The sequence below is a fragment of the Camellia sinensis genome, chromosome 10 (assembly GCF_055761805.1).
Source record: "Camellia sinensis isolate YWXY chromosome 10, ASM5576180v1, whole genome shotgun sequence".
In the NCBI taxonomy this organism is placed as follows: Eukaryota; Viridiplantae; Streptophyta; class Magnoliopsida; order Ericales; family Theaceae; genus Camellia; species Camellia sinensis.
Genome location: NC_138970.1, coordinates 54,973,814 through 55,024,344, shown reverse-complemented (window position 1 = coordinate 55,024,344; position 50,531 = coordinate 54,973,814). Strand labels below are relative to the sequence as shown.

The window sequence follows — 50,531 nt, the reverse complement described above, 5'->3', positions numbered from 1 at the left end:
TAAGTGTTGGCCCTCAATTATGTGCATGTGTGTATGTATTTGGTCCCTCATATTATAACACTTTGGCCCTTGTTTTGGGCCTATTTAGAGTTGCCTAAATCGTGCATAAGTCCATTTTTTCATCCATTGGATTGCCTCATGTTTGCTTGTATGCTTGCATAAGTGCCTTGCCATGCCATGTTGCATCCTTAGCTTGCATGCCCAGGTTGCATTGCATCTTGCATGCATGCCTTGTTCCTTGACTTGGTGATAGGAATTGGGCCTTGATTTGTGTGTTTGGCTTGCATTTCATTTGACATGAAAGTTGCATACTTGATTCTTTGGGCCATTATGCATGGAAATGCGTGATTGGTGGTCCGAGAATCGAGACACATGCCCCTTTGAGTCACAAACATGATAAGGGACATGAATGGTGCATATATGCTTTGAATTGTGCTGCCATGCTTTGCCTTGCCCTCTGTTGCTGTCAATTGCAGATTCTGCAGGAACACTTTGCCGACCGGCAGTGTCAAGTGCCGACCGGCAATCCCTTCTCTGCCGACAGCTTCATTCTGTGCCGATGGCCATAACACACTACCGGTGGCAGTTCCATTCAGCCGGTGGCACTCCCCGATGTCCAAGGAAGCAGTCCTGAGGTTTTGACAACCTCCAGAGGAGTGAAGGAAGGAAAACAGAGGCAGCCTATGCATGGCGGTGCGCTTCCGAGTGAGACCCGAGCACGCGCTGCATCTGGCCCTCCTCCCGAGGCGGTTTACTGCTTTTCTTAGCTTATTTAATTTTTTAATTAATTAGACAATTTGTAATATTTAATTAGCTTGCGTAGTTAATTAATTTGTATTATTTATTTGGTCCCTCCGAGCGAGGGAAAATCTGTAATAAGTGTGGGTGAGTGTGTGAATGTCTTCCAATCCCCACTTCTTTCTTCCCTTTTACTTACCCGCTTTGATGGTTAGTATTAGGGCATCTTTAAAATTAGCATACCTTATGCTATGCATGCGTGCATTCATGCATTTGTATTGCATGCATTAGGCTCAATACATCACGCTAACTGCATTTGTACTTCAAATTCAAAACTAAATATGTGATAGTTGTGCATTTTCACATGCCATGTTTAGGGTTAGCCGAGCCTGTCTAGATTGCATTTTTGCATGCGATGCATTAGCCATTCTTAAAATGAACTAGGACATGCATGTTTGCTAACTAGTTTATTGTTTTGGCACGGAGTACAATGCAAGTATTTTAGCTTTAGCATCTCGCATGCGTGTGAGTGTTACCATGACAGTATGCTTGCCATGCGGCTAAATACTTATGTGTTAAATTGTTTGAATGCCTGTGGGTGAAGGTTGGATTGTTTGAGTTGGAAAAACTCGTTGAAATTCGTGTTTTAGCCTACTTAAGAGTAGCAAATTCCAAAGCGCTTTTCAAAACAAACGGATATGCAATGCTTATTTCCAAATTAGGCAATCTAGTCTATACTTGTTTGCTGCGCGCATAACGTAGTAATTCTAGGCTAATAATTGGAATAAGAACACATAATATTTTCAAAAACGGATATCACGGTTAGTAGAGGCCGATCTTCGGATCGGGCGAGAAGGGGTGCTCATAGCTGACCTTCCCCAATCGTACCCTAGCTCCCGAGCCGAGACAACTCCGGTGATGACGGACATGTGGCCTTCGGCACCGAGTCAGGGTTTCCTAAATTTCCCCATTAAAAAATATTTAGGCGGCGACTCTGTATCTGGCAAAGCAGTCCATGTTTGGCACTTCTTTTCAAAAAATCTGTTTCTCAAAACGATTTGCCGGATTTGGACTCTTTGGTTCAAGACTCAGAACCGTGACACAAAATTGAGAGTCCGAGCTGTAGTGACCCCAAATGAATAGAACGGGACTCACCCTCCCGGGGCGTTCGAGGACGTCTACAGTTTCTGGCGACTCTGCTGGGAAGTTTAGAGAGCTTGACTCGAACTCGTGATATCCTGTTTTGATTACACTTATGTGTCTCTTTGCATTGCATGTGCATTGGTGCGCCTAGGAACACAGTGTTTGCCATCTGCCATTCCTGAACGGTTTGCCGGAGGCTTGTCTTGTCAAGGCATGACCATAAGGCTGACCGGCTATGGGCTCTGACAGCATGGGAACACAAACCCCGGTTTACCGGGGCACCCTTTTCGACCATTCGACCTAGTGCATATTCGGATCCGTAGTGACCATTCCAAGTTAGGACAGGTTGCTTACCCGATGTTAGGTTGTTTGAAAACTGCTGCGTGCATAGTGGAACCCTAGTTCCTGACAAAATAGGACATGGAAACCCTACCCCAACATAGGGGTGTTTTGGCTCTCTTTACTTGCTATGTGCTTTTAGAATGTATTTCTACAGGGAAAGTATATATCAGTTTGCAAGTTTGAGTATCAGATCTGAGGACACCAGTATCAGTGTCAGTTATGAGAATCAGTTATCTGCGGGTATCAGGGTTCAGTTTTCGAGAACAGTGATTTCTGCGAACAGTGATCAGCAGTAGAGTACAGTTGTTCAGCTACACCCGTGTTTGATCTGTTTGGGCTGAAATGCTGTTTGTTTCTCCTTTCAGTTCAGAGCGTCCAGAGCTGGTACAGAATAGCTAGTGCTCCCCCTTGCCGAGGCAGGGCTTATGATGACGCAGAATTCAGAAGAGATCGTAGTTATGACGGCCGCATTGGAGCAAGGGATCACTCTACAAAGTGAGGCCAACACTGATGTGTCACATCCACCCAGGTCGCCTGTTATGCACCCGGTCTGGGCCCCCCAGCTATATCAGGCTCGCGAGCCTACTACATTTGAACTGATGGGGATGATAGGTGATCTCCAGAGGTCTGTGGCGGATCTCGCCTATGGAATGTCAGCTTCACCTCCAGCCGCACCGTATGCCGGGAGCTTTGTACCCCAGGAGCCCCCGCTGTTCGGGCGAATTGTGATTGAACTTAGCCAACCGGAGATGGCCTCCAGCTATGGCAATGACATATCAACATCAACTCAAACCCCCGATCAGGCTGAGGTCAGAGGAAAAGATAAAACGAAGGCAGATGCCGATCCCATTGAACAACTGCTGTGGGCAGTCGAGGCTTTGAAAGCCGGGGGGATGAACAAGCAACAGATATCCGCAGTTGTGGCAAAGACTGTGGAGGATGCTTTCCCCACTCCACCTGAGGGTAGTTCAAGCCAGTCAGAAAATTAGGATAGGCCCCGTCATGCCAAGACAGTTCCTCCTATTCCCGTCCCTGCACCCAGGAAAGATCAGAAAGCTAAAGTGGCGCCTGCCGACCCTTTCGCTTGTGCGGCTAGTAAGAGCGCTCAGACTCCAAAGTACCTGCCTCGGGGGCGCAGGACTTTTCATGCTCTCTACATGCCTTTGTCCAAGGCACTTCAGATCCTTGCCGAGAGAGGGCACCTTAAACCCTTGGAGCCTCGGCCTCTCCCGAAGAATCTCCCTGCTACGCATGATGCTGCTCAGTACTGCGCGTACCACCAGCAGACGGGCCATGCGACCGACAATTGCTTCCGCCTCCGTCATGAGGTGCAAGATTTGATTGACAATGAGGTTATCCTCCCACCCACCTCAGCGAAGTCTGTTACCACCGAGCTATTGGACTTTGAGGATACTGCAAGTATGTAATCAGAAAGTAAACCACCTGCGGGCGGCATCTGGATGTATTTTGAATGTAGCGTCTGGCACGCATTTTTGAGTGGCTGTGAACGCTAACTTTGTAAATCCTGGCTTGGGTATCGAGTCAGTCTTTTGTTTTGAGTCTGTCTCTTTGTCTTGAGTCAGTCTTTTTTTCTTAAGGGTCTGTCTTGTTGTAACGAGTCAGTCCCCTTTGTATAGAATACCAGGTGATTCTGGGGTTGTTGCCTCGAACACCGTTTTGTCTTGTAATTACCTGTTTTGTTTTTTAGTCTGTTTCTGCCGAGGGGCCAGTTACACCAACAAATCTGAATGAAACAGCTGTTGCTATCTCACTTTCATGCTTGCTTTCAACATAAGTGCCAGAGAATTTGATTGGGCTAACAGTACGTCTCGCCTGCTCTCCTGTGCGCCAAACTCATTGCATTAACCTAAGTTTTTCAAAAAAGAAAAAAAACCTTTTGAACACTGCGGTGATGAAAACGAAGAGGAAGGAATTCCTCGGGTTTTGCAAAATTTTGATCATTTTGAGAGAAAGAGAGGCGTGCTAAGCCTTTTAATGAATGAAATCATGCTTGTTGGCGTGAGTACTGAGAAGGATCCTGGCTTGATCCAGATTGGTTCCACACTATCTTCGGCGCGAGCGATTTGTCGCTTTCTTAAAAACTTTCAAAAACAAATGTTTTACGCGGCCCTGTGAAGACTTGTGTGGAATCGCTCTTGAGATTGCGCAGCCTAGGATCGCTCTCAGCCTCAAGATTCAACCCGTTCGTTTTCCAACTTTGAACCCGTTCACAACGTTCAGAAAGTTCAACGATCAAACGTCATGTAAGGCCCGCATGGCCAGATCAGAAGCAGCCCTCGAGCAGGAGGCATCAAAGCCGAATCAAAACGAGTAGATCTCACTAGAAGAAGCTCGTAGAGCAACCATGATGGATTCTTCTGCAAATCAGTGCAACAGCCGTTCTCCTAGACACAGAGAGGCTTCAACTTCAAAAACCATTTGGCATGGACTTGTTGCACTTTTACCCTTTGAGAGGATCGCTGGGCCGAAAACCCGGAAGGGCGGCCCAGGCAAAAGTTGGAGCAAGAGAAAAATACAAAAAAAGTAAAAAAATGCAAGAAGAAAAGAAAAAGAAAAGAAAATAAAAATGCAAAAAAAAAAAGAAGTGAAAAAAAAAAAGAAAATTAAAAGAAGCTCGCAAGGTCGAAAACCCGCATCGAGCACCTTGGCAAAAATTAGAGCCTGAAAAGTGAAGGTTAAAATACCCGAGTGTACCTTAACCGGAACTACGTGAGGCTTGATTCCGATGTTTGGGATACGTAGGCAACTTCATCATGAAGTCCAGCCCCCAACGCTGTCATAGCGTCTCAGTCCATGCAATGGTTTCGATTTCATCCCAAAGTCTAGTCGCCAACACCTTCCAAGGCGACTGTGTCCATATATTTGTTGTGACCGTCTTCGTCATCGCTGTGTCCAAGAGCTCGACCACCGCCAATGAAGACTGTTTGCGGACTGCTGCGGCACCATCCAAACAAGGGGCAACTTTCCGTTGCCACGAGACACCGTTCAAACCAGGGGCAACTTTCCGTTGCCTCCCACACCTCCTTCAAACCAGGGGCAATTTTCCATTGCCTCCGATCCGAGGTTGCGCATCTCAAAGAGTAAGTTCCATGCCCGTTGAGCATTGACTGTTTGAAAAATAGTTTTTGAAAATTTTTACTGAAGTTGACTATTTTCTCGAAAACTATTTCATTTTCCAAAACTGGACCATTGTCTTGGACCTAAAAAGGAAAATTTTCAGTGCTTGCAACTCGACTTGCATGGTTTTCAAATCAAAAATCGAACAAGTACGTTAATCCGACTCTCGTTTTGATCAAAACTGTTTTAGTAGAAAGCAAAAACAAAGAATGGTTAAAATGATGAACTAGGGGCACAGTTGAGTCAGGCGTTCTGTCTTTCCCCCGTCATCGACGTACTTGCCAGAAGAGCGCTCTACCCGCCAGAAGAAACAGCCGTGAGCTAACGGTGTTGAGCATGAACCCACACCTTTCTATTTATCCATTAATCACCCTGGGGAGGGATGAAAAATGAGAGAATAAAGAATAGAGAGGTGTAAGTTGAGAGAAAAGTGAGGAAAAGGGTTTTGAGAGAAAAAAACCGAGCTTGAGTGCCAGAGTGATGTGAGAATCACAAATCAGAAAGGGTGGGAAACAATACCCAGAGAAACTGGCTCCTCGTGATCTGAGGTCCCTCGTTTTCGTTGACGCATTTGTGTGTCCTGTCTTTTATTTTGTTTACCTCAACCTGTGTTTTAGGTCTTCTCCGAGCGTGTCTCGTTGTGTTTGGGACGTGTACCCTTTTTGTTTGAGTCCTTCCCGCTGTGTTCAGTTGTAGGCTCGATACCCCGGTTTGAAAAACCCTCATTCAATTTCAGAATTGTTTATACCCAGAATGCTGTGCCATTCTCTACATTGGAGCATGCTTCAACTCCAACCGGTTCTGTCTTTGAGCTCCGTCTTGTCAGATTGGGCTATTTTGTTTAAAGTTTGCTGTGTGCAGAATGAACCAAATGCTGTGTTATGGGCTGTATGCAGATTAATCCCCAACAGAGTAAGGGCTATGTGTCCAAGAATCAGGCAGTGGGTTGCTTGGGTTATTTTGCTGTTGGCTGTTTAATTATCTGATTATTACAGTGCAAGTGTTCAATTTTCAGATAACCAATCAATTTCATTTACATTGAGGTGTAACATGATGGAATGCGATGCAATACATGAGATATGTAAATGTAACACTTTTTAAGCAAAAATCTGTTCATTTCATAATCTTTTTCAAGTACAAAGTTTTGAGGAAAACAAAATCTGCCTGCGGCAGTACCAAGTATCCTGACTATCAAAAAGGAAAAGTACAAGAAAGAAAAGAAAAACAACGAAAATCTATGTCCAGCGACTCCAGGGGCCATCAGTCTGTCCTGGTCCTCTTCCTGGACGAGGGTCCAGGAGCATCATCAGCATCGTCGTTAGAGCCCGAGCTAGAACCGCCTCCGGTCTCCTCCTCCGATGACTCGGACTCCGCCTCTGCCTCCGCCTCTGACTCCTCGTCATCATCATCATCTGGGACTGGAGCTCGCGAGCTGCTCCCGACATGAGCGCGCCCCGCCTTGGAGCGGGGGAATACTCGGCCCTCCTCATCTCTCCCTCGGGCAGGGACGGAAGGTCCAGCTGGAGCACCTCCTGCCATAGGAATCTGGAAAGGAGGCTGAAAAAGTACACAAAAGGGAAATGCATCAGTATGCCATGAACAGTTTATCAGTGCAGAATGCAGTGTATGAGTACAGTGTATGAATGCCGTGAGTAGTTTACCAGCGCAGAGTACGGTGCAGAATGCAGTGTATGAGTACAGTGTGTGAATGCCGTGAACAGTTTAACAGTGCAGAATGCACTGTATGAGTACAGTGTGTGTATACTGTGGACAGTTTAACGGTGCAGAATGCAGTGTATGAGTACCGTGTGTGGATGCCGTGGGCAGTTTAACAGGGCAGAATGCAGAGTACAGTGTATGAATGCCGTGAGTAGTTTACCAGTGCAGGGTACAGTGCAGAATGCAGTGTATGCAGTGTGTCAGATGCTGTGAGATCAGTGTATCAGGTGTTGTGCCATGCATCAGATTACGTGAAGCAGTATATGAATGGTTTGAGGCCAGTGTCAGGAGAACATACCAGAATGCTGTAGAGGGCCAGGAGATCAAAGGTCCGCTGGAGCATCCCCATCATGGAGGCATTCATCTCCAATAACTGTCGGGTGTATGCAGAAGAAGCCTGCAAAAGTATTAGATGCATCAGTATTCTGTGGAATATCAAATAGACTAAACTGAAATGACTATACAAAAGTGCAGTAATACATACCGGAGGCAAGTCGGGGACACCGACGAACTCGTGATCAGCTGGCGGAGGGGCGAAGGGGATCTGATAGGTCGCCCCACCCTGCCCCCGGAAAGTCAGTACAGCAGGCAGGGCGGGCCAACCAGCCCCCCGTCTTCCCTGAGCTCCGCCCCTACCACGGACTCGGGCCCTCCTCGAAGCTCCCGCTCCAGCTCCTACTCCTGCCTCAGCCACTGGCGCCGCAGGCCTGGCCCCCTCCGCTCGACGGCCGCCGCTCAGAGGTCGCATCAGGTACGTCTGCACGTACTCTCAGTAGTCGCCAGTGCCTCTGAAACGGGCCTCCTCCCAGCCAATAGTGAAATCGTCCATCTGCTCGGTAGTGAGCCCCTCGATCTCCCTCATATCCGCAGGAGGGTGAACCGGGACTATCTGCTCAAGTAACCCTAGGGTTTGGCGTAGGAAACGCTCCCCTAGGTACCAAACCCGATAGACCGGGCCCTCCAGCAAGATCCGAAAACGTGAGGTCTCATCGGCACCGGCAAACCGATCCCGCGTCGCCGCTGGCAACGGAGCCCACGGCTGCCAGGTGATCTGAAAATGCAACACAGTTTGTTATCTACTGTTTTTGAAATATGCAGTGGAAAGGCGAAGCTTAAATAAGCTGCAAGCAAAACATACCTCGGCGGGGGTAATGGTATCGAAGTATCGGCGGAAAAAGCTGAATGTCTCTCGTGGCCGCCGGGTGCATCTCCCGTCAAAACGACGTGAAAAAGGAACGACTAGAGGAGTCTCTGTGACTGGTACGGGAACGAGCCTAGGAAAGTAGGCGTAAACCCACAACTGTAAGGTAAATACCAGTGCATTTATCAGATAAAGCAGAATACAAAATAAAGCAGAAATGACAAAGCCGCGTATGGTGCAGTGTATTGTGTACAGTGTACAGTGTGAGCAGTGTACAGTCAGTGTAAAGCAGAATGTATGTGTGTGCCGTGTGTACAGTATACAACAAGTATAAAGCAGACTACAGTGTGTGCAGTGTACAGAGTACAGAAAAAATAGAAAAGCAGAAATGAAAAGCGGAGAAGAAATGTACCTCCCAAGCCCGCCAATGGCCTCCGAGCAACTGGCCGCTGCCGCGGGAAGCTGAGCTCATGTACCCGTAGAGGGTGGCCAGAGCGGCGCCACCCCAGTCGTAGTGCAAAATGTCCCGGACGTCCACCAGTGCGCTGAGAAGGCAGAGAGGCACGGTGTTCGCCCGGTCGGCGAAGATGGTCGTCCCAAATAAAAACATGAGGAAGCCACGGGCATACCTCTCCTCGGCCTCCGGGGTCATCGGATCTGCATCACCGAGAGTAGGCTGGACCCTAAACTGTACCTCGAACTAGGAGTACCGCACAAAGCCTGGACGAGCAAGAGGTGGCGCCTCCCCCAGCAGATGGACCTGAGCGGCGGTCCACTCATCCATATCAATATCAAAGGGGATCGGATCACCCCCTACCCCGATGCCTGTGAGCATCGAGAAGTCGTAAGGGGTCATCGTCATGTCCCCTGCTGTGGAGAAGTGAAATGAATCGGTGGTGTCCCACCACCTCTCCGCCAGAGCGGCAAGTAGAGGTCTGCAAGTAGTGAGTCGCGAGAGCCCTCGGCAGAAGGCGCCGAAGCCCGCCCGGTCCACTATGCGACGGACCGCGTCAGGGAGCTCGTCGTACCACTCCCGAGCGCCAGTGTTCCCATACCCGCGGATGGTATGGGAACCCTCCTGTAAACAAAAAACAACAAATGGCAAGACAACATTCAAAATACAGTTTTAAGAAGCATACAGATGTAGCATGCGTGCAGGTTTAACAGATTTAAACAACTACCGGGTGCCGGTACGCCTACAGTGAACTACAAACGTGTGATGAGTCAGCGTGCTTGGGTAGTTCAGAACAGATATAGCATGAGTGCAAGTTTGACAGGTTCGAACAGCTATCGGGTATCGGTGTGTATGCAGTGTGTATACAGTGTGCGCCGTGTGTTTGGGTGATTCAGGGCCAGTGCAGTGTGTGTGCATGTGTCAGTCTCAAACAGATAATCAGTTGCAAGTGCATTTGCAATCAACTACAGTATACAGGGTATCTGGGCTAAAGCAATTAAAGAGTACAACTAGCAGTTGACAGTTTTGTATCCTACATTGCAGAAAGTAAAATAGAGGAAAAAGAGTTACCTCAGAAGTGCCGAAGGACAGGTGGGAGGTAGGCTCGCGCAGCAATAGCTCAGGTGGCACGTGCCTCTCGAAGCTCCGAAACTGGTGGAGTCCGTCGGGGGGCAGAACATGGATCGCCGACCAGTAGGTCGCCCAGTCGAACGGGCGCTCGCGCAAGGGCAAGAGCTCGACCTCGACCTCGGGATCCATCTCGTGGTCCGGAGGAGTCCCACCGCGTGGAATGTCGTCCGCCATGTCGAGAATGATGAGAAAATAGCCGGAGGAAGGAAAACCGGACTAGAATACGAAGAGTCAACCGAAAGGTCAACTCCCGAGAAGGTCGAAAATGGCCGAGAAGGCCGGGATGTGAAAAGGCATGGAAATGAAGAGAAAAGCAAGGGGAACAAACCCCAAAAAGGCGGGAACGCCAAACGAGGCACCGAAACAAAGTTTTGTTCGGTTGAAAATGTCCGAAACGGGAAGGAAATCGCGAATCCGACGACGAAACGAGCGTAGAACGCGAAGAAACGGGCGAAAGAGAAGAGAAAAACACTCTAGAGAGAGAGGGTTTGGGTTTTCGGCGGTGGAGGAAATGAAAAATAGGGTTTGGAAGCCCTATTTTAAAACACCCGAAGTGAAATCTCGAAACTGCCCCGACTCAGCAACTTTTTGCCGGTCGGCAATGTTTTGTGCCGGCCGGTATAATATTGTGCCGATGAATTTATTCTGCAGCCGGTGGACAGCCGGTGGCCTCCCCTCCCGGCCGGTGGTGTTCCCACAGCCTTGTTTAGGCCATATGAGAAGTTTCTGGTCTTCATAGCTCAAGAAAGTGCAAGAAAGTGCATCTCCGATGCTCAACCGGCCTCCGTTGTGACCTCGGGTCGTGTCTTCTACACGTGGCGCTCGAATTCGTGCAAGGTGTATCCTTTTTGTATCCTTTTAAATTCAGAAGTTGCCCCATGTGCGTTGCACGCGTTCATCGCACTACTTCGGTGCATTACATCGCGCTGTCATGAGCCTCACATTCGCATTGTTATGCACATACTACATGCGTTGTAACACGCACCCCTTGCATTGTCATGCACATCTCTCATGCATTGTCATTGCATTTTTATTCCATGCATTGTCATGCATTCTGAAACACGTGCGTTGTTGCGCATTTAAGTCCATTTACATTCCGTGTGGCACGCGTGTCACACTTGGCATCATTTTACATTTCGTGTGGCATGCGTATCACACTTAGCATCGTTTTACATTCCGTGTGGCATTCGTGTCGCACTGAGCATCATTTTGCATCATGTGAGGCATGCGTGTCTCATTTATATCATTTGGCATCCTGTGGGGCATGCATGTTTCGTTTTGTGTCATTTTCATCGGCCTGTGCGCCTCGTTTGCATAGAACATGCATTCACTCGCACTATCTTGTGCATTTACACTTCGCACCGCATCGTACTGTTTTGTGCATTTCAAATCACTCGCGCTGTTTAGCGCATTGCACTGTTTTGTGCATTTCAAAATCACTCGCGCTATTTTGCGCACCGCATCGCACTGTTTTGTGCATTTCAAATCACTCGCGCTGTTTAGCGCATCGCACTGTCTTGTGCATTTCAAATCACTCGCGCTGTTTAGCGCATCGCACTGTCTTGTGCATTTCAAATCACTCGCGCTGTTTAGCGCATCACACTATTTTGTGCATTGCATTTCAAACGCGCTGTTTAGCGCATCGCACTGTTTTGTGCATTTCAAATCACTCGCGCTGTTTAGCGCATCGCACTGTCTTGTGCATTTCAAATCAATCGCGCTGTTTAGCGCATCGCACTGTTTTGTGCATTGTATTTCACTCGCGCTGTTTAGCGCATCGCACTGTTTTGTGCATTATGTTTCAATCGCGCTATTTTGCGCACCGCATCGCACTGTTTTGTGCATTGCATTTCAATCGCGCTATTTTGCGCACCGCATCGCACTGTTTTGTGCATTGCATTTCAATCGCGCTGTTTAGCGCATCGCACTGTTTTGTGCATCGCAAATCAATCGCGTTGTTTAGCGCATCGCACTGTCTTGTGCATTTCAAAATCACTCGCGCTATTTTGCGCACTGCTTCGCACTGTTTTGTGCACCTTACTTGCATCTTGCATGCATCCTCTCGCGCTATCTTGCGCACCTCACTCGTACTTGTTAGTACATTGCATTGTTTTGAATACAAACCGGCTTCGAGTAGCGTATAAGTCCAATTTTCAAAATTTTGCATTCCGTGTGGCACGCGTGTCACACTCGTATCATTTTTGCATCTTATGAGGCACGCGTGTCTCATTTGTTTCATTTTGCATTCCGTGTGGCACGCGTGTCACACTCGTATCATTTTTGCATCTTATGAGGCACGCGTGTCTCATTTGTTTCATTTTGCATTCCGTGTGGCATACGTGTCACACTTGCATCATTTTGCATCTTATGAGGCACGTGTGTCTCATTCGTTTCATTTTGCATTCCGTGTGGCATACGTGTCACACTTGCATCATTTTGCATCATATGAGGCACGCGTGTCTCATTCATTTTCATTTTGCATTCCGTGTGGCATACGTGTCACACTTGCATCATTTTGCATCTTATGAGGCACGCGTGTCTTATTCATTTTCATTTTGCATTCTGTGTGGCATACGTGTCACACTTGCATCATTTTGCATCTTATGAGGCACGTGTGTCTCATTCGTTTCATTTTGCATTCCGTGTGGCATACATGTCGCACTTGTATCATTTTGCATCTTATGAGGCACGCGTGTCTCATTCGTTTCATTTTGCATTCCGTGTGGCATACGTGTCACACTTGTATCATTTTGCATCTCATGAGGCACGCGTGTCTCATTCGTTTCATTTTGCATTCCGTATGGCATACGTGTCGCACTTGCATCGTTTTGCATCTTATGAGGCACGCGTGTCTCATTCGTTTCATTTTGCATTCCGTGTGGCATACGTGTCACACTTGTATCATTTTGCATTTTATGAGGCACGCGTGTCTCATTTGTATCATCTTGCATCATGCTTCATTTGCATTGTCATGCAGTTTGGCAGGCGGTCTGGCGAGACCTTAAACGCGCGCGGTCTGGCGAGACCTTAAACACGCACGGTCTAGGAGACCTTAAATCCTTAGGAGGTGCGAAACCTCCAGTGCATTGATGTGCACAGTTTTTCGTGGCATATAAGTCCAATTGTATCAGCTTACATTCCATGTGGCATGCGTGCCTCATTCTTGCATTGTCATGCATGTTGCTACGGCGGTCTGGCGAGACCTTAAACACACACAGTCTAGGAGACCTTAAATCCTTTGGAGGTGCGAAACCTTCGGTGCATTGTCATGCATACATTTTGCATTCCGGTCTAGGAGACCTTAAATCCTCTGAAGGTGCAATTCCTTTGGTGTTTGTCGTACCCGAACGACTTTCGGTGGTCTGGTAAAGCCACCTGCCTATGTTTGCGATGAGTCCTAGAAGACCAACTGGGACGGTGGAAACTAGAGTTCAAACGGCTTATGCCTAGAACGCAAAGGTTCGGGAGTTCCGAGACTAAAGTCTAGTTTAAATACCCAGGGGTGTATCCTCGGCTTGAAATCTGTATGGAAGCCCCATAGATTGAGGCAGCATGTCGGCGCCTCAGTTCTGGATACTGAACCAACCTAGTATATCGCCCTGTTGGTAAGATAGGGAAAGTTGCAATCATAGCCATTGCATCATAGTGCATTGTCATGCATTTCCATTGTAGCTTGCATGCATTCATTGCATTCTCCCCAGTAGATCGCATCATACTGCATTGTCATGCATTTTGTAAATATCCATCCATTTCCATTGCATATTTGTAGATACTGCATTGTAGATTGTATGCATTCATTGCATCACCTTCCATCTATGGCTTGCGCCTTTCCATGTTGAGCTTGGTTTGGTATGTGCCCTTACTTTTCACGTTAAAGCACAGTTCTGCATGTGTACGCGCCTATTCCACGCTGATATGTTGGTTTGAGGGTTGCGGCACCTTTTCTGTGTTAGACATGGCTCATATGCGTACATGCCTTTCCTAGGCAAGATTTGGCTTGGCCCGCGTGCCATATCCATTGCATTGTAGTTTGCATGCATTCATTGCATCACCTTACATTTATGGCTTACGCCTTTCCATGTTGAGCTTGGTCTGGTATGTGCCCTTACTTTTCACGTTAAAGCACAGTTCTGCATGTGTACGCGCCTATTCCACGCTGGTATGTTGGTTTGAGGGTTGCGGCACCTTTTCTGTGTTAGACATGGCTCGTATGCGTACATGCCTTTCCTAGGCAAGATTTGGTTTGGCCCGCGTGCCATATCCATTGCATTGTAGTTTGCATGCATTCATTGCATCACCTTCCATTTATGGCTTGCGCCTTTCCATGTTGAGCTTGGTCTGGTATGTGCCCTTACTTTTCACGTTAAAGCACAGTTCTGCATGTGTATGCGCCTATTCCACGCTGGTATGTTGGTTTGAGGGTTGCGGCACCTTTTCTGTGCTAGACATGGCTCGTATGCGTACATGCCTTTCCTAGGCAAGATTTGGTTTGGCCCGCGTGCCATATCCATTGCATTGTAGATCGTGTGCATTCATTGCATCACACCTTCCATCTATGGCTTGCGCCTTTCCATGTTGAGCTTGGTCTGGTATGTGCCCATACTTCTCGTGTCGAAGCATAGTTCAGTAGACCGTTCTATGTTAGACGTGGCTTGTATGCATACATGCCCTGCCTAGGCAAGATTTGGTTTGGCCCGCGTGCCATATTCATTTTCATTACATTGTAGTATAATTTTTGCATCTGGCATTAGGATCATTGTCCTTTCTCCAGCGGGTCGTTTCCCCACTTATGTCATTCCCCCCAAATACTTGTTCTTGTGTCTGTCTACAATGCTCATAGTTCAGTTGACCGTTCTATGGTAGACAAACTTGTTACCTCCATCAATCTATTTGACATAGGTGTGGTTTCGAACCACTCGTGATTAGATCGTGATTCAATTGCTTTGCATATAGCTTGCATTGTTTTAATTACATTGCATCTTCATTTGCATTGTTTATACATTGTTTTGTATATATTGCATATCATTTTGCATCCATTTTTGCATTGTCATGCATGTTGCTGACAATATTGTACCTGTTAAGTTTGTTTTCTTTTCAGGCACGATATTGTATATACAGTTCATTTGAGGCTGGTGCAACCAGACGAGCCGCACAGGTATTGTATCCTCCGAGTGAGACATATTGAGAATTGCATAATTCTCTTACATCCTTTCTGCATGATAGTGTAGTTCGGTGTATGCTAGCTTAAAACTGTCGCATGTGTGCTTCGTTACAGCTTTCTTTTCATGATCATAAGTTATGTCCGACTCTGTGCATTGTCTTGCATTTTGCCCCTGCCTTCGGGCGCATATCTTGTTTGTCTTGCATGTTTGTCTGAGTCTTCGGCCTTGTCAAAAATGGGTCGTCTCTAGGTTTTGACATTCACTCCCGTCATTGTTATGACTTTCGAGTTCTGTCAAAGAGGGGCAACTGTAGACACCCCATTTTTGACCGTCCTCAAGACTTGGACGTCACCGTTTGAACACTCGGTGATTATCCATGTTTGTGTTCGTTTGGAGTTCCCGGAGGTCTCGGCTCGCGCGCCTTGCCTCAGGATCTCCGAACTCGACCGTTTAGTGTCTGGTTTTGCACCAAACACTTGCATTTTTCCTTGGAAGGGCAGGGAATGCCTTGTGAGGCATCCCCACACACCACCGGCAGTGGCTAGAGGCCACCGGCTGGTTTTTGCTGCCACCGGCAATGTATATTACCGGTCAACACTGTTTAGTGCCGGTCGGCACTCTTTTTTGCCAAGATGGCATTTTTGGCCGGCCGACTACTGTGCATCTGCTTTTGCAGATATTTTAAGACAGCTGTCTTGCTTTTTGTTCCCCTCCATACACGTGTATGGAGGGATCTCCCTCTTATGAAGCTTGTCTTGTAAGCTTTACAAGACAAGAAGTTCCATAAAGAGAGGGGCTCTCTCTTGTTGCAAGGGGTAGACACTTGAGATATTTTAGAGAGCTTAGACAGCCATTTTCATGGTTTGAGTTCTAGGGTTAGGGTTTGATACATATTATCTCTCTCTTTTTTCCCTCTTGTGTGTGTTAAAGTGTGTTTGTGTCTTACTATTGCACACAAACACATAGTGTTTCACCTTCCTATAGCTACTGAGGTTCTAAAGGACTGGTTTTAGTGTTTTGGTGTTGGATTCAAGCCAAAGAGGGCCATTGGAGCACCATTGTTGAAGAAGTCTCCAAGGGTAACAATTTTGACTTTATATTCTCCATTTTTGCATTGATTTTCTACCTATCTTAGAGCTATTTTCGTGCTTATTGTATAACACAAAAAAGTTCTGTTTTTTAGCCCTCTTGATTGTTTATTAAGGGGTTTTGTAGTTTGAGGGTGTTTGACCCCTCTTAGGCCTAGAAAGGCCCCATTTTGTGCTATTTTGTTCTAGTTTCGAGACTTTGGTGTTTGGGCCTCTTCACCATTGAAATCTTGAGGGATTTCAGTGGTGGAGATGGTGCCTTGAAGTCTCTAAAAGGAGAGGGCCACCCCCTCTCCTTGTTGTCCTTCAAATGGACCATTTTTGGCCTCTTGAGGGAGCACCATGTTAGAGTGTGTGTTGACCATGCCTTGGCTGTTTTTTGTGCTTAATATGTCACATTATACCTCTGATTTTTGTTGGTTTTGGTACACCATGCATGCTTAGCATACCTACCATGTAATGCCATGATATTGCCTCAGTGTGCCTTAGGTTGTTAGCCCTTGTTAGAGTATGTTTTAGGCTTGGTCTTGTGAAGCTTTTGTGCATGTTTTGCCATGTTTTAGGTCTGTCCATAATTGTTTGGGTCGGATTTGGCATGCATCATATAGCCCCTTTGCATTTTGGCTTGTTGGCCTTAAGCATGTGAATGTATAGCATGACATTTTTGTATTGATTTGGTAATTTGGAACCATCTACCATGTCATTTCAGTCCCATTTGCATGCCTATATGTTTACCTTGGACGCATCTTTAATGCTTTGAAAGCTTGTGTAGTATGCTCCATGTCTTGGCACTTGTGCATGCCTTTGAATTTGAGACATTTAGATGCCATCTAAGTGGTCTTTTGGGCTTTATTTTATGTGCTAAAATTCTGTTTTTAATCATTAAGTTCATGCCATGTTTGGTCTTGCTAAGTGTAGTTCAATACTCCATTGGTTTGTTTTGAGCATTTAGGCCATTTGTTGCATGCTTGGCTTGATTTATTGCTTGGTTTGGCACCATGTTTTAACATGATTTTTAATGCTTATGTTGCATGCTATATGTCCATGATTACCTTCTTTCAAATGTGTTTGAGAGTTGCCCCATTTGTGCTTAAGTGTTGGCCCTCAATTATGTGCATGTGTGTATGTATTTGGTCCCTCATATTATAGCACTTTGGCCCTTGTTTTGGGCCTATTTAGAGTTGCCTAAATCGTGCATAAGTCCATCTTTACATTCATTAGGATTGCCTCATGTTTGCTTGTATGCTTGCATAAGTGCCTTGCCATGCCATGTTGCATCCTTAGCTTGCATGCCTAGGTTGCATTGTATCTTGCATGCATGCCTTGTTCCTTGACTTGGTGATAGGAATTGGGCCTTGATTTGTGTGTTTGGCTTGCATTTCATTTGACATGAAAGTTGCATACTTGATTCTTTGGGCCATCATGCATGGAAATACGTGATTGGTGGTCCGAGAATCGAGACACATGCCCCTTTGAGTCACAAACATGATAAGGGACATGAATGGTGCATATATGCTTTGAATTGTGCTGCCATGCTTTGCCTTGCCCTCTGTTGCTGTCAATTGCAGATTCTGCAGGAACACTTTGCCGACCGGCAGTGTCAAGTGCCGACCGGCAATCCCTTCTCTGCCGACAGCTTCATTCTGTGCCGATGGCCATAACACACTGCCGGTGGCAGTTCTATTCAGCCGGTGGCACTCCCCGATGTCCAAGGAAGCAGTCCTGAGGTTTTGACAACCTCCAGAGGAGTGAAGGAAGGAAAACAGAGGCAGCCTATGCATGGCGGTGCGCTTCCGAGCGAGACCCGAGCACGCGCTGCATCTGGCCCTCCTCTCAAGGCGGTTTACTGCTTTTCTTAGCTTATTTAATTTGTTAATTAATTAGGCAATTTGTAATATTTAATTAGCTTGCGTAGTTAATTAATTTGTATTATTTATTTGGTCCCTCCGAGCGAGGGCAAATCTATAATAAGTGTGGGTGAGTGTGTGAATGTCTTCCAATCCCCACTTCTTTCTTCCCTTTTACTTACCCACTTTGATGGTTAGTATTAGGGCATCTTTAAAATTAGCATACCTTATGCTATGCATGTGTGCATTCATACATTTGTATTGCATGCATCAGGCTCAATACATCACGCTAACTGCATTTGTACTTCAAATTCAAAACTGAATATGTGATAGTTGTGCATTTTCACATGCCATGTTTAGGGTTAGCCGAGGCTGTCTAGATTGCATTTTTGCATGCGATGCATTAGCCATTCTTAAAATGAACTAGGACATGCATGTTTGCTAACTAGTTTATTGTTTTGGCACGGAGTACAATGTAAGTATTTTAGCTTTAGCATCCCGCATGCGTGTGAGTGTTACCATGACAGTATGCTTGCCATGCGGCTAAATGCTTATGTGTTAAATTGTTTGAATGCCTGTGGGTGAAGGTTGGATTGTTTGAGTTGAAAAAACTCGTTGAAATCCGTGTTTTAGCCTACTTGAGAGTAGCAAATTCCAAAGCGCTTTTCAAAACAAACGGATATGCAATGCTTATTTCCAAATTAGGCAATCTAGTCTATACTTGTTTGCTGCGCGCATAACGTAGTAATTCTAGGCTAATAATTGGATTAAGAACACATAATATTTTCAAAAATGGATATCACGGTTAGTAAAGGTCGATCTTCGGATCGAGCGAGAGGGGGTGCTCATAGCTGACCTTCCCCAATCGTACCCTAGCTCCCGAGCCGAGACAACTCCGGTGATGACGGACATGTGGCCTTCGGCACCGAGTCAGGGTTTCCTAAATTTCCCCATTAAAAAATATTTAGGTGGCGACTCTGTATCTGGCAAAGCAGTCCATGTTTGGCACTTCTTTTCAAAAAATCTGTTTCTCAAAACGATTTGTCGGATTTGGACTCTTTGGTTCAAGACTCAGAACCGTGACACAAAATTGAGAGTCCGAGCTGTAGTGACCCCAAATGAACAGAACGAGACTCACCCTCCTGGGGCGTTCAGGGACGTCTACAGTTAGGCTAAATTAATTCATTCCAAACAAAAGCTTAATGGTGGAGTCAGACCAAAATAATAGTTTTGAGGTAGGCTAAGTACTAGATGGGCCAAGCTTTAAGTTTGAACTTTAATTTTGATTTTTAGTGGTTGACTTAACTATAATTGATATATTTGAAGGGAGATTTGGAATAACCGAGAAAAGGACTCCTTTTGTTCTCTTTGTTATTTCATTATGTAAATTAATCTTAATGTCAACCATTTTTATTGAGCTTCATAAAGAAGATAAAGGGTAAAAATTAGCAACACATTTGATTTGTTATATTATCGGATGAACTCTAACATAAGATAAACTACAATTACAAAATTTCAATGACATAGTTTGTTTATGTTTTACTGTAAGTATAATTTTTATAATTTATTCTTTTTTTTGCCTTTATTTTTTACTAATTACGTTATAACACATTTTGTTTTTAATATGTAGAGCACACCATTGATGGCAAGACTAAAATAATAATAATTGTAATTATTATAAAAATAATTAAAAATCATTTGATTTTAAATCTCTTTTTTGTCTACATATTAAAATATTTTAAAAAAATATTTCATATTAATATTATTTTTTAATTATTTACGTGATACTGTGCATAGCACATGTATAATACTAGTATATATATATATATATATATATGACAATGTTAGAAAATCGGTTTTCCTAATAAGGATTGATAAAACACAAAATAGTAAACCAAAAATAAAAAAATAAAATGAGTCAAAGAAATTGCAAATTTCACTATAATTAGAAAACGATTACGACTCTCTCCAAAAAATAGGCACCTTTTTTTATTTATTTATAAACATAGAAATTAAAGTAACAAAAAAATAATAAAAAATTATCGATGTATCCAAACCCCCCATCGGAACCTCTTCCCTTGAGAGAGAGCACCAAGGATCCTCTAGAGTGAAATTTTCCTAAAGTTTCTTAGAATGCTATATTGTGTGGTTGAGATTTACTGGCAAGTCACATCAGAAAAATTGATGTGACTTGCCAATAAATCTCAACCATACACTGTAGCACTTTAAGAAACTTTAGGAAAAAATCACTCTAGAGGATCCTTACTCGAGAGAGAGGCCCCCAAACTCTTTATTAGACCAAAGACCCCTATACAAGGTCCACAAGACCCAACAAACAATTTATATGATGTAAAGTATAATAAAATCAAAATTTAGTCTAATAGCATACCACTTCGTCCTACTCTTTTCTTTTCTCCGATCAAATTCAAAATCTTAACACAAAAATCTTTATTCACTTAAATATTCACAAATCCATACCATTCTGGACTTCCTAAATATTTTGTACATGGGTCAAGTTAATGACAATCTGTGGGTTGTTTTTAAGAAAGATATAAAATCAAAATAATTAAAATCCCAATATGCTTTTTACATTTTTCAAAATATATTTACATATATATATATATATATATTTATGTGTTTTTTTTACAATATATACATATCGAGTCTAATGATCACGCAATGAGCGGTCATTAGCATTTTCCTTTGTAAATTCAAATTACTTGTTTCAATATAATATTTACAATATGTATATTATAAGTGGATTTATTTCAATAAAATGCAAGCATAGATTTATTTCTAATTTTTTTATTTTTATTTTTATTTTTATTTTTATTTTTATTTTTAAATCCTGAATCACGTGTCTTTCTTGTTGAGAATAATAAAAAAAATATAAAATAAAATGAAATCTCACCATCTCTGTTATAGGTAAATTCTTGCTTAAACCTATTATGCATCATTAAAATATAAAAAAATGATATACAAGTCTACTTTCTAGACCCAATGATTTTTAAGTAATATAATTGGTTAATTATTAGAGAACATATGAGAGAGAATATTGTCTTCAATATCCTAATTAATTACCACATTACTGGATTTGAAAATTTAGTCTAATTTTTTTTGTCTTAAATAACAATACTCTTAAAATATAATAAACCAATTGTCATGCTTTACAATTACTCAAAAACAATGCAAAAACTTGAGATAATGGAAATTAAACTTTCATCTCCCCGTGTAGCTGCACTCTACCATACAATCTACTGCATAAAGGCCTACATTTTATACATCAATTTCCCAAGAACCTCCTATGCATTTTATACATTTTATACATGCTTTAAAATTTAGTCTAACATGCTCCTACATTTTGAACTGTGGTCTCATCTGGGACTGTGGTCTCATCTGGCAAAGTCTCCATAGAACCTCCACCATCGACTTTGCTATTACCTAAATCAGTTGTAGTTGAAGTTATTGAAAAAGAGCTAAATGACAAGCATACCAAATTAGGCCGCGATTCGGGCAAATTTGGGAGAGGCTCATTAGGGTTCAGGAAAACCTGAATCACCTTTCTCATCCGAGGCCGGAGCATTAAATCTGGATGCAAACAAGCAAGCCCTACAACCAAACTCCTCTTCACTTCCTCCTCATCAAATTTCCCTTCAAGCAATCTATCCACACAATCGAGCAATGCATCAACACCCTTTTCGTATAACGTCCATACGCTATCTACTAAACTATTTGCATCCATGATGCCTTTTGATCTCTTCCCACAAACCACTTCCAAAACCACCATTCCAAAGCTGTAAACATCAGACTCTGGGGTAACCCTACCCGTTAAGCTAACCTCTGGTGACAAATACCCTGGTGTCCCTGCTATTCTGGTTGTGACCGAGGCTTCGTTTTGAAGTAGCCTGGCAAGGCCAAAGTCGCCTAGATGTGCATTGTACTCTGAATCCAACATGACATTGTTGGGCTTCACATCTCTATGTACAACAGGGTTGCCACACTCTTCATGTAGATAAACTAATGCTGATGCTAATCCCAGTAATACCTTGTACCTGGTTGCCCAATCAAGGAAGGTGTCGTCCTTGCCGATGAAGCGGTCAAGGCTGCCATTAGGCATATATTCGTAAACTAGTAGGAGTTGGTCATGGTCATGGCACCAACCTTGGAGTTGTAGTAAGTTTTTGTGGCTTAGGCGGCTAATAGTGCAGATTTCTGCCAAGTATTCCTTCTCACCTAGATTAGACAGAAAAATGGTTTTGATACGTGAACACATGATGACAATTTTCGAAAGAGCAATGCTATACATAATTTTATTTCAAATTAATATCAATAAAATAAAAATTAATTATAAATAAAATCTTAACAACAACAATCCAAGTCCCAAAAAAAAAAAAAAAAAAAAAAAAGGGCTTAGGTTATGGAATATATAAACTTTCATCAGGTCAGAGAAAAAAAAAGAAAGGTAAACTACCAATAAGTCCTAATAGTTGGATTTAATTCACATTAAGTCCTATTGAAAATAAGTCTTAGTAAATTTGTAGCTAAAATAATTTTTTTGTGACAATGTTTTACATACGTCGTTAAAAATTAACAATTAGTGATTTTTTTTTTATCATGAATTTTATAAATTGTCGCTAAAACTTACAATTAGTGACTTTTTTTCTGACAAATTTTTTTTTTTTATAGAACTTATTAAAAAATAAGTCTACTTATTAGGACCTATACGTAAGTACTCTCAGAAAAAATGGGTATATTTTCCGGAGAAGTGCTAGCAATACCTGGTAGTGGTAGCACTGCATTAATCCTAGTGGAGTATGAGTGCAATTAGAATGAATGCAGTGCTGCCAGTATTAATAATCGGGAAATGAAAAGCAAGCAAACCTTGTTTGGATGCGGCATTGATTTTTTTGACAGCAATAGTGGTGGGAGGTTTCGACATAACCCCTTTGTAAACACTGCCAAAACCGCCAATTCCCAGCAGGTTGTCTTTGCTGAAGTTGCGAGTTGCCTTTGAAAGTTTCTTGTAAGAGAAGAGTCGTGGTCCATTTGCTGCTGCTATCATCATTTCAATGTCTACTTTCCTTGCAAGCCTCTCTTTTCGTATTCTAAGAGCTCTAAGCACAAACGGTAAAGCCAATATTGCAAGAAACAACAGCCCAGAAATCACTGGAACAGCCACTTTCACACCCAGGTTGTTTCCTGGCCCCAGAGATTTGTTTGGCAATTCAATGGATGTGAAGTTCCAAGCTAGAACTTGATGTGTTTCTGATAGAGTACCTGTGTAGAGACCGAAGTGGGCTGGGTCAATTTTTATTGTCAAAATATGACATCAAATTGAATTCAAAATTTGGTGCTAAATCGGAATTAGACTAATCTTTCTCGTGTAATAAAGAAATTACAGTTAGCATTACAGTTTTGGCTTAACACTTTGGCCAATACTGTTAGTCATTTGTTGGTTAGACGAATAAGAAATAATCATGTTGTGTATTAGACTAAAAAATTGATTTTATGCTTTATTATGTTTATGTTCAAATAATGATTTGCACCTAAACGCTCATATTTTTATATTTGAATAATGTATATATTATTGGAAAAATAAGAATAATTAGGTAAATTCATTAGATAAAAGAGAGAGTAATTATGTTCTTGTCTTCCAAGAAATGTATTTGGTGCCTTTATTTTCAGTCTTTTCCTCTTCTCTTCAAGCAAAAGGGGATCTTTCTTGCTTACATTGCATTTTTCATTAAAACTAGTGAGAAACTTAAGAAGCACATCACATGACAATCTGCGAAGAGAAAGGAAGATTAGGTGGCTGGATCCCTGTGCTGCATCAAAGAAGAAAGCAGATAAACCAGAACTCGTGGTCAGATGGTAGAAGAGTCAGCTTGTATACACTCTTTGTGGACAACTTGCCGGCGTCTATGAACCCAAAAAACCTATATGATTTGTTCACAAAGTTTGGTGTGGTTAAGGATGTCTTCATCCCCCAAAAGAGAAGGCGAGTAACAAACTCAAGATTTGGGTTTGTTCGGTATGATTGTTCCATTGCAGCCACTGTCGCAGAACAAAAAGCCAACGGGTTATGGATCGATGACAAAACTCTGTCAGTCAAAGTTGCAGAGTACGATAAGCACACGGAGTCAAGGCAGAGACCGAGATCCACAGGATCAAGACAACATTCGACAAGGCTCATACCAGCCATGGCAAACATCAACACAAGGACCCACGGCACTGATGGCAGGTCTTTTGCGGAAGTCATCAAAGGGGACCAACCCAGACCAACATCAAGAATAACCATCAAAGTAACAGAGACTGGTAATGGTTGGCTATACGAGAGCCTAATTATGCGCCTCAAAATGGGTCATTCTATTCAACAGGTGAAAAATGAACTCACTAACAGAGGTGAACAAAATGTGATGGTCAGGGAAGGAGGAGGGCGGAATGTGCTGCTATCATTCCCCAACAAGGATGAACTGCAGAATAAAAAACCTCTGTTTCTAGACTGGTTTCGTGAATGGTCTGAATACATCACCGAATGGAGATCGGGTATGCATCTTCAGCAAGAGAGACGCGTCTGGATCAACTGCTACGGGATCCCTCCTAGCCTTTGGAGCTCCAATACTTTCAAAGAGATAGCACGATTATGGGGGGAGTTGGTCTCCATTGACGGCCATATGGGCATACCCAAGTCTTTTCGCTGTGGCAGATTTAGCATCATTACAAATGTTATGGATCCGATCACTACAAGCATTAACCTAGAATGCAACGGGAGAATTTACCCCATTAGAGTCTTTGAAGAGCAGTCCTCTGAGGATACTAACTCAAGCTCCAAAGAAACAGCTTCCAAGGATCCATTCGAAGCCGCAGGATCCAAAATTAATGGTGCACTGCACAACATCCAGCATAACCCCACAGAAGGAGAAGATGATGACAAGGCTGCCAAAGTGGCAGGTGATGTGGCAGGAGAGCCTGACTTAACAAATGGAGTAGTGACATCTCGGTTGAAGGGCAGGGGTGAACTGGTTGCCGAGGGCAGCTGGAGCAACACCTCAGCAGTAGCAGAGACTGTCTTTTGTGCGGGAAATTCAAATGAAGTGGGTACATGTGCTGCAGAATCATCATTACAAGCAGTATGCCTACAGCAACGGTGCAATCAGAGTGCTCAAAAAGGTGATGGAAATCAGCTAGATACAGCTATAGGTTCTCTGCAACAGAGTGTAGAGTGTAATCCTATTCCTCCTAAAGGAACCCCTATAGCCTATTTAGCCCCTACCATTGATGGGCATCTTCTTAACCCAGCCGTAGATGGGCAATTGCTTACCCCAGGTTTTATAAAAAGCCTCAGTGACCCATCTAAGGAAAAGCCTGGTATATGCCTTGAGGTAAACTTGGGCAACGGCATGAGTGGATTGCAGCCCACTAAGTTAGCCCAAGTAAATATTCAGCCCATGGAGCCATTAAGTTGTAGCTCTCCAACAGCAGAGGAGGCACCCCAGTCAAAGACCAATACCACAACCAGCCCATCACTCCCAGGCCTCAGCAAAAACCGACTAAAGAAATGGAAAAGAAAAGGCAGCAGATGCGATAAGATTAAACATCAATTACTTACAGGCAGATTCTCTGGGTTTACTAGGAGAATGGGGCATAAAGGTGCAAGCACTAGTAAAGGCATCACCAAAGGAGCCAAACCGAGATCTTCAGCCGAACCAATTTCCTCCATCTCAGTCTCTGCAAGGGATATCCTCCAAGAAGCACATGCAACACTGCAAGTAGGGGAAAGCTTAGGCTTTGATTTTAAGGGCCAAGAAGCTGAGGTCATACAGAAACTCACACATATGGAGGAGCAGGATAAAGAAAGAGTAGGTAGAGGGACTGGCATGGTGGAATAGCTAACACCTACTGGAGGATTCTGAGAGCTAAATTGTTTCCAATGAAGTTGCTGAGCTGGAATATCAGAGGAATTGGGAAGCCTACAAAGAGAAGGAAAATAAGGAAGCTTCTTCTTGATAAAGCAATAGATATGGCTTTAATTCAAGAAACAAAACAATCCAGCACTAATATTCAATGGGTGAAGAGTATTTGGCCTAGAGACAAGTTTGAATTTATGGCTGTGGATGCTGAAGGCCTAGCAGGTGGTTTGATTTGCATCTGGGACCCGGATTTTTTCCACCTTTCAGACTGTTGTTGCAACAGGAACTTCATCCTTCTGTCAGGTAAAATTCAAAACTCTCTTGATTGTGTAATTATCAACACCTATGCTCCAAATGATGTAGTAAGGAGGAAGGAATTATGGGTGACCCTACTAAACCTAAAGCATTCTTTCTCAAAACCATGGTGCCTTGGGGGGGACTTTAATGAGATCAGAACTGTTGGGGAAAGGATAGGGGTCTCATGCAGGGACAGGGGCATGAGGGAATTCAATCAATTCATAGATAATTGTGAGGTGGTGGATGTACCAATGATAGGTAGAAAATTCACTTGGTGTAATGCACTGGATGGGAATAAATGGAGTAGAATTGACAGGTTTCTCATTAGCCCTGAATGGTTGATAAGGTTCAAGCTCAAACTCTGGGGCCTTCCCAGAACTGTCTCTGACCACTGCCCACTTTGTGCTTATGGAGGATGAAAGGGACTGGGGGCCTAAACCATACAAGTTTCTGAATGCTTGGCTCTTACACCCAAACCTAGCTTCTATAGTGGAGACCACATGGAAGGAAACACAGTTGCAGGGGTCTGCTGGACTCCTCCTGAAAAAGAAACTGCAGGCTCTGAAAATGGCATTAAAAAAGTGGAGTATAGAAGATTATGGCAATGTTGCGAACAAGCTAAAAGACACAGAATCTGTCCTTCATGAACTTGATCTAATAGCCGAAACAAGACCCTTGGTAGAGGCTGAGTTGAAAATACTAAGAGAGAGAAGAAATGAAAAGTGGTCACTAAGCAGGAAGCTGGAATGGGAGTGGCTCCAAAAGTCGAGGATGGACTGGACACTAAAAGGCGACAGGAACACTAAATTTTTCCATGCAATGGCAAGTAGCAGGCAAGCTAGAAACACCATCCATTCCATTACAGTAGGGGATGCGTCTTTTGAGGAGCCCAATATTGTCAAGCATGAGGTATGGAATCATTTCTCAAACCTATTCACAGATGATTGGAAGATCAGACCCGTCTTATCTGGGGATTTCAAGAGTGTTAGAACCAGTACTTCTTTTCACTTGCTAGAAGCTGAATTTTCTGAAGAAGAAATTTGGGCAGCAATCAAACACTGCAATGGGAACAAAGCCCCAGGTCCAGATGGTTTCAACTTGTTGTTCTATCAGAAATTTTGGAAGCTACTCAAAGATGATATTCTTAACTTTATGAAAGACTTCTATGCTAATGGCAAACTGGCTCTGGGTTTAAGCAGTTCCTTTATTACTCTCATCCCAAAAAAGGAGAAAGCTGTGTCATTAAATGAATACAGGCCCATCTGTTTGATTGGCTCTGTTTACAAAATCCTCTCAAAAGTACTCACAGCTAGGCTTCAACAAGTCATGCCTACGGTAATCGGGGACTCACAATCAGCTTTTTTGGAGGGTAGAAGCATTCTTGATGGAGTCTTGATCGCAAATGAAGTCGTGGATGGCTGGAATAAATCCAAGAAAGCAGGGTTGCTATTTAAATTAGACTTTGAAAAGGCGTTTGATTCCATCAATTGGAATTTCCTATTCTCAATGCTTACAAATTTTGGGTTTGGACAAAAATGGATCTCATGGATGCGGGAATGTGTCTCCACTGCGAGAATCTCAGTTCTTATCAATGGCTCTCCAACTAAGGAGTTTAGCCCCCAAAAAGGTCTTCGGCAAGGCGATCCCTTATCACCACTCCTATTCAACTTGGTTGTTGAGGCACTAAACATACTATTTCAGAGAGCTGCGGAGTTGAATTTGCTAAAAGGGGTATCTATTGGTTTCAACCAAGTGCGACTCTCCCACCTACAATTCGCAGATGATTCACTACTATTTTGCGAAGCTGAGCTGTCAGAAGTCCTTGCTTTGAAAAGAATACTCAGATGCTTTGAAGTGGCTTCAGGCCTCAAAATCAATTACCACAAAAGCGTGGTTTGTGGTGTTGGTATTTCACTCTCTGAACTTGCTGTTTTTGCATCCCTATTGAATTGTAAGACCCAAACCCTTCCACTCAAGTATTTAGGATTGCCTTTGGGAGCGAATCCAAGGAGAAAGAAAACATGGCAACCTGTTATTGACAAGTTTAAGTTGAGACTTGCTGGTTGGAAAAGGAGACTCCTCTCTTTCGCAGGCCGATTAATATTGGTGAAAGCAGTACTATCAAGCTTACCTGTATATTTCTTGTCTCTTTATAGATTGCCTGAAGGAGTTGCTAAGGAGCTAGACAAAATTCAAGCCTCATTCTTATGGGGAGGCTCAGATTCAAGGCGAAAAATCCACCTAGTGAAATGGTCAGAGGTTACCAAGAGTATAAAGCAGGGTGGGTTGGGCATTAGAAGAGTTAAGGATGCAAATGTGTGCTTACTCCTGAAGTGGTGGTGGAGGTTTGCATCTGAAAATGACTCATTATGGAAGAAAATCATCTGTAGCAAATACAAATTCCTTGGTGGGAGATGGTTCCCAAACCTCAGGCCAACTATCAAGTTATCAAACATCTGGAATGGTATTGTATCAGCTGTGGAGCTGAACGAGTCCCTCTTTCAATACTATACCAATAACCTAAAATTAAAGGTGGGTAATGGTTGTAGAATCAGGTTTTGGAATGATAATTGGTGTGGAAATATTTGTCTAAAAGATGAGTTTCCTCGGATCTACAGGCTGTCACTCAACAAGGATGGGTCACTCAAGGACTTTGTGGATGTCTCTGGCCCTACTCAGCATTGGGTTTTCACATTTAGGAGGCCCCTCTTTGACTGGGAGAAAAGTGAACTACTTAGACTTACCACCACCCTATATCCAACTCCCACACTTAATTTGGAAGCCCAAGACAGTGCAGTATGGTCAGAAGCTATTGCAGGGCAGTCTCTTGTCTCGGTCTTTTACAATCATACCAGCATTGCCCATGGAGCATGTAATTATCCTATTCGTCTGGTGTGGAACAAGCATCTCCCGCCCAAAGTGCAATTTTTCAGTTGGCTCGCATGGAAATACAAGCTAAAAACCTCTGTCTTCCTTCAGCGCATTGGTATCTTAGATGGGTCTGCCTCCACCCTATGCATATTTTGTCAAGCACAGCAGGAAACAGCAGAACATGTTCTAATCTCTTGTCCTCAGGTGTGGAAAGTTTGGACTGGGCTGTTAAAGTGGTGGGGGACTACTTGGGTTGCCCCAAATTCTGTCCCAAACTTGCTACTATGGTGGTCAGGTTATGATTGCAGAAAGTCTGAACGTCGAATATGGAATGCTATTCCTCTAGTAACTCTATGGTCCATCTGGAAACACAGGAATGAATGTCTTTTCCAAGCATCTTCGCCAAATCTGCAGGAGCTGCAAGAGCTCATTGTTACCAGGATTGCCATTTGGTTGAAAGCTACGTCTACGAAGCTCCACTTTTCGATCAATGATTTTCTGTACAACATCTCAGCTGTTAGGCACTGCATCAATTAAGGGTAAGAAAGGGTGCTGATTTGTTTCAACTTGATGGTATGTTGATCTGCTCAGTTCTGCTCAGTTCTGTGCTGATCTGCTCAATTCCCATCGGCTGTTCTGTTGATTCTGCTATGTTCTCTTCTGGTGATCTGATCTGGAAAAGCAGTGGTTGGTGATGCAAGGTGCTGGTGTTCAGTCCAAGGGTGATCTGCTGATTTGTTCCTTTGTTTTGATAGCTGGTAATCTGTTTGCTAGTGTGGCCACTCCCCTACGTTGGTTCCTCACCAACTTTGGGCTCCTCTTTTCTCTTTATTGGTGTAATTTGTTTGTACCTTGTACTACATTTTCATCAATGAAGTCTCTTGCTTTGCCGTTCAAAAAAAAAAAAAGAGAGAGTAATTGTTTAATTTGACATCAGAATAAAATAAGTTGTACTTAAAAAAAATAATTACTAATACATGCAAAAATTTATATCCTTAATTAAAATTTATCATTAATTTGAATTTTATTTTCAAAATATTCTCCCTATAACATTTAAAGACAATATATAATATTTAATGACAATGTATAGTAGTAATTTCACCACTGCCACTAATACCGTTAAAATTGTTGTTATTGCAAAACAATGAATGTAATTTTATCAAAATTATAAGTAACTTTAATTTCTTTGTTATTTAGGAGCAAGCATAGTATATTGAAAGTCACGTTTTCAAAAGAGTACAGTTTCCTCCAATTGATTGCCCTTTACGGACCACATTAATTATTCGGCCTGTTTGTCTAATAGGTATCTATAGATATATTGTTCTTTTAAAAAAAAAAAATTATATTGATTTGCTAATTGTACCACATTCACTACAATAAATTTGAGTTTTAAAGACGAATTTTTAGGAACAAAAATAATTAGTTTGCAAAAATCATGTTTTTAAGAACAAAATGAAGAAATTTAAAAAAGAGAAACATTTAATCATGTTATTACCTTTTTGAAACAAGTCTATTTGGTTGCAAAAACGTCATTCACTTTTCTCTACAATTTTAATCGGTTTCCAATAAACCAAAATCATACATTATTTTATTTTATATATTCATTCTTTAAGCTCAACAATTGGGACACTCGAAAAGAATGTCCTCTCTCTCTCTCTCACGAATGCACTGCACTTCTTTCTATCTCATGAATTGGTGGTTTGTTGATTGCTTCTGAGATTCAATTCCTAATTTGATCTTGATGATAATTTCATCTCCGAGGTGTCTCATAGCATTTCTCCCGACAGCAATTTTAGTATCCAGGAGTGATCAATTAATCGATTTCAGTCTCATAGATATGGTTTTCGATCTGTTGTTCGCATTTGTTCTTCGAAAATTCTTATTTATTGGTGTAATGTTTGTGCTGATTATATATTATCATAATATGATTTGTTTTTAATGCGTATTTGTGAGTGTTAGATTCGGTAATTGTAGATATGATAGTCGATTACTCATTTGAGCTAAAATATGTACGAAATCAATGATGTTGTGGTTTTGTATTGGAGTTTTTGCTCTGTAATTTTGGTAATTTGGATTTGGTAATTGTGCAATTGAGTTGGTCTCTGTCACTATATGAAATTCGGTCACTAGAGCTCTGTGAATTTGAATTTCTGCAGCTGTTTTTTCTGTCTACTGTTAAGCAATTTTCTCTCTCCATTACTGAGAATTCAAGTATTTTCAACTCTTTCTATCTCTCTGCAATATTTGTAATTTATGAGTTATTGGATGGCTATTTAACACAAAATTATTTGGGTGAACTCTTACTAGTGTCAAGGTGACAACATAGCATAGGTTATGACCTTCAATTCAAGTTCTATGAAAATAAAAATAAAAATAAAAATGAGGCAATTCAAATTCCAGAAGATCTTATATCGTCAAGTAGCTAATTATTGGTATTTTTAAATTTAAAATCGTTAAGTCAGCCTTATTTCAATCTCATATCCAACAAGAAAAGAAATATGTGTTCAGCCTTACTTTTTTGTTTAATAGATGGACAAATAGATTGTGTTCAGCCTTCTTCAATTATTTCAATGTCACCTCTGCAAACTGTTTTAATATGAACCGTCGTGGGATGGTAGGGTAGTTTATCTAACAAAATATCTGAGAGCTCACCTACTTGCATCTTAGAGAGCTGAAAATGAAATTCTAGATGTTTTTATTTTTTGTAAGGGACTGATTGGTAACAAGAGGATTTTTAGAGAGAGAGAGAGAGAGAGTTACTGGTATTGAGATGGAGATTGGAATCCAAATTAGCAAATTTGCATATGTTGTTAAAATTTGTAATAAGTTTGAAAAAAAAATATTAATGAAATATAAATCTAGAGATTTTTTATTTTTATTTTTTTATAACTAAATTTAAATAAAGAATTAATGTATATTATTACAGTTTAAATCAAAATATAAGGACCCATTTGTAAATTAAAAAAAAAAGAGCCTAAGAAACAAAAATTAATTTGTCGATATTATTTTTATGGAGATTTTAATAAGGGCCCCTATAGACCATAAGAATTTACAGGGGCAGAGGCATGATAACACAAAATCAACGAGGTTATGATGAAAAAGGATTGAATTGCTTTGGCCAAGCACAAGACTTGAGCTGGATTTAATTTGTATTGGTTATATTTAAGCTTGAGTTAGATTTAATTTAAATTGGCTTACATTAAATAATATTTTACTTTGTGTTATGTTTAAATGTTAATGACTTATTTATTTTAATTATTTATTATTGATTGACATCTAATTGTAGCATCATATTTCCTATTTTAGTATATCCTAATTTTTAAGCTTTTAAGCATGTTATGTTCTTTATCCCCTCCTAGTTCAACACTTTTGTTACTTTCTGTTTTTTTTTGTTTGTTTTTCCTTTAGTTCTTTTGCACTATGGATAGGAGTTGGATGCAACTTCATAATAGAAGGTCACCTCAGTACATTGATGGGGGTGAGGGAGGGAATTTATCATATTTGCTTGTGATCATATGAAACCAGGGGTGGATAAGAGGTACATTATGCTGGAAGTTCTTCGAACCCATATCTAAATGATGATATTCTGGACTTGGTTTCTTGGAATGAAGATGATGACAGTGTAATTTTTTTATTGTTTGGTATGACAGGAAGGTAAGTTTACCAATGAACCCTATACTATCGAATCTATCCTCAAATTGATGCACGACCGATATAAGAACTATTGCCATGACCTACGACAACTCTTTAAAAGTTTCCCTACAATGGAAAAAGAGGTGTGGAGGTTATTGTGCCAAAAGTGGTATGAGAAGGACTATAAGGTAACTTTGTAATTTTGTGCTCATTTTCTGTCATTCTGTTTAGAAAATCAGTGTATTTTTAACATTGTCTTACTGTATATTAAACATGATGTATTCCTTATGTCAGGTAAATATTTGGCACTTGCATATATTCTTTAGGAACTTGGATTTGTTGAGTTGTACAAAAAGACACATTTTAGTGACAAAAAAGAGGCATGAGTGCATGTTGATGTTGAGATTTAGACATGTAAGACATCAATCTTTATGTACTTTAGTTTCTTATATCCTTAATAAAATGTTGATGGATACTTAGTTTTATCTCAACTAATGAATATCGTAGTACAAGCTTGAAAAGCGATTGAACAAAACTATTGAAGATGGATCTGGTCCGCTATCCGATGAGCAACTTTCTATTGAGGTATTTAGACAAAAAGTTGGCTACATACGAGGCTTAGGGCGTGGTCGAAAACCATGTACAGCATTATCTGAAAACGTACTCTTGCCTAACTCGACTATAATTAATGCCAAAGTCGACTTCTTGATGCCGTAGATCAGTTAAAGAGGGTCCTCTATTGATTTTTCTTCTTAGTAAGTTATCTTTTGTGATCTATATTTGATTTTTTTTGTGGGTTTCTATACAGCAGCATTAAGTAATTTACACATTCAGCTTGCAATTGACAAAACATACACATTGCATTAGCATTCTCTCTCTCTCTCTCTCTCTCTCTCTCTCTCTTTATATATATATATATATATATATATCTGTTCTCAGTTAATGTCTTCATCATCTGCTCAGATGCTGCATGAGTGGGACTTTTTTTTTTTCCCCCTATGATGTGATCTCTACTGTTTGCTAGAAAATGCATGAAATTTTACATCTTTTGCTTCCATATACACGCGTATATTGAATTGGTCTGTGTCGAGAATTTTCTTGAGCTGCACGGCAATTTTATGGTTGAAGGAAATGGATCTTTTGGGTTGGGAAAGTTACTTTTGTTGGAGATTGACGTCAGTGGGAGTTTATTCCTCTTGCAAATGTATATGTTTGTGGAGAATGACTTGTCGTGAACATAAAGTAAAGGTGAGCTTGCTCTCAATTTGTCTTAAATGTAATTGGCTGTAAATTATAGGCTGCCTCATTTACTGATCATTTTTTTTTTTAAATTGTTTCGATCAACTTAAACATCAATCATCCAACTTTTTAGGGATATTCCCATATTAGCAGAGCACCTTGCTTTTGCTATATAATGATAGAAGCTAGTTTTTGGGTATAAGCTGGTTTTTGCTTTTGCTTTTTAATCATCATTTTGGGTAAGTAATTAGAAAGGAAAGTAATTATATCTTCATTGTTTCTTATTAGCATGTCTTGCAAGCTTGGTCAAAGATCTCAATTCTATGCCGGTCCTGCAAGCTTGCGTAAATTTGAAGGTTTGAAAGCTTTTTACGAGATTTTGAATGTTATTTCAACAAAACCCTTGAGAAGAATCTCTATCAGTTTATCATCTTTTAGAAATGATACTTTTAAAATTTCTATTAGTTTATGATATGCAATCCAGAGATATTATGTACTTATGGATCAGAGCATAATATTTGGTTGTTATTCATATCTTTTGATTAAGCATTTTTTAATGTGACAAGCATGTTTTTTTTTTTTTAAAAAAAAAATTTAATATTTTTTTTTGGTGGTGTTGAATTTTAATTTCGAGATGCACAGATGGCCTGGTGATATGTTTGATATTTTTTGTTTGATTGTTGAGCAATCAAGTAAGGAATATGAGTTTCTGTTCAAACTAGTATTTTTAGAGTAATTGTTAATCAAAATATTATCAAACTTTTAGAGACCAATTTTAATTAACTCAAAAAAATTATGGTTGTGTTTGGTAGAGCTTTCTAAATATAATTTGAGAGTATGAGTTGTATTTTGAGTTTGTGAGTTTTGGAATTATTATTTGAGTGTGGAAAATTTGTTTGGTGAAAGAGTTTTGAATTGAGTGGAGAATTTTTGATGTGACATATGATATTTGATACAAAAATTTACAACTTATAATCAAACACACAACTCAAAATTCTATTAAAGCTCATAAATTTTTTTAAAAAATTCAGAAAATATTTTTTTCGAATATATAAAAATTAACAGGTGTGAATTGAAAAAAAAAAAAAATTTGCACTGTTCCGGTCAACCGGCCGGTTGACCGATGGGACGTTCGGTTAGTCCAAATTTTCCCGTCTTCAACCGAGTTTTCAAAATTGAACGTGAAATTAAGTTTTGAAAATTGTAAACAAACGTCATGTACGGAATAAGTTATGGAGCTAACGTTCCAGAGCTGTACCAAACACAGCCTATAACTTTTATATACCACTTTTAGTTGTCTGGAAAACTAAAACTTTTACACACCACATTTAATTGTCTGAAAAACTAAAACTTTAATGGACCAATTTGTGTTGTCTCAAATACTAAATATTCGGACCAATTTGTGTTGTCTCAAATACTAAATTTTTGTCTCCATAACTACTTTTTTTTTTTTTGCCTGGGTTGTAATACACTTTTAGAGACAAATTTTGATTGTCTCAAAACTAAAACTTTTTGCGATCATATACTTTTGTCTCAAAAAAATTATTTATAGTGACAAATGTAAAATTATGTCTCGAACAGTTAATTTTTAGCTTTTCCAGACAGACCATTTCGGACTAACTTCGTGACGAAGGAAATTTGTTGGCCAAAGTTTTTTGTCCTAACAAATATTCCACTTTTAGGGACAGAATAAATTTATCTCTAAAAAGTTGATTTCTTGTGGTAATTTTTGAAATCTAAAATCATATTTTCCGCAACACTATTTCATGAAATAATTAGAATTTGAGAAATGAAAAAAAAAATATGGATTTAGTATAAATAATTGGGTACCTGTGGCGGCTGTGAAGCCCACGTAAACAGAGCTAGGAATTGTATGCCGCAACTTCATTGTATGATTGAGAAAGCTGACTAGTGGATCCCCATTATACCCGACATAAATCTGAAGATTCTTGGTCCACCCATCATATTCGACGCGAACCGTTATTTCTCTACCCGTCTTGAGATATATTCCGGTGCTGTTGAGGCTCTTCACCGCATCCGGGTTTTGTACGCTTACGGTGTCAATTGCGATGTGGTTATCATCCGGGTCGAATTCATTCTTGTACGTGTCGAACTCTATTGCAAGTTGATGAACTGCATCTGTAATAATAATAGTACACATCAATTACTCTAAGATCAGTCTTTTAGACTCTGTTTCTTTGTTTTTTTTTTGTTTTGTTTTTGTTTTTTTTGTGGGTTTTAAACTTCAAAAAATTGTGAAAAGTGAAATTAAAAGAGAGTGAAGTAGACAAATATATATATTATTGTAAGCATTTGATTAAAATGAAATTTTTGTAAGAAAAATTTGAAAAAATGGGTCATAGTTTAAGGTTCCACATCTTAGTTGCTTTTGTTATTCAGAAATGTTATAGCGCAATCGATAGTTTTTTGGATAATTGATTGTAGGGTAGAAATTTAATCATATAAATCAATTTGAACTATAAATGGATTTTTTTTTTTAATCAGTAAAAAAAGAACCTTTTGATGAAAATAAAAAATATTACATAAATAAAAAAAAAACGATGAGTGCAAAGAGTATCGTAACGAAATAAATCAATCCCAACAATGTTGGTATTGAGATGCATGCTCAATCATTTGCTACCACACTATCAAAAATTAGTAAGAAACCAACTAAAAAACAAACGGCAAAGTAGCAAATCAACAAAGCAAAAACCCCTGCAACAAACTAAAAAAAAATCATAGATGGATGTTTAGTAAAATTCGAATAAAATTTCTAAGCTTATAGTATAAGTGTTTGTTATTTCCCAAGATATAAGAAAGAGAGGAAAGTAAAAGAAAAGAATGAAAGAAACAATAGTTGCAAAAGTCCCTTAAAATAATATATACTCAATTTTTATTTAGGATATTATCTAAGAGCATCACTCTATCAGACAGATTCATTTTATACATAAATCACACAACATATTAATTAAATCTCAATCACACACCGCCTGATAATTTTCTTCACAAAATTTCTAGAATATTGCTAAACTTTTCCTAAAAGAAAAAGAAAAGAAAAAAAAAAAAAAAAAAGATAGGGAAGAGAACATAGACCTTGAGTAGACTGATCAAAGATACCAAGAAAAGAGCCAAAGCTGTTGGCAGGAGAGGGTTGAGCATCCGGAGCCAGAACAAACGCCATTCCATCACCAGATCCTTTAGAGTTGGGGTCAGTCAGTATCCTAATACTGAAAGTGGTGCGTATAGACGCCGGCCATCCGATCACCGGATATTTATACAACACCCGTCCGATCTGGTTTATCGGCGGTGTATCTCTCGGCTGTTGTTGTTGGTGATCCGACGTCACGTTCAAAGTCCCGTTGCTTGCAGTGGCGGAGCCACTGCAAATCAAGTTGCCGCCTTTGGTGCAGCTTCCGGAGTCGAAGGAAGGGAATGAGAAATTCAAGGAGTCGACAGAGGTGAAACTAGGGCTGAGGAAGGTGAAGAGGAGGAGTAGAAGTATCGACATGGTTGTAGTTGAAATGAAAGGCTTATCCAATTTGTTTGTGCATCAGAAAATTGCAATTTCCAGTGTCTTTCATTGGATAGAGATAATGACCACTCCAGTCTATTATTGATGGCCACTCCACTCAATTAATAATCATAAAAATGATAAAATGACCTGGCACAATTTTACGGTCCATCTAGCTAATTAACATCCTCTCCTTTATTTCTCCACTTATCTCCTTTGTAGTTGAGTTATCGAGTCTACTTTTGTATCTAATTTTAATGATTTGAATTATTTATATTTTAATATTTATCGAGTATATCATATTTATAAAAAAATTAAATTAATTGAATATTAAAAAATATGTGTTCGAAAAATTATTTATTAAATATTTTTAAAAAATAGTTTGTAATTCGATAATCTGAACACGTAGTTTCTAATATCCGGTCAACTTAATTTTTTATAAATATAATATATTTAACAAATCTTAAAATGTTAATAATTTAAATCATCAAAATTAGACTAAAAAATAGGACAAATAACCTGAAAAGAGTTAAAAAAAAAAAAAAAGAAATGAAGAAGAAAATCTTGATTCCCATCTAGAATGTACCGCAGAAAAATCGGTCTTTTCAAGCATGGAAATCGAGGTCTAAAGTGACACCAGACAACAGTATGCTGACCACACGACGGTTTACTTGGTGGGAAAGAGGAGTGCAGATCCTCTCCTTGCAAGAGTTTACGAGCGTGCGTCCTTGCAACGGCTGAGATCAGTCGTTGCACATCCAACGGCTGAGATTAAAAAAAAAAATCAGAATTTCTATTCTTTCCCGCACAAAACAAAACATAGAGTTGGTCTGCACTCTTCGTGGGGAAACACACACTCATTCAACACACACTCATTCAACACACTCAGTGGTTCTTGTCCGAACGGCGACCCAATACCGGCGGCAACCCAGTCTACCCAGTCTCCACGCCGTTGCAAGGACCGACGACGCCACAGGTCGGTTCCCCTTTGTCTCTGTAAATCAGAAATGAATGTATATGAAGCTTAATACTGTACTACTCTCTCCAGACTCCCGCGTTTTTTCCTTATGAAGCTTAATCTTATCTGTATTTGAAGATTTTATCTATATTTCAAGATTTTAATCTTATCTGTATTTGAAGCTTGCAATCAGTTTCTGTATTTGAAGATATATATATATATACAGATTGAATATTGATCAAGAAGAACCTTATAAACACAGATTTTATCTGTATTTGAAGATTTTAATCTTATGTGTATTTGAAGCTTTTAATTAGTTTCTGTATTTTAAGATTTTAATCAGTTTCAAAATCTATTTAATCAGTTTCAATATTTGAAGATTACTTTTAATGGACCGATGTGTTAATTTATTTTGTGTTAAACCACAGATTTTGAAATCACAGATTTTACTTTTAATTCAACATCTGTGTTAATGAAATAGAGTATTTAATCAAAATTTTATTTAATCAATAGGGTTTTTAATTATGTATGTAATCAAAATTGATCTGCACTCTATAAAGTAAGTATTTATAGAGTAAGTATTTAATCAAAATTTTAAATTGATCTGCAGTCTATAAAGTAAGTATTTAATCAAAATTTTATTTAATCAATAGGGTTTTTAAATATGTCCAAAATTAATTCAACGTCTGCACTCTATCTGCACTCTATTTTATTTCTAACACAGATTTTGAAATATAATTGATCTATACTCTATCTGCACTCTATAAAGTAAATATATTGAATTGATTTCATTGGTCTAACACAGATTTTGAAGATTACTCTATTTAATCAGTTTCACTCTATGTAATCAGTTTTACTCTATTTAATCAGTTTTACTATCTAATCAGAGGTTTGCCAAATTATTTTTGTAACATAATTTATTTAATCAATCATGTGAACAGATAAGGTTTTACTGGAATGTGATGAATTTTTTATTTATGTAGCTAAGATTTTATTTATATGGGTTTTCAGTTGCATTTTCATATGGATATGGAACCTAAGAATGATTGTGCTTGGAAGCCAAAACAGGGAATGACATTCGATTCTGAACAATGTGTGTATGATTTTTATAATATATATGGAGGAAGAATGGGGTTTAGCATAAGAAGGGATTTTTGTAGGAAGAACAAGGTCACTAAGCAAGTTATTTGTAGACTTTTGGTTTGCAACAAGGAGGGATTTCGGAAGGGTGACAAATGAGACCCATTGTCAAAAAACCCTAGAGCCGAAACTAGGACCGGTTGTGAGGCTCGACTTTATGTCAAATTAGATGACGGTACTGGGAAATATGTTGTGACTGATTTCAAAGAAAAACACAACCATGATCTTGTATCACCCAAGTGTGCCCACATGTTGCCGTCACAAAGAAAGATATCGACTACCCAAGCAATTCAGCTAGATTTGGCAGCACAATCTGGTCTTCGTTTAGGCCAGTCTTTCGAACTCATAGGTAGGGAAGCTGGTGGGAGGCAATGTCTTGGGTTTACAAAATTAGATTCTAAAAATTATTTGAGAACCAAAAGACAACAAAGTTTAGCATATGGGGAAGTAGGCAATGTGTTGCAATACTTTAAAGAAAAATCTTTGCAGAATCCTTCCTTCTTTTATGCTTTCCAGTTAGATAATGAAGAGCAAATAACGAATATGTTTTGGGCCGATGCCCAAATGATCATGGATTATGCCTAATTTGGTGATGTTGTCACTTTTGATACTACTTACAAGTTAAACAAAGAACATAGACCCTTCGTGTCTTTTGTGGGATTCAACCATCGCAGGGAAACAGTTATATTTGGTGCAGCATTGTTGTATGATGAGACCGCCGAATCGTTTGTATGGTTGTTTCAAAATTTTCTAGAGGCTATGTCAAGAAAGGCACCAAAAACTTTGTTCACTGATCAAGATGCTGCAATGGCTAAAGCCATACTCATTGTTATGCCTAACACAACTCACCGATTGTGTACTTGACATTTGATGCAAAATGCATTAAAACATGTTAACTGTTTATTCTAAGATAAAGGGGTGAAGGGTGTACTAAATAAATTCTTCTTTGACATTGAAGATACAAATCAATGGAAGTTAGAGTGGGCGGAAATGCTTGATAAATATGATGTGCATGAAAACCATTGGTTGAAATTGACTTTTGCGGTGAAAGAAAAATGGGGTTGGCCTTATGTTAGATCAACATGGGCTGTGGGAATGAGTACCACACAACTCAGTGAATCTTTTAATGCTTTTTTGAAGGATTACATTCGTTCTGATTTTAACTTGAATGAATTCTTCATGCATTTCAAAAGGGTACTTTACGAGAAGCGATACAAGGAGTTAGAAGCAGGATATGCTTTGTGCCAAAGGTTGCCAAAGGTGAAAGCCACCATAAGAATGTTAATTCAAATGGGTAATGTCTACACAAAAAGGATTTTTGAGGAATTTCAAAATGAGTACTTTTGATCCATTGAATCGGACATAGAAGCAATTGAATATGGCGAGGCTTGTACCATTTACACAGTTGTTGATGTTGGTAACAAACATGCAAGGAAAGTGAAGATGGAGAGGGATGGGTCATTGGGTTGTAATTGTACAAAGTTTGAAAGGGAAGGAATCTTGTGTTGTCACTCATTGAAGGTTATTAGAGACATTGAAGATGAAAGAGGTTCCTCCACAATACATTCTGATGAGGTGGACCAAACAAACAAGAACCGACACTGTGATGGACATTAAGGGGAATGACATTGAAGTGGATGTGAAATTCAAACAAGCCTCGCGGTATAAGACATTGATGACCGCATTTCGAGCACTAGCAAGTAGAGCTGCTGAAACTGAAGAAACTTATGATTTTTGTATTGCACACCTTGTTACATTAGGTGCAAATGTTGAAAGCAAGTTAGGTGCTCTTTTTGGTGTTGGAAATGAAGTAAGTAATGACCATGACACCCAAAGCGTTGAAGTGGATTGCGAAAATATGAATCATGTTGTGCAACCAAAAGGATTGAAGAAAAAGATGGCAACTAGTAAGGGCAAAAGGAGGGTGAAAGGTGGATAAGAAGCCGCGTTGATAGCGAACTCCAAAAAAAAATCCCATGCTAACAGCTTGGCTTCGTCACAATCAATTGCAAGTCCAACAGTTGCACCTTCTCCATTATCTGCTGGAGGAGATATCTATGTTCGTCAACATGTTCCTCCTCTTCAACCTCTTCCTCCCCTTCATCCTTTTCCTCCACCTTTGCCCGTGGGTGGTAATTCTATTCCTCCCTCATTGATGAATCCCACACATCATGTAAGTGTTAGTACAATGTATGTATTTTTTTAATGGATATAAAATGTGACTCAACCCATAATTGCGAAGCCTAATATATGACATTGTTCTTTGCCAATTTGCAGGACATGTTTGTAGTGCATAATTCTTTGCCAAATTCAATGCCTCAACGGTATGCTGCTGAACCAACATTCCAGTCACTACTTCAAGGTTCATATGGATATGACATTGGGTTTCGATATTCTCAAGAATCAAACAGTCCAATGTGGAGTCAAGTTTGTCCTTGTTGTCTTTTGAATTTGTAGTTGCTTAAAATTCTGGATTTTGAGTTGTTGAAAATTATATTTGAAGTAGTTTTTGTTTGTAGTTTATTTTTTCAATTAAATTCTGTGTTTGTCCATTTCAGGCTATGGACAAGCACAAAGACAAGCAAACTAAAGATGAAAATGGCATGCAAAGTGAAGTGATACCATCTCAAATTGTGAAGCAAACTCATGCTGGATTGCTGCACAAATTCTGATGTTGCTGAGAAGTGAAGTAATGGCCTTTATGTGTGTGCAAATGCCTTGCTGGCTGGAAAGTGATGTTGAAATTGCTATTCAAATTCTGTTTGTAATGAGAATGACTCTGTTTTTTGTGAGAATGCCTCTATGTTCAAATTTTGTTTTTAATGAGAATGACTCTGAAATGAAGTGATGTTCAAATTCTGATGTTTAATGAGAATGACTCTGTTTTTTTGCAAATGGCTTCTCAGGTAATGCCTTGTGTTTAATGAGAATGACTGTGTTTTTTGTAATGCCTTGCTGTATGTACCTGTATGTATGTTAAACACAATATCACATAGTTCAACATTTGTGTTTAACATTTGTGTTGAACATTTGTATGCCTTGATGTGTGTACCTGGGAGTGCAGATCCTTGCATGAGGGTGCGATCTGGGAGTGCAGATCCTTGCTGTATGTTTAACATTTGTGTTGAAACTACTACTGTATGTACCTGTATGGTGTGGTCTGAATCTGCTATAGTTCAACACAATATCACATAGCAGTGAATAGATAGCAATGCTTCATTCCATCACAATATCAATGCTGGATCTGCTACAGCTTCATTCCATCACAATATAATATCACAGATAGCAATATCACAGATAACAAATAGCAATATCACAATATCACTCCAATGTCTGCTACAGCTTTATTCCATCATTCATTCATAATTCATTGATAATAGATAACAGATATAGTGGATCTGCTGCTAGCATACTCACAATTCATTCAACATGATCTGATGCTGCCATATTGAGAATTCCATTCATTCATTCATTCAAAAATTCCATGCATTCATTCATTCAAAAATTCCATCATTCATTCATTCATTCATTCCAAAATGTATCATACTCCATTCAGCAGATAATAGATAATTCATTCATTCATTCATTCATTCCAAAATTGATTCATTCATTCGAAAATGTGCCATACTACATTCCAAAATTCATTCCAAAAGTCATTCCATAATTCATTCCAAAGTTGAGGCCACAAGTTCAGGGAAATAGATAATAGATATTACATAACAAGTTCATGTACATACAACCGAAGATGCTACAAACTACCAAGTTACATGATAAAGTAGAAAATGGTAGCAAATACAATGAAGTACACCATCGCTTTGATATTCCTTTCCATCCTTTCAAGCCTTTGACCATAGTTTGTTTCCATGAAATGAAGCCTCGTCCTGACATCGTCAAAGTCTTGTACTGTTATACCATCACAAGCTGTACAGTTCGAACGGATTCTGGACGTAACGGCTTCATCATCTTCATCTACGAACTTGAAGTAATTGCAATGGGGAGTGGGAGTTTTACTCTGCAATGCATGAGAATAAGTTAGTCGAAGAAGACAAATATCAATGTGAGTACTCCACGAAGAAAATAGTTAGAATTACAAACTTACATATCTTGATGGGCAAACAAAGAACATACGCCCTTCATTTCCATTTTCATTGGTTTTTACAATACGTAGGGCAGCGGTTCTTCCACAATTGCACAACCTCGGTTGTAATCTAATGTCGCTAATGTTAGAAGAAGAAGCCATTTTTCAAAATCTGCATACAAAGTATAACAAAACAACACACACATATTGAGTTATTTTGAGCATCAACTCGAAATCTGCATTCAAAATCTGCCATTTTTCAAAATCTGCATTCAAAATCTGCCATTTTTCAAAATGTTTTTGAGTTATTTTGAGCTGGAGAAAAAAGGGTTCAAAATTTATCCAAACAAAACAACACACATGCTTGTCTAAAAATTGAAAAAGCCAACTAACTGAAAAAGCCATGTTTATTTCCAGCTATTGTTCATTTCAGGAGGGATTGTGTGAATATTTTGTATTCTTAGGCCATCTCAAACCTTTAGTAAAATTTTCAGCATTAAGCCTATCATGAGATTGGTCCACCACTCAAATAAAGCCTAGGACTGATGCCAGCCTGCCAAACATGCTTGTCTCCAAACCATGTTTTTTACAATAAGAGAACAATGCTCCAGCCTTTGTTAGTTAAGATCATATAATACTTCTTCCTTTGATCCTTTTTTAACAGGTTGCTGCTCTGGCTGATCATGGGAGGGAGGGACTTATTTATTTGAAAATTCCTGGATCACTCATCAAGTTCTTTTCTTGGGTTTTCTTGAAACAGAGAGTAAGATTTGGTATATATCAAGCTTAGTTTTCTCACTCTTCCTTTTCTTGTTCATCTTTTTATATGCATCCATGGAGTTTTCCCCATCTGGGTATCTTCTCTGAAATCTTGATCATCTGATGTTATATATCAGTGAAGGTTGATAATATCTATATCTGAATATGTACTTATATATGTATACAGAGAGATGATCAAGATCAAGGGATTTGGGATTTCGGGTTTTATAAAAAAAATCAAGTCCAAATGCAACTATATTTATGATCAAGATTCAAGATGATCTTCAGAAATTATATATATCAAATCTAGCAAACCCCTCTAGGTCCCCAAGATTGTCCCATGATCACATTCACATTACGGATTTCACATTCAGTCAACAACAATAGATCAGAACCAATACTGAAATTATCAACAACAATATGCACAGTGGAAGCCCTAATTTTTGTGACAGTGAAAGCCCTAATTTTTATCAGAACCAATTCACAATGCAGGAGTTTCGAATACAAACCTGGGGAACAAATTTCTTCGCTCAGCCGGTGCCGTTTGGGGGACTGGTCATCGCCGGTGCCGTCTAAAGGACTGCTCGTCGGGGAGGGTCGATTCGGTAGAGGAGGATGGCTTCGTGCAAGGCTGAGTGAAATATAGCTGAGTGATATAACTAGCAACGGGCGGGATTTTGAGTGAAATTTTGAATATATATATATTTTTTAATCTCAACCATTGGATGTGCAACAGCTGATCTCAGTCGTTGCAAGGACGCACGCTCGTAAACTCTTGCAATGAGAGGATCTGCACTCGGGAAAGAGACCAATAAGCCGTGGATGCGGGTCAAGCATGGTTGGGAGAAATAAATCACGGTTGGGACCACACAACAGTATACTTGGTGGGAGGGAGACCAACAAGTCTTGGATACGGGTCAAGGACGGTTGGGAGAAGTGATAGAAGTAAGGTTCATAGCGGATCGAGTTGTATTAGGTAACATCTCATCAGTCTAAAATTATGTGAATTAAAAAAAATTAATTTGCATTTGTTTATTGATTAGATGGATGTGAATTGAACGGGTTGTATGAGTTGACAGATGGATGTAATCGGTTTGATGGTTTAAACTTTATAAATTTTGAACATTTTTTTTAAATTATAATTTATAATTTTTACAATCTTCAATAACTAGTAATTCGAAAAAAAAATTATTTGTCTATAAAAGGCCATGGCACCATGTATATTTTTAAGGTATTGTTTTTTATTTTCATAAAAATATATATTTTATTATTTCTATTCTATGTTGTTATTTGTTAGTATTTTTTTTTTTTTAATTTCATCTATGGACGGATCGAGTTTATACGGATGCGGCATAGTTGATTTGTCATTCGAACTGTATCTGCGAATTTCAAATTATTTCATTCGCTGACAAACATGCATCCACCAAAAATTAATTAGGATAGGTCGATTCGATTGGATTAAACGAAGTGGACGGATCCATGATCATCCTAGACATGGGGAGACCACACAACCAGTTGATTCAAGTGCCCTAGACATAGGGAGACCACACAACCAGTTGATTCAAGTGGTATACAAAATAGACCAAAAAATTTTAGGGTAAATTACACTAATAGTCCCTATAGTTTAGGGCTCGTGTCAATTTAATCCATAACTTTTCAATTGTGACACATTTGACCTTGAATTTTGAATCTTGTTTCAAATAAGGACAATTGAACATACCATTGCTCAATTTCAAAGGCAAAATTGTCAATTTGATAAAATATAAACTAATTTGACAAAATAAATGTTGAAAAAATATTTTAAAATTTTTAAAAATTATTTATACCCACAAAAGATAAAATTATGTAAATTTGATAAAAATTAATAAAAATTACATGATTAATTTTTAAAAATTAATTTTACATGATCATTATCCAAATAGACAATAAAAATTAATTTGGTAAAAAAAAATGTTTAAAAGATTTATCAATTTTATATAATTTTATCTTTAGTAGGTAGAAATAATTTTAAAAAATTCAAAAATAATTTTTTGATATTTATTTTTGTCAAATTAATTTATATTTTATCAAATTAACAAATTTGCCCTTGAAAAATCCAATATCTTCAATTGTCCTTATTTGGAACAAGATTCAAAATTTAGGGTCAAATGTGTCACAGTTGAAAAGTCAGGGACCAAAGTGACACAAATCCCAAACTATAGGGACCATTGGTGTAATTCACCCAAAATTTTAAATATATATACTTATAAAATTTAATATATCTATGTGCACATATATAAATTATTTTTAAAAATATATAAAACAAATACATTCATTGAGATTTGCGTAAAATACGAATCATTCATTGTAATTCTAGAAATTACATTCCACCCCTTGATATTTCTGATATTTCTAATTTTATAACAAATGACTCATTTTATTAATGAATTATCAAGTTAATTAACAATTTTTAATGATACTAGAAATATGTTTTAATTAATAATTCAGATAATTTTATTATTGTATAATAAAACAGTTATGAATTTTATTTTTTCAGCTAATTCAGTTAATTAAAAAGTTCTAACAAAGGGTATTTGTAATTTTTTAAATTATAAGAATAGTTTGTATTTTAAGCAAATCTTAGAGAGTATATTGATAATTTACTGTAATAACCCTCACCACTGCTTACCGATGAACATTGATTACTGATAACTGAACTGATTATGACTGATAATTGAACTGATTAAAGTACTAAACTGACTGACTGAAAACTGGAACTGAATTGACTGAGTATGTGCGTTAATCTGTATTCTATCTGTTTGATTGATTATTTGATCTGTTCACGTTTTATGTTTAAACTGCTAATTGACGGCCTTATCGGCGGCCGAACCGGGAATTGATTGATGTTTTATGATCATCATAATTAATGTGATTTTATGGTATAATTACCTGAAAACTGATTAGGTATGATTAAATTAGATTAATTATTGATGGATTGCGAGTTTTGGACTTAATTACCATTATACCACTTAGTGGCCACTAAATACAATATATTTGAACCTCATTAGACATGTAGGCAACATTTTGTTCAGCCTTTTCCTTGCTCTTGCCGACTTGAGAGGGAGAGAGGGAGAGAAAGCTTGAGTTCTTCACAATTTGCTTAGAAACTTGAAGAATTTGTAGGAGATTTGCATAGTTGAGCTTCCTTGCCTTGAATACTAGACTTAGGTAAGAGAATTTAACCTTCTATTACTGTATTTGAACTTGTTCATGCTTAGTTTTTGAGCCTCTAGTGATTTGAGCCTTGAATTGGTCCATATATGTTGAATTGGAGCCTAGCTCATGCATGCATGCCTTTATTTTGAAGTTTTGAAGTTATCTATCATCAAATTGTACATGCATGCCCATATTTTTACAAAAGACCATGAACTCATCATGTTTTTGAAAGATTTGGCTCACTGGAGCATGAAATTGAAGCTTTGAATTGGTTTGAATTCATGCATGTTTCCATACTCTCCTTGTTCATGAAAATTGGTTGAAATTGAGTTGAATTAAACACCCTTGGGCTTTGATTTCTCAAATTGAGCTTTGAATCATGTTTTACTATGAGTTTATAAGAGTTTTCCAGGAAATTCAGCCCAAGAGGATCGGTTTTGATGCATTTGAACCTGATTTTGGCTTGGAGGTGCAATCTGGAATTCCCAGATTTTGCACTTCCGCTCGAGCGGGGATAGTGACGCTCAAGCGTGGAATCCAAGCATCCAGTATTTCTCTGCACTGTTTTACAGTCCGCTCGAGCGTAGGATTGGGCGCTCGAGCGGAGGCATGTGTCTCACGATCGAGCGGGCGTCGAGCGCCCGTCGAGCGGAGATTTCACCCATCCAGTACTTTTACAATATGCTCGAGCGGGAGAGTTTACGCTCGAGCGTGTACCTTTGTTGCATGTCCGCTCGAGCGGGACTCTGTTTTTCTGAAACTTCTGAAACTGCTTTTTGAGTACATCTTTGCATCCTCATCCCATTCTAGGCATTCTTAGGCCTAGTTTAAGGCATCTTACTGAGGATATAGATGTAGAACACACCGAGGCATTAGGGCTTAAGTTACTATCTTTCCCAGCTGTGTAGCTTAGTGTGTTCAATCTGTTAACTGTGTAGGGTTGGCGACTGGGGAGGCACGCTCTAGCTTACTGTAACCCAGAACTCTGTGAGTAACGATTGTGTAAAGATATGTTCAAAAATGATTATTTTCTGAACAACTGAACTGTACTGTTTCTGAATTGAATACTGTTAACTGAATGAATGTATGTCCTATATTCTGAACTGTATTGTGGCATCCTTAGCACCTACTGTTTACTGTTACTGTGACAGAAATCTCTGTCGGTTCCCTTGTTGGAACCACTACTGTTTACTGACTGATGGCCATCATTACTGTTCGGTCTTTTAAGACCTACTGCTTACTGTACTGTTATGCTAATGGGTGTACCACATATGACTGTACTGACTGAACAACTGAAATACTGTTTAATTGAACTGTTTTTACACTGTAAGGACATTCATTCTTAACCTCTTTACGCATTATGTTATTCACTGGGCTTTAGCTCACTGCTCATATATATATGTAGGTGTACAGGCACCAGACCGCGGCTAGAAGCGTCAGGGTTACTCCAGTTTTGTCAAGCCAGCCTATGTGCCTCACTGCGAGGTTCCGAGCCTGTCGTGTTAAGGCTTAGGGGTGTTTTACAATTCCCCCTTCTGCACTATCTTGTTGTTTGTTATAATCGAATGGATTGTATAGACTGAACGTTTACCGTACTGCTATGTAAGGGATGGAGTCCTTAGTCTGAATAATTGTATATATATTGTGCATACTGTTCTGCACTGTCTACGTACAAATGTATGAAAAGTCTTTTTGCATATAGACTGTCACAGCTCATTGGACATTGTTTATTTACTGTTTTGGCTTCCGCCAGGCCCTGTACTCTGTTTTACTATTCTACTGTTCTGCAGGCCTTCGGTAATCTCGGATTACTGGCCGGTTACGGTGCTAAACCCATAGGGTCGGGTTTGGGTCGTGACAGAGTGGTATCAGAGCGATACTTACCACGAGTTATACCGCACACACGTGTGCAAATGAGCTATAGGGTGTCCTAGAAACATGATTAGGGCATCTCATGAGCATGATAAGTGTGTGGTTATGCTATGACTGACTATATGCTAACGTGTTAAACTGTTAAACAAATGACTGCTTATGTTTAAAACTGTTCTAACTGCTTATAGTGAAATGGATAATGCAAACACTGCAAATGAAACTCGAACCTCATCCTCTGAGGCCAGAATGGCCAGACTGGAACAAATGATGGAGCTGATAACTGCAAGACTGGACTAACAACTGAACCAACAGCCTCCACCTCCTCCTCCAGTACAGCCGGAACAAAATGTGAATGTGAATGTACAAGATATGAATGCTAATGATGGGGATATAATAGCTCTCACCCACATGTTCAGCAAAATGAAACCGCCATCCTTTCAGGGAGGCCTTGAACCGTTAAAAGCTGAAGCTTGGGTTCTGGAGACTGAAAAATTGTTTGAAGTTTTCCCGTGCTCTGAAGCACACAAAGTACTGTTAGCCACCTTTACATTGCAAGAAGAAGCTAGAAGGTGGTGGATGCTCATCCGTGATGAAAATACCGTTCTGACTTGGGTTCAATTCAAAGGAGCCTTCTTTGAAAAATACTTCCCTCAGTGTGTTAGGGACAGAAAAGTAACTGAGTTTGAACAGCTGAGACAAGGAGCAATGTCCGTGGCTGAATATGAGACGAAATTCACCGATCTTGCTAGATATGTACCGCATATGGTGGATACTGAGTATAAGAAGGCCAGAAAGTTCGAAGGCGGCCATAATGTTGCAATCCTTGATCGGATTAATGTTTTGAAGCTACCAAACTATGTAAATGTTCTTGACCGAGCCTTGATGGCTGAATCAAGCATTGAAGCACTAAAGACTGAAACGCCAGCGCCTGAATGGCGGGGTAAAAGGCAGGGTTTCAAGTTCAAGAAAGGCAAGCATGGTCCATTGAACAAGAAACAGAACACGGGGTCAACGACTACGTCTAGTCAAGGAAACCGTACAATACCGCCCTGTTCTGAATGTGGTAAAAATCACAAGGGAGTCTGTTACAAGATATCAGGAGCCTGTTATAGGTGTGGCAAAGTGGGCCACATGGTTAAAGACTGTCCCTCTGCTCCACAAGCTA

General features: G+C 39.7%; 3 protein-coding genes across 3 annotated transcripts; 1 reads left to right on the top strand and 2 right to left on the bottom strand.

Moving 5' to 3' along the window:
* Window positions 1-6,455: 6,455 nt before the first annotated feature.
* LOC145801632 (uncharacterized) lies at window positions 6,456-10,794 on the bottom strand. The gene is made up of 6 exons (XM_082893376.1): window positions 9,747-10,794; window positions 8,634-9,299; window positions 8,219-8,380; window positions 7,565-8,131; window positions 7,379-7,477; window positions 6,456-6,918 (listed from the first exon to the last, which is right to left on the bottom strand). The coding sequence occupies exons 4-6, from the start codon at window positions 7,826-7,828 to the stop codon at window positions 6,622-6,624; spliced, it is 660 nt and encodes a 219-aa protein (XP_082749502.1). The 5' UTR covers window positions 7,829-8,131; window positions 8,219-8,380; window positions 8,634-9,299; window positions 9,747-10,794; the 3' UTR covers window positions 6,456-6,621.
* A 10,296-nt stretch (window positions 10,795-21,090) lies between these two features.
* LOC114260883 (putative L-type lectin-domain containing receptor kinase S.5) lies at window positions 21,091-37,534 on the bottom strand. The gene is made up of 4 exons (XM_082891415.1): window positions 36,947-37,534; window positions 35,684-35,992; window positions 22,785-23,180; window positions 21,091-22,136 (listed from the first exon to the last, which is right to left on the bottom strand). The coding sequence occupies exons 1-4, from the start codon at window positions 37,359-37,361 to the stop codon at window positions 21,247-21,249; spliced, it is 2,010 nt and encodes a 669-aa protein (XP_082747541.1). The 5' UTR covers window positions 37,362-37,534; the 3' UTR covers window positions 21,091-21,246.
* A 2,918-nt stretch (window positions 37,535-40,452) lies between these two features.
* Window positions 40,453-41,079, top strand: LOC145800396 (protein FAR1-RELATED SEQUENCE 5-like). The gene is made up of 2 exons (XM_082890063.1): window positions 40,453-40,756; window positions 40,829-41,079. Exons 1-2 carry the CDS (start codon window positions 40,453-40,455, stop codon window positions 41,077-41,079), a joined length of 555 nt encoding a protein of 184 aa, XP_082746189.1.
* The last annotated feature ends 9,452 nt before the right edge of the window (window positions 41,080-50,531 follow it).

What these genes read in the sequence shown, in the direction of transcription:
- LOC145801632 (XM_082893376.1), bottom strand. Translation starts at nt 7,828, where the DNA reads ATGCGACCTCTGAGCGGCGGCCGTCGAGCGGAGGGGGCCAGGCCTGCG. An exon ending in GTGTCCCCGACTTGCCTCCG is followed by an intron (nt 7,478 to 7,564) that starts GTATGTATTACT and finishes ATACTTTTGCAG; the next exon opens with GCTTCTTCTGCATACACCCG. An exon ending in TGGCCCTCTACAGCATTCTG is followed by an intron (nt 6,919 to 7,378) that starts GTATGTTCTCCT and finishes GTACTTTTTCAG; the next exon opens with CCTCCTTTCCAGATTCCTAT.
- LOC145800396 (XM_082890063.1), top strand. Translation starts at nt 40,453, where the DNA reads ATGCTTGATAAATATGATGTGCATGAAAACCATTGGTTGAAATTGACT. An exon ending in AAGAATGTTAATTCAAATGG is followed by an intron (nt 40,757 to 40,828) that starts GTAATGTCTACA and finishes AATCGGACATAG; the next exon opens with AAGCAATTGAATATGGCGAG.
- LOC114260883 (XM_082891415.1), bottom strand. Translation starts at nt 37,361, where the DNA reads ATGTCGATACTTCTACTCCTCCTCTTCACCTTCCTCAGCCCTAGTTTC. An exon ending in GGGCTTCACAGCCGCCACAG is followed by an intron (nt 23,181 to 35,683) that starts GTACCCAATTAT and finishes GTCTCTACACAG; the next exon opens with GTACTCTATCAGAAACACAT. An exon ending in CAATGCCGCATCCAAACAAG is followed by an intron (nt 22,137 to 22,784) that starts GTTTGCTTGCTT and finishes TGTCTAATCTAG; the next exon opens with GTGAGAAGGAATACTTGGCA.